Source organism: Pezoporus occidentalis, unplaced genomic scaffold, assembly GCF_034315485.1.
Source record: "Pezoporus occidentalis ecotype Australia unplaced genomic scaffold, CSIRO_AGI_Poc_V1 ctg145, whole genome shotgun sequence".
Taxonomy (NCBI): Eukaryota; Metazoa; Chordata; class Aves; order Psittaciformes; family Psittacidae; genus Pezoporus; species Pezoporus occidentalis.
The window spans coordinates 2,705,810-2,770,022 of NW_026913263.1; the positions used below are offsets into that span (position 1 = coordinate 2,705,810).

At 51.6% G+C, this 64,213-nt stretch overlaps 2 protein-coding genes and 1 long non-coding RNA gene across 7 annotated transcripts; 1 reads left to right on the forward strand and 2 right to left on the reverse strand.

The window, feature by feature from the left end:
- Positions 1–303: 303 nt before the first annotated feature.
- On the reverse strand, positions 304–23,622 carry LOC134159410 (uncharacterized). Of its 2 annotated transcripts, none has more exons than XR_009963140.1 (3): positions 22,097–23,622; positions 5,144–5,367; positions 304–844 (listed from the first exon to the last, which is right to left on the reverse strand). It is a non-coding gene; the product is annotated as an uncharacterized LOC134159410 (long non-coding RNA). The 2 variants fall into 2 exon arrangements; XR_009963139.1 differs by having other exon boundaries at positions 319–2,269.
- Positions 23,623–25,213: 1,591 nt separating this feature from the next.
- Positions 25,214–32,480, forward strand: ALAS1 (5'-aminolevulinate synthase 1). Of its 2 annotated transcripts, XM_062610304.1 has the most exons (11): positions 25,214–25,476; positions 25,866–25,985; positions 26,192–26,398; positions 27,395–27,550; positions 27,632–27,854; positions 28,314–28,498; positions 29,084–29,263; positions 29,465–29,629; positions 30,701–30,969; positions 31,447–31,609; positions 32,190–32,480. In XM_062610304.1, the coding sequence occupies exons 1-11, from the start codon at positions 25,287–25,289 to the stop codon at positions 32,348–32,350; spliced, it is 2,019 nt and encodes a 672-aa protein (XP_062466288.1). In that variant the 5' UTR covers positions 25,214–25,286; the 3' UTR covers positions 32,351–32,480. The 2 variants fall into 2 exon arrangements, with proteins under 2 accessions (XP_062466288.1, XP_062466289.1); XM_062610305.1 differs by lacking the exon at positions 25,866–25,985.
- A 7,614-nt stretch (positions 32,481–40,094) lies between these two features.
- TWF2 (twinfilin actin binding protein 2) lies at positions 40,095–63,245 on the reverse strand. 3 transcript variants are annotated; one of them, XM_062610310.1, is made up of 10 exons: positions 63,085–63,245; positions 52,797–52,874; positions 48,642–48,820; positions 47,036–47,131; positions 46,335–46,439; positions 42,679–42,711; positions 41,318–41,443; positions 41,079–41,229; positions 40,581–40,702; positions 40,095–40,408 (listed from the first exon to the last, which is right to left on the reverse strand). In XM_062610310.1, exons 1-10 carry the CDS (start codon positions 63,107–63,109, stop codon positions 40,241–40,243), a joined length of 1,083 nt encoding a protein of 360 aa, XP_062466294.1. In that variant the 5' UTR covers positions 63,110–63,245; the 3' UTR covers positions 40,095–40,240. The 3 variants fall into 3 exon arrangements, with proteins under 3 accessions (XP_062466294.1, XP_062466293.1, XP_062466291.1); XM_062610309.1 differs by lacking the exon at positions 42,679–42,711; XM_062610307.1 differs by lacking the exons at positions 40,095–40,408; positions 40,581–40,702; positions 41,079–41,229; positions 41,318–41,443 and adding an exon at positions 41,450–42,234 and having other exon boundaries at positions 42,330–42,711.
- Between the last annotated feature and the right edge of the window lie 968 nt (positions 63,246–64,213).

Sequence of the window (64,213 nt, forward strand, 5' to 3'; positions counted from 1 at the left end):
TGGCCCCTTATGTTGGTTCTAGTGTCTTAAGCCACTGTAAGTTCTTCAAATCTGTTACATGAATGTGGATCAAACCCACCTTTAAAATAGCTCAGTACCATTGGCTCCAGCTCTGCTGATCCTGCTGGGTGAGGACAGGTGGCTGCTTTCAGGGACTGAACTTTCTCTGCTGTTGCCTGCAGGGGTGAGTGGAGTTCAGACTTCACTGAACTCAGCATTGCGTCAACCCAGAACCCAAAGTGCACAAAGGCTGGTACTAGAAAGCACTAACTGGGTTCACTGGAGTGAAGCTGAGACCTTTGGGGCCATGTGCGTGGCAGGGGCATTGCCACACAGGCACTGGGGCAGGGGCAGGCCTGGCTGGGGCGGGTGATGCTGTACAGTCCAGCACCAGCCATCTAATGAACCACAACAGTGCCAAAGGAGTGAGCTTTGGGTTCTTCCTCTCTCTCCATTAGGCTGCTTCCCAAACAGTACTGATCATTTGGCTGGGCCACGTTTGGCCTTAACGTTTAAGTCTATAATCTTGTTAAAAATCTTTATCTCAAAATATGCAGTTTGGGCCCTCACTCTGTGCATTAGAGAAGGGTATCGGTCTGCCCCTACTGAAGGGTGTTGATTTTCCACACAGTGTTACATGGGAGGAGCCAAAAGGATCCACACTTAACAGAGTGGGCAGCAGGACACTGACCTTTCTAGTTGCACCAAAGCACACAAAAGCACCAAGTTTGGTCAGCACAGGGAAGCACGCAATCCTCTGGTCCTTCTAAAGCTTTGCACTCCCAGTGGCCTTGCACCTCCTGAAGATGCAGGGTGGCCGTCTGCTCTCCTTTCCACACAATTCCTGCAGAGAGGAAGAGCAGATCAACGTGACGAGGGCACACCACAGAACAAAACTTGTATCTGTTGCATTTGCTGCCTTTGCATGCTGAACGGAAAGATACATCTGTTTGCAGAAAGTCAGAGCGGCCCTGGTTTCAACCAGCACTAATTCTGTGGCATCCACTTAACCATCTCCCCTGGCAGCTTCCCTCTCCTCCCTGAACAGCTTGTAGAATTACTAAAGCTAGGCCTTTCTGCAGTGAATTTGACTGCCTGAGGGCACAGCAGTACTTTGTATTTCCCAGCCAGTTGGAGGCACACAGAACTGGAGAGTCAGTGCAGCCCACTGCCCACCACTGATCGGCTGCATGGATCGATTTCTCTTCCAACATCTCATCCTCAGAGAGAGAAAGCGGTGTCTGGCTGCTCTTCTGTGTAGTGCCAACAGGAGCTCAGCCTTTGCTGACCTCTTGGTGCTACCATGACACGTGCTGGAACGTCTATCTTACTTAAGAGCACTAAGTGACAAGTGGGAATGTTAAAGGTGCAGAGCTATGGAACAGTGTTTTTCACTGTCCAAAGAGGACGGGACAACTGGAGATGCTGGTGAAACTCTGCTCTCATTTGGGCTTGACTTCTGCAGCCGTTGCTCTGGCGAGCCAGGACTCGTCCTGTCACACACCAGCCGAGGGTTGACTGCACCAAGTGGTGCCAACTGCAGGTTCCCAGGGGACATTCTCAAACACCACTGTGGTGCCCTGGCTGCAAGGCAGTGACATCGCAGTGTGGCATTCATGACCTGGCAGAAGGGAGCGGCAAGGGGAGACGTGGCTGAAGAGCCCTTGCTGCTTTTCCCTGCAGAGCCACCGCTGGTGGGACTCCAGAGCCCAGCAGTCCATGAAGCTCTCTTGAAGGGCTGTAGGCAGGGAGAGGACTGTGCTGTGTCCGCTTGCAGCCAGCAGTGGGTCCGCAGGGAGGAGCATGGACAGCTGCAGCGTGGCACATCCCGGTGCCGATTTGGGAAGCTTTCCAGCTGGGCACCTCTGGCACCTGCAGAAATGCCCTTGTGGTCTTTGCTGTGCCGGTGGCTCTTGAGCTCTGGCTTCACAAGCTTTGGCAGAATGAGGACCAGCAAGGGTGGGGGTGCAGCCAGTGCCCTTAGTGCTGGCATGGAGGGATCCTTCCTCAGCCAGACATTGCTTCACCCTTCTCTGTGCGGTACCCTGATGAGGTCCCTTCTGGTCCCCTTGATTTCCCTCTGGGCTGTCCAGCAGTCTGGGGAAGTCTGTTTCCCAAGCTGAATGAATGCAAGAAAACAGAATTCTCTTCCCGTTTGCTGCCCATTTCGTCTCTAGATAGAGAAAGGCTCAGTGAGTTGAAGAGCACTGCTTCTGTGAGGGAACAGGCGATGCTCCTCTCCCAGATTTCCAGTCTCCCAGGGGCTGCTCTGTAGGATCAATTAGAAGTAAAACACTATGAGAATTGTGCAAAGGAAATGAAAGAAACAGGAGGTGCGCAATCCCCCTTCCTTGCTTTGGTTCCTCTGCTTTTCTTTGCTGTTCCAAATGCAGGAATGAAAGCAACAAGGTCAGTTTTGCTCTGTAAACATTTTGAATCAACCCCCTCCCTACAGGGTCAAGAGCTTCTTCTTTAAAGGTGCCTTGGTTTAACCTCAGCGGCAGCTCAGCCCCACACTCACTCACTCACTCCCCACTGGGGGGATGGTGGAGAGAATCAGAAGGGTAAAAGTGAGAAAACTCATGGGTTGAGATACAGACAGTTCAACAGCTAAAACAAAAGCCTCTGGCACAAGCAATGCAAAATATGGAATTCATTCCCCATTACCCATGGACAGCCTGTTCCCATGAACACAGACTGTGTTCAGCCATCTCCAGGAAAGCCAGGCTCCATCACACATAATGGTTGCTTGCAAAGACAAACGCCACCACTCCAAACATCCCCCCCCTTCCTTCTTCTTCCCCCAGCTTTAGATACTGAGCATAACATCATACAGTATGGGGTATCCCTTGGGCCAGTTGGGGTCAGCTGTCCCAGCCGTGTCCCCTCCTGGCTTCTTGTGCACACCCAGTCTACTCGCTGGTGGTGAGGAACAGGAAAGGCCTTGATGCTGTGTAAGCACTTGTCAGCAGCAGTGAAAACATCCTGTGTCATCAGCACTGTTTTCAGCACAAATCCACTTTTGGAGGAGCCCAGCATACAGCTCAGCCCAGCACACCAGGACAGTCAAGCTGTGCCTGATACGTGTTGTCATAACCTTTGTCACAGCGACCAGACACCCTTGTGCTGCAGCCATGTGGTACTGGGATGTGCTCCAGCCTTCTGGTGTGCTCCCTCCCCGGCACTGGCTGCATTGTGCCTTTCATCCTTTGGCTTCTCTAGCCCTGGAGGAGTTGCATGGGAGGAAGACATTTTCACTTCTGTTTCTTGCATTTGATGAGAAAGGGAAAGGGGTACAAGAAGAAATTTGCCCTGAAATACCCTCTCTGGATTCAGAGAAGTGGCAAGTTTTGCCTGAGCCAGCTTTACGTGTTTGACATAAACTGCACTGACCCAATGCTCCAGGCACTGCCACATACTGATAAAAGTCCTTCAGGCCAGCATTTAAAGATTTGGGATCAAAGACTCATATGCCCCAAGATCTGTCCTTGAACTGGAAAAGCTTCCCTGGAAGCAAGCTAACTTTTCCAAAGGGGTATGAATACTTCTGCCAAGCAAGGGGAAAGGGTTTCCCTTGTTGAAACATGTTGCAGCAAGCCTTTGTGTGGCATAAATCCTCTTCATGCCAGCAGGATCAATGCAGAGAATCCATCTATGGTACCCAGTATCTGAGCTCCTGCTTCTCTCTCTTACAGCCCAGTGTGAGGCAGCAGTTTGTGAGCTCTGTAACGGGAGGCTATTTCAAAGGTGACAAAGGCCCAGCAGATAGCTGATAGCCCAGAACAACCCCTGAGCTCACCTTGTTAGAGTCCCAGGTTACTGTTCCCTAACAAACTGTTCTAAGCCTTGGCTAAGTTTGGAAACAGCAGGCTTGCTGCTATGATGCCAGTTAATGAAGAGCCTGTCAACAGAGGGAAATTTTCTAGCAGCACAAACCTTACGGTACACTATTTCCTCTATAGAATGGTTTATATCTAAACATGCGTCCTTCAAAACGCTGTAACAGAGCTTTAATGCTGCATTAAGTGCTGGGAAATGGAAGGAGCAGAGGGGATTTCACTGTCTAGCTTCAGACCTTTGCAAATGGATGTGAATTCCCCACCCAAAACACAGATTGAGCTAACAAGTCAGTTCCTCACACATTCTGACCCTTGAGAATGCCCATATTCACCTTTTGGCTTACACTTATCTCTGGAAAATCCTCAGCGATTTAGGCTTGCTCCAAGGGTGAAACTCACCAGGCATCAACACAAGCCAAGGAGCAAGAAGCTTTGGGGTGGAGAGCCAGGGCCCAGTGATCACAGCCACCTCTCCCCTCTCTACCTCCAGGAAGTGACTCCTTCCAGTCTCTCTTGCAAAAGCAGAAAGGGAAAGAAAGGAGCTGGTCCAGGAAGATGGACAAGTCAAAAGAAGAGAGGTGCTGCAGCGAGTTCGAGATGTTCTGCTCTGCGTCATCCTGAGGCGTAGGGGAAGCCACTGCAGTACCTCAGGCATTCTCAGAAGAATCTATTTGCCACCACAGATCACCCAGCCCTGCATTTCTTGGTCAGGTTTACTCCCTCTTGGAGGACACATTCCTCTGCCTGTGCCTTTCAGCACAATGCCCGGTCTGCAATGCACCTGGTGGATAAACCAAGTCCTGTCAAGAACAAAAGCATTCTTGTCTATCACTGTACCTTGACCCGTTACAACTCTTGGAGACATGAGAAGCAGCTGGAATCCAGGATCTGTGGGAGGAAGGGACAGGATATCCAGTATCTCAAAAATAGAAAGATCAGAAAGGTCAGGCTTGAATCAAGTGAGGCAGACAGAGCCCATAACCCCTGCCAGGAAGATGAGCAATGCAAACAGCGGATGCCTGTATCTGAAGTAGAGACTTTTTCGCAGTCACAGCAGAGGAATGTGTTCTACATAGCTGGCTTTTGCTCTTCTCATTCGTTGACTCTTCCAAAGACAAAACCAAAAGTGATGCCATATCCCACTTTATTGAAGCACAGAAGGAAGCATCTGGGAAGGGGAGGCAGAATATGACAAAGTCCTGGCCAGCCTAAAGAGAGACATACACAAAACCCTCCTACTCAGCCTGCTGAATACATACGTGTTTAATCTACACAGCCTAATATCCCAGCTGAATGGAAAGTACCTGCTTTGCTTTGGGATGTTTCAGGCAGCCATGAGGAGAAAGGGGGAATATCACACTCTACTGCTCCTCGAGGGTTGCTTGGTTTCCTGAATACCCCCCACTGCACAGAAGGAGCAGCGATGCGAGCAGGCTCCACAGCCTCCACCATAGCTGCATTCATAGTTATACCAGTTCAAGGGCCACGTGGCTGCTGCTGAGTTTTCAAGCTCAGGGTAACTTTTAGCCTATGCAAGTAGAAGCAGAAGAGCAGAATGAGGAAGTGATCCACTGAAACTTCTCCTGTGTGAGCGGCTTCCCTGGAAGCGCCACACTGAACCAGGTGCTGGAGAATGGCCAAGCACTGATTCAAGCCAAGTGCTTCATTCACAGAAGACAGTACCTCTGCAAAGCACAGACTCTGCAGTGGCTGAATACTGTGCTAAGGAGAGCTGAGGTACCAGGACAGTTATTTCCAACTCCTGATATTTTTATTACACCGTTTTTAGTATTTTATATTCACCTGAAGAGAGACTGTGATTTCAGGGCGTAGGAGAAATGCATGCTAAGAGCACCCAGTGTTTTTGCCATGCAGGACAGTCCTTATCACAAACCTAGGTGGACCACAAGGGCTTATAACTGGGAACAGAGCTGATAGTGATGTTTAGGTTTGGCCAGGAGGACTTGCCAGGGAGGAGGGGAAGCCAGGAGGAAGCAGAGAGACAGGACACCTGACCCAAACTAAGGCAGAGGGGAAGCACCTCACTTGCTAAGTCAACCTTTTGGACAGTCAGGGTTGGCAGAGCCAGGGGACACCTGACCCAAAGACCAAAGAGGTATTCCTACCACAGCACGTTGCCCAGGAGGTAGTTCGGTCAGAGCTTGGTCGGGCTGTCATGATGTATTCTCTTCCCTTGTTATTTCCTTTATCATTATTATCATTGGTGGTAGCAGTAGTGATCTGTGTTATACCTTAGTTACTAAATTCAGATTCCCTCCAGAGGTGGTTTCTCTAATCAGAACTGGGAGGGATGGGCTGTTTTATCTGCAACTGCCCTGACCTTCAGCAAAAAAACCCTCCAGCATAATACAGTTACCATAAATACTTACACCAGGGCAAAAGATGTCAGAAATGCAGCCTGTTGATGTTACAGAATACTTAGCCAAAATGAAACCTTATGCTTTTCAAACTGTGAGCTGTAAAGACCAGCAAGTTTTATGACAGTGTGATATGCTATCCTAATGTTCAGAGGGCAGGAAAGTGCAGCTGACATTGAACACACAATGCTGATTTCTCTGAAGGAAGTTCATTTCCAAATGATACAGAACTGTCTAACTCATTGCCAAGCTCTGGATCTCAGCCAAGCAAGTTCATAAAGGCACAATGGGCTCACCAGCACTTTTATCTCCTGAGCTGTATCCTCTGGCTCAGGGGATTGCCAGGAACATAGCGCCCACCAGGATTTTCCCTTAGTGTCTGCTGCTAGCTGGGTGGATGTTTGGTCTGACTTCTGTCACATACAGTCAACCAAGACTTAGGTATTTGAGGCTCAATTTCATTTGCACAAAACAAAGCTTCCTCACCTGGTGGTGTGAGATTTTATAGGCTTGTTCCTCAAAGCATCTCCTGTGTTTAGTTCTTCCTTCTGTTTCTTATGAGCCTGAGCAGAAGACAGGCCACCATCTCCAAAGAGGGCAGACACCTCCACAGAGGGCTGCTCTGCTGCTTGTTTGTAATTACAAGTATTACAACACACTGTGTCAACAGTCTAACCTCGGACAAAACAGACGTCTCAGATAAATCCCATGCATGGCATTAGTCACACTGATGTTGCAATCATTGGTGTCATGGCAAAAAATGACCCAGTCTGAGAATCTTCCCTCGTGGCTTATTTACACTGATTATAAACAAGGACTCCCAGCTCTCTTGTTCTAGCCCAACAACCACTTCCACCTCCCTGTTGTCTGTTATCTTAGCTCAGGACTATGCTAGAGCAAATTTTCTGCAACACCTCTGGAGCGGGATACCCTGTTCTTCTAACTTCAATCAAACAGCAAAAGCATGATTTGACTGTTAACGGCTTTATACATGTTTCTTGCACAGGTACAGGAACAAGTCCTTGCTGCTGTGACAACGTACCTGTAACTCATCTCCAGATGACATAATTATAAGCTAAAGGTTCCCAGTGCCAACACACCACAAGCTCTTGCATAGGTGAATGCCCTTGTTCAGTGTGATACAGGACCGAACACTGCCCCTGCTCTGAGCTGTGGTTGGTCTGAGCTCTGCTGATGATATGAGCACTCACAGTGGTTGCTCTGGGCTTAGACCATAGGGAAAAGGCTTTAACATTAAAAAAAAACATCATTAGTAAACTCATTAAATTGGTTCAAGTTAAACATATCTTTTAGATTATCCCTTCCCAAGTGAAGTGCAGCTGTGCAGACGTGATGCTCTTACAGCTTTTGGCCTAATGCTTTTATGCAGTAGAGGAAGTGGAAAGATGATACTAAGGGCATGGATGCTAAATGACCTTTGCAGTAGGAAAATCAAATCCTCTACATAGTAAAAGCAAGTGAGGTCATTGGGCTAAAGCAATCGGTTAGGTGGACAGGCTGAGATATCTGGTTTTCTTAGGAGTGGGTGACTACATACACAGATTGTGCAACTACTCTGCTCTGCAAACAGCCTGATGTCCAAACATCTGCGAGTAAGTGTTACTCAGTATTGATACCATGCGTTTTGTGTGTGTTTGGTAAATAAGCAGTGACTCATACTGATGGGCTTGGAGAATCCTCGGGCAGGAGTTGTAACACTGCCTGAGCCCTCATCTTCTCATCTGTCTGAAGGTACCACCGTCCATAATGGATGGCATGGACTGCAGCAGGGTAACTCCACACAGGAATGAGCCGTGGCTGCCGAGGCCAAATCCTCCTGCCCATGCTTGCCACCTGCCCTGAGGTGGACTCTGCAGCAGTGCACGCTCAGTGGCATTTGGTCTAACTGGCAACAGCAGCCCTGGCCTGGCAGGATATCCCTCCACAAAGGTGGATGTTCACACTACATCCTCCCCCAAAAGCACCTTTCCCCCCCGTGCTCTGTGTGCTGTATCACCCTCCAGATAGTGTACTGAACTAGCACTGGGCCAGTGAAAAAAAGGGACAAGATACTAGATAGAAATTAATGTTTAACCTTTGTCCACCTGGCACTACTGGCAAATAGCTGTGGGCGATCCAGACACGTTCTTTCACTCCTTTGGTTTCTAATCTGTGAGCAATTTTGTTTCCTGTGCCATGCAGGGAACTCCCTCAACAACAGACCTAAGGAAACCTGCTCCAGCATGGATTTAGGATTTTGAAAATTAGTTTCTCCGTGTTTGGGGTTGTTTTTTTCCCTCATGGCTGCTATGGTTTGAGTCTGCTACAGCCTCCCTCTTGGTCAGTGTATTGTAAGGGCTCTGACCACTGGCTGTGTGGTTTCAGAGATTTCCAGGGACATTTAAAAGCTTTACTGTTCTTTGAGCTTTTCATTGAAGTGAAGCATGGCCACCACATTCAAAGCCTCTGGCAGGTAGTAGCACAACCAAAGCACAACTGTATGTCATCATGAAATTCAGCTTAAAAGAGACGGAACAGGAAGCCAGCAGTGAATCATATAATAGCCTAGCAAAAATCCTTTACAACGCAAGAGAATTGCAGTGCCAAATGTGAAAAGACACCAAATCAGGAAACTGTTGTTTGTAGCCCTGTCTTCTCAAGTCCCAGGGATACAGCCTGGCCCTCCAAACCAAGAAACAGCAGGGAAGCTCTTCAGTCCAACTCTGGAGCCTTGTTCTTTTCTCACAAACAGTAGCCAGCCACAACTGCCCAGCATAAACGCTCCTGTCACAAGAGGAAAGTCAGTCCTTTATCCCTGCACCCACCACCCTGCAGGACTGCCTGGTACCACTGGAGAAGCAGTGGCTCTATGTAAAGGGATGGCTGATTCATACTGGGACACTGGTCTATTTTCTTGTACCCCCAACATGACCTCACCCAGCACAAGAGAGCTGTAAACCCAGCTCTTGCACGGTCCCACTCCAAGCTGCAGTGGCCATAACTGTGCTCCTCACTCCTGCCCTGGCAGCCCAGGTCTGGGCTGGAGCTGCTGTACCATCCCATAGGTGGAAGCCAGACCTGAGCACTGGCTTGAGGGCACACGCAAGAAAGCAACCCCAAGTTGCGGTGATCTCACTGCGGCACAAACAGCCACAGTGTTTTACTCCTTCAAACACCCTCTACTTTGAAATTAATTCAAATGAAAGTTGCTTCATTCATAGGACAATTGGAGCTTTGAAGACAAGTAACTGGGGGGACAGCTATGGGTAGCAGCCCTAATTATTATTCTACACCCAGGCTGGTGCTTACGTTCCAGTACAGCTCTTCCACCACCCGCAAGTTTGGCAACAACTGAGGCTATAGTGTTGTCCTCTGGGTGCAAATCTGCATTAAACAATATCAAGACTCATCATGAGATGAGCTAAACCAAGTTGAATAGATGGGAGATGTGCTCTCACAACAGAAAGCTGGGCAGAGCCCCAGGCTAGGCTGAGTGTTCCGACGCCTCTATCTTGAGAAGTGAAGTCCAAGGGCCACCTAACCTCCTCTCTTACCCAGAGCAACACCAGATACTTTCCAAAGAGGTGCAGGAACCCCAGTCTGCCTGCACAGGACTCAACCTGCCCTCAAGTACCTCAGGACTGGTTTATGTGTGGACCATAATGCCCTTTACTCCCTCAGGGAAGCATCACCATTCTTACAACATCAGGTTGCCTTGTTTCCCATTTAAAAACCTGATTCAGACACTCCATCTTGCTAAATTTATGGCCTCACCAACTTCTGAAGACAATGAGACAAACACAAGTAAACTCAATTAATCAGTGGCTAAAATGGTATTTCCACAGCCTAATCATCCTTTAATTAAGTTCCACAATTTCAAGGCAGCAAGCCCCAGACAGGCTGGAGATATTGGGAACAGGAAGTTCTCCCCAGCTACCACACAATACATACCATTCCTGGGTAGCTATTTCTTGCCACCAGTCGTGCTGGGAACAGCGCTGTGCCCTGTGACACGTGGATTCAATTTATAATAAAACCAAAGAGATAAAAAATAGGGCAGCCTTGACAAGATGTGCCTGACTCACCCCTGCTGCTGCGTTTAAAATTGCTGGAGAATTGCTCCATGCAGGGAGAAATTAGAAAAAGCTTGATAAGGAAAAACCTGGATGACCAACTGCATGCATGCCCAGAACACATGCACTTGGCACGTACATGGAGATGGCTCATACGCACTGAAGGAACAACTCATTCAATAACCCCACATTTATGAGACAGCTTCTAATCAAAGCCTTCCTCCAGGCAAAGAGGACAGGCTATCCTAGACCTCCTCACCACAAGGACATGACAGCTCCAGCACTCTGCTGTCTGCAGCACGCAGCAGCCTCATTGTGCAAGGATCCATCAAGCCAACGTGACAATCCCAGCCTCAGGGCACTGTGCCCTGTCTAAAACAGAAAATCGTATCCTAGGAACTTACCCTAATCCTATACCTTGAATAAGACTTCGAAGCTGTCTGTGGTATACTGGCAGATCGCATGGCACTGCCTCCAGTTAAGATACCTGCCTGCTTTCCTAATACTCTGCTCCATGTGGGTGCACAAAGCATGGGAGACGTCTTTTTATTATAAGTGAAAAGTGTCATTCTGTTCAAAGTGTCATTGCTGTATTGCTTCCTGCATTGACTTCTCTGGACTGCTGTGGTGTGATGAGACAAGGCCTGCCTCCCCTGGGGTTAGACAGCAGGAGAACTGGGATCCACAGACAGATCTTCATATATGAAACAGAAACCACCAAGATCAAGATGCTGAGGAGGGCAGACAGTCCAGTCACAGACAGTTGTGCTTTATCTAGACAGCACAGCAGATGCTGGTATAGAGTGACGAGCAAAGGCTGCAGGAGATGAGCACAAAGTGAGCAGCTCTGCAAGAACCTGTATTCTGGGAAAAGGCCAGTCGCACCTTCAAGCACAAGGGTCTGTGCCAGAAGCCTCCTGGAACTGGAGCAGCTTCAGACACTCAGCCTTAGCATGGGTGAATGCCACAAGAGCACAAATGCCCAGCAAGAGGATGCTCACCAGCCCTGCTCCAGTGAGCCGTAAAGTAGCTGTGATGGGGACCTAGGGAGGGGATCCAGCAAACAGCAAGGCAGAGGGGGGGAGAGCCCTTTGCTCACTGCACAACACACCTTCCCCATACACCTTTTCATCACTAGAAAGGCAGCATATTGTAACCTCATTTTGGAAGGTAACAATTACAAGATCGTGTTGTATCAGCTCAAAACCAGCATTTCTGCATGTTTTGAAAGGAAAGAGAAGCCCCTCAGTGAGCAGGTAGAGAGGCAAACCACATGCAAAGGAGAAGCTGTAGCTCTCTTCCTGCCTGCTGGCTGGCCAGCAAACACACACAACCCCAAGTGGGAAGTAGCCAGGACACAGGGTGCCTGTGTTCCAGCTGATATTTAGGGGATTTGGGAGAGAAGCGAGTATAGTGAAGGATCATAAGAGTTATTGCATGAGAGACAATTATGAGTGAAGTTGGATTTCACCCAACCTCTTCTTCACAAGGCAATCTGTCCCTTGCTTAGGTTCCAGCCACGAGTTTATGCTAAAGGCTTTCTCTTTTCTCAGTGGGTATCACAAGGTATCAGCTCTGCAATGAGCAAAGTGGAACAGCCCAAGGGTAATGGCACTGGCATACCAGTGAGATGAGTTTCGGTTCAAGTCCCAGTTTTACTTTTGGCATCCAGAGGCATTTGCTTTTTTCTGTGTCCCCTTTCTACCTCTGGAGGGACAGGCTTGTCTCCCAGCAGGGACTGCTCCTCCAGCACACGTGGCACAGGTCTCCACTGTGCAGACACACAACCAACGTAAGACCAGCAGAAACAACCTCCTACTTACAAAAACCAAGCCCAAGAAAGTCATTAAAGAACAAACAACCCCTGACCACTCCAGTTCCTATTGTCGGCCTTAATGCACTGTTCCCCCATTAAGGGGCACACCGGTCTGCTTGCTTTCAGGATATCACACATCTCTCCAGCTGCAGTTTCCCCTCTCCAACCGCTCTGGCCAGGGTGGATGGAAGAGGAAAGGCCACAGTGCCTGCCACCTCCCCCAGGGCAGCTTCCCCTGCTTTTCCAGAAGGAGCTGCTCAGTGGAGGAGCCCTGCTAGATTTCTCCTACTTTTGAAATTGTTTTTCCTTTCCAGCTGACGATGACCTACATAATAAGCAGGTCACTGGAACACGAGAGATGTTTTCTGAGGCAGAGAAGAAAAGCCAAGCAGTTCCCCCACTGCGCGTGCTTCTGGGGACAGTGAAGTGCTGTTTCTCAGGAGTCCCACTCTACAGCCTCCTTTATGCTCTTCCTGTCTGAAATCAGCAGGAGCTGCTGGAATCCCACTGGGGACATGATCAGACCCTGAGCAGAACATCAGGCTAGTTTAGGACCACCTCCATGGAGGACAAAGGGGAGCTTAGGGAACACAAACCCTCCTCATGTGAGCAGTAAACATGCCATGTGCACAACGCTGCAAGCTGGTGCAGTGGCCCAGCTGTGTGAGGTTCAATCCACCAGGCAAGGCGAGCTGCCATCAAACAAGCAGCAAAGGGAAAGAAGGAGAGAGCAGGAAGATGGGAAGGGGACAAGTCCCCATCATGATCCCTGTCATGCAGCCCCTCCCCAGCCAAAGGAAGGATCTGGTTGTAGCAGGTCTGCAGGCCACAGGAACAGACACTGAGTTGTTCCCAGCTGGAACAGTGCTCTACCTGAAAATGTGTCAGGAAAGGAGCAGGGTTAGAAGCGCTTGAACTCAGTTTTACTTCTCAAGTTCTAGTCATTTCTGCTCCTTTATGCGGAGAATTCCTAAAGGCTTGCTACAACAAAGCAGAAATTGGAAATAAGAAGGATTTGATTAGCCAAGAGAAGTATCCTGGGATAGCTCCTCAGCATCAGTATGGTTTAAGGCATGGAGGCACAGAACTGGACTATCTCAAGATGCCTTCAGCACCATCCTTTCTAATCTTGCAGTTGATCTCTCCTGACCTCCAGCCCCCTCTCCCAAGCAGGAGAGAACGCTGAAAGATGTATGCCAGCATATCTAATCCCTACAGCTAGTGGTGGGCTGCAAGCAGGAAGCAGCGAGCTACCAACCCAGGGGTAAAGCAAGAATCTATTAGAGAAATTACTGTAACGTGATCCTGCCTGGGGCTCACAGTCAGTCCCAGAGGGATATAAGGAGCGAGTAACCAGAGGAGACACGGGTAAGAAGCTCTCTCAAACAGCCTGGTGGCTCAGAGAGCTCCAGGAACAATAGTGCAAGTCTGGTAACTAGGTCACAGTTATGATCCTTAATTAATCCTGAAGAAACCCCATCTGTCATGGCAAACATGACAGATAAAGTAGCTCCGTAAGCCCAGAAGCAGGCCAGAGGTAATGCCAGATGCTAGCCTAACCCAGCCTGCTCTCTGTCAAGCTTTTAGCCAGCAGACACACCAGTTTGCCCCCACCTCCTCCTCCAAGGTGTCCAGAGTTGACTAGCCACTGCCCAGACTCACATAAACCATGAAATAGAAGAGAGCAACAGCCCAAGGGTAGACAGACATGAGGCTCCAACAGAGGAGCAGCACCAAATCCTGCTGGCAGCTGAGCCCCAGCTCCCTGCACTGTGCTTCACCTGCAACCCTGCTTTTCTGCCCCACAGCCCTCTGTGCTGGGGTGTGCTACCCAACTCACTTCATTCCCTGATGCCTCTGGGAGAAGCTAACAGCTACCAGCTCCTCCTCATGCACTGCCTCAGCTTGCACAGAGAGGTACATTAACATCCTGGTCTGACAGTCACACAGCCCTGAGACAGTGCTGCAGAGGGCATCAAGGCCAGTGGAGAAAAGGGCCTGATGTTGCAGTGTGCCAGTAGGGCCAGGTTGTTCACTTGGCAAAGACCTGTCCCTCACTATGGCATCAGAGAACCCCTCTGTCAACAGGGTGGCAGAGACTGGCTGGGGCTAGGGCATGGATGGTTGGTGCCTGGGAGAAGAGACAGTTTAGGTGTGTATGATCTGCCCTGGTCTTTACAGCTAGCTGTGGTTTGCACCTACACATGATCCCTATGAATGCTTTGATCTGCTTAAATCCACTGGTGACAGGGAGATAATCTGAGATAATGCTGACTGAGTTTTCTAGCCCCACTTCTGCCACCTGAGCAACTAAAAAGCAGACACCATCAGCAAAAATGGCAAAACCTAACAGGGCTTCGCACAACAGGAGCATTAAAAATAGCTGTTTCAAAGGAGGGATGTGTGACTAATAAGCCCTAAACTGACAATTCTTGGGAGACGGGGGCAGCATTGTGCTAAAGCCATGTCTTCAGGAGCCCTTATTAAAGCGTCACTTGTACCCACTACCACCCCCAAAGGCATTGTGTTCAGCAACATGCACAACTGACAGCACACCGGCGAACAGACAAGACTCCATACAATTTAACCAGAATAAGCAGAAAGGAGAAAAGCTGCCAAGTAAACATAAACCTGTATTTCTACCCAAGGAAGCTTTGAGTAGCAGAGCAATCAAACTCCAGGCACCATCAGCATACCCATCCAAGTGCAGCTGGGTGAGGAACTGCACTGCTACGAGATCTTTCCATGAAAACTAGGTCACTGGCTATCAAGCCCAAGAGACAGGGCAAGGACTTTGGAAAGGATATACTGAAATCACTTCTTCCAATTAAAACACAAGCTTAGGAAGCAGCTCTAGTTTATTTGCTCTTGTAACTGGAGCTTTAAATCTGAATTACTTGCTCAAAATCTCATTGTCCTTCATGGTAAATAATCTTGACAGGTTCTTTGCTGTGGAAGAGACATGAGGGTTTGGGAACCAAACTTAAGCAAACACAGGAGAAGTTACCACCTTTCTGAGACAGCAGTACAGAGAGCACAGGTAGTACACAGCAAGCCAAGGTCCCAAAAGCTCACAAGGGAAGCCAGAGCTCCACTTGCCCTCAGAAAAGCAGCACAGTTGTTTGCTGTGCCAAGCACCAGCCTCCCCTCTCCCTCCTTCCTACCAAAGTGCAAGACCAGGCACCATGCAAGCCATGAGGATCCTTCTGGATTTCAGCACAAGCAAGCACAAGGATCCAGGTTTGCACACCTTCACATATTAGAGTTTTTGGCTCCTGTTTTGTGGCTGACAAGGTGGTTCCTCCCCCTCAGGTGTCCCACACTCTACCACAGGCTCTTATTTGTGCTGCAGGTTGGACAGAATGAATATCTGCTTCCTATCTTAGAGCCTGGCCTGTAAGTGTGTGTTGCTCAACATGACATCTCTTGCCAAAACTGCTGCTTCCAAGAGATTGCTCAGCATACTGCATGAGAAGCAGAAGAATTAACCTTTAAACAGTGAACGGGCTGGGGAAAAGGTTGCAGGGCAACCCAACCACCTCTCTACTTGTTAAACACTGGAATAATCCATGCCAGCTGTAGGTGCGGACTTCAAAGTGCCAAACAACTGAAATACAAAACTGCCATCAAGGCTTTTGGGGAAACAGTTCAGTCATTGCTTAAACCTGAGCATCCCAGCAATGGCTTTGTGCAGTGGAGTTCATCTGAAAGCTGGCTGCTACTACTGACTGCTGGAGAGAAACAGTTCCACTTCACCCCAAAATACCTCTTTACCTCCCCATGTAGAGCCACTACCCCTCCACACCATATTCTCACATGGCTTGGTACTTTCTCCCTGTGTGATCAATCATCTCTTAGCAGTGCTAAGAGGGGCTGGCTCAGGAGAGCTCTCCTGTCCTAATGTTGATTTTTTATAGTGTTTTTTTAATGAGCACATTATGACATTTCACACTGGAAACAAGGTGCAACCTTTTAAGAACAAGAACTCTGAATTGCTTTCTCACATCAGAACTTTGAAGAAGAGACTTGTCATTAGAGGTCTTTAAAAATAAGATTGGAAGTATTTAAAAAAACCCCAACAATCACAACTGCACTCTAGTTCTATGAGTCTGTGGGATGACTGTTGAAGTTTTGGGCACGTCTGAAGAGACTAAATTTTCTAATGTATGTAAATGCTCCATAAGAGGAGCAGAGCTCTACATAAAACTGCAACACACAGGTCAATCACGAGCCATCTCTAATACTAAGCCAGCAATAACCCTCTGCTCCTCCTTGGTTTGCTCTTACAATCAGTGCAACGTGAGAAACCAGGCAAAAGAGTGAATGACTTAACCTCAAATTTGTATTTTTGTCATTTCAGTCTTAATTCCTCAGCTGATTCCTTTCAACTTTTTTTGTCACACAGTGTTTGACTTCCATCTCTTTCTAGGACATTCCCTAGAATCAGCTTTTATCATCTTTGCCCTGGGCTGGGTCAAAGTGCATTTCCAGAAGCAAGCACATGCATCTTGCCCGATTAAGTGGAGGGATTCCTGAAAAGAAGACTCCAGGTTCTTTACGTTTCCTAGTGGTACGAGAGCAACACATTTTCTAACCATTGTCATCACCCCAAGACAGCACCTGACAAGACTAGGTTTGCTCAGCACACCAAGTCAGAGACGACTTCCTCCTTTGAGCCCCCTCTAACCCCGCCAATCTCAGCTGGAATGTTGTTCAAAGCAGCTGCAGAGCCATCAGATCAAATAAACTACATGCAGAAAAGGCTGCCAGCAAGGTCACAGCACTCCAAGAAACCTCCCATCCCAGCTGCCTTGCCTGATCCTCACTAGTTCTCCTCCTGGTACCGCCTGTGCTGCTTGGCAGGCAGAGTGGCCCAGGAGCCTTGAAAGTAGAGCCCAGAGCTTTGCGTGACTTGGGCTGTTTGTAAGACTGAGCAAACAGAGCAAACCCTTGCCAGGCTTTTGAAGAGTTCAGTGCAAAGGCAAACAGGGAATGGAAGGCTTGTACACTCCAATAACCTTAATATGTCACAAAGCTTCTCTGGGCTGCAGCTCCCAAGTTCAGATTTGGAGATACGATGTGCTAATTTCCTCCCTCAATGTTTCAGCACCGGCCTCTTCTTCCTTATTACTGACACTCTTACTTTAATACCTTATCACCACCCTCTAACTTTATCTATAATCTTTAAAGCATGGGCAGGAATAATACATCTTGCACCTCAAAGGTTAAGCAACAACAACTATTGCAAAATAGCACAGCAACCCCATGGGCAGAACACACCAAAAGGAAAGATGGGCAGAGGAAGTTACTCCTTGGACACCAAAGAGCTGTAGCTCATCCTTCCAGCCTTCTGCTGTGCCACACAGGCTGTGGTGTTACACAGACTCTCCTCCCACTCACAGGAGTGGGTTTGGCTCTGTGATGTTTCATACCCCCTGTTACCACACACCTTCTTGCTATTTTCATGCCTGGAACATCTCCGTTTGCAGTGTGAGGCATCCTTCCTCTCTCTACTGCTTGGCCACTTCCCTCTCAACCCTTTGGATTATTTCTGTCAAGGAGGTAATTCTGACTGTACAACTATAGCAGCATAATATTAACTATAACAACTAATTCTTCATCTGACCATTGATGGAAACAATAAAAGATGAAAACTGCTTTACACTTCCTTCTATTGCTTGTTTTCTCCAAGACAGTCCTTAAGACTGTCTCAAGAGCAGCAATATCTAATGCTATGGAATAGCTGGATACGAAGAAAAGCCACCCAGGTAAAAGAAGCGTTCTGTTGCCTCATTGGGTACTCGCTCATGGGATAACACCCACACAGGAACTCCCAGCTTAGGTCTAGTCAGGAAGGGGATTTCCCCCCACCTTCTTATGTCATCAGCAGGTTATTTCATTCTGAAATGCTTCTGCTTCTCCTTACTTCACTGAAATATCAATCCTTGCAGAGGAAATTGAAATACCGGCTGCATAAGAGAATAAGCCTTTGCTGAAACAAACCAGAACAACCAGCTTTGCTTGTAGCGGTACTGTACCTATGACAGACATTTTAAGGTGACAGCCTTTTGAAATCCCATCATCTTCACCTGCCCAAAATAAATCAGAAACTATTAGGACTTCACAGGATGCCTTTATCCCTATTTCCTGTCTGAAAAGGAAATCTTACTTGCATTGCTACACTTGGAAAAAGAAAGGTAGCATATACATCTGCAGGCAATACTGATTCACCTGTCTAGTGAGGGAATGTCCATTTGACAAACAAAACTACATCAATTTATACAAAGGATTTAACTTACTGTGTCAAATTGAGTCTGCGGTGACTGGAGAGGAGTGAGAGCACTTGAATATGCTACTGCCTTGTACAGTGGCTGTGATGGGCCCATGGACAGGTACACAAGTCAGAGAGATGATTTTTTTGTCATGGTTTAACCCAGTAGGCAGCTAATCCCCACAGAGCCACTCTGTCCCTCCACCCCAGTAGCACAGAAGAAGGAATCAGAAGGGTAAAGGTGAAAAAACTTGTGGCTTGAGATAAAGATGGTTTAGTCATTAAAAAAATAAAAACAAAAAAGGACACACCACACACAACAAAGAGAGGAAAAACAAGTGATGTAAAAGAAAACAACTGCTCACCACCACCTGACCAATGCCCAGCCAGTCCCTGAGCATCAGCAGCCCCAGCCAACCTCCACCCCCCAGGCTCATTGCTGAGTTTAATGTCACCTGGTGGGGAACATACCTTTCATCACTCGGGGTTGTCCCCTCCCAACTTCTCCAGCACCCCCTACTTGCTGGCAGGGCAGTGTGAGAAACAGCAAAGCCCCTGACGCTATGCAAAGCACTGGTCAGCAATGACTAAAGCATCCCTGTGTTATCAACACTATTTTCATCCCAAATCCACAATAGCCCCATACAAGCGCCTCTGAAGAAAATTAACTCTACCTCAACAAAAAACAGAACATTTGTACAGCGTAAGAGGAAGAGAACAAGGTGTGCCCTTAATTTCTGCTTGACATAAAAGGCCTAACATTGACATAGCTCTAAAAGCCCATAGGCTCCAGCACAGCATTTTTCACTCCTGTGGAATTTCTTGTTTTCAAGGACTTTTACAATTCTGCCTCTGCTCTGACTTCTACATTCCTGCCAATGCCGTCATTAATGCAGCAGTAAGTGCTCACTACAGCTACCTTGTGTAGCAAAGACGCTTTACTATACGCATGAGTATATATAGTATTGAGCGTCACTGTCTGGGCCTGGAACATTTACATTCAGATGAAGAAGAGACACCCACTTCTTTCTCTCCTCTGTCAGCTGTCTTCCCTATATAGAGAGGAGCAGGCTATCTATTTCATTCCTTTCTGGCAACTCCAGTTTACAGAGAGCTACAGAGAGCTTTGACCAGAGCTATGCCCTTTCCCCACCCTCTCTCACCTGCATATAGGAAGTGCTCAGATTTACTTTTTCTAAGGTACTTCTGCTCTCTGCTGACTATGTAGAGAGTTTAAGCTCCAAAATTGGACATAGAAGATGGTGTCTTTATTTGAGTAGCTAATGAGGAGAAATGAAGGCTGACATATGCAAGCAAAATGCCAATCTGAAGCCCAGCAATAATCCTAACTAAAAATACACTGATTCTTTGTAAGAGGAGGAGAACCGCGTGAGAGAGGAGCAAACAAGGGTGTGAATGCAAATCACTGCAAGTGCAGCAAAGCTCACAGTAGCTAGAAGGATATGTGCATCATTTCCTGCCGTGTGCTAAACAAAGCAAAACAAACTCGAGGATGCAAAATGAAAAAAAGACTGCCCTGCGACTTTCCACATCTGAAGCAACTGGAAGAATGTCAGGGAGATATTCTGGAATTAAGATAAACCACTGCTGGATGCGTTCATCAGATGGGCTGTAAGACCACAGCAGCCCCAGTGTGGGAGTGGTGCCTTTCAGCAGAAGGGCAGGGTACCTTGTATGAGGGTGGCAACAGCTTCTGCTGTCCCGACTAAGCGTGAGTCATTCCCCTGTAATGAGACTTTGCCAAGAGACCAAATTCCTCTGCATCAATGGGCAGCACCTGAGGCCTTGCAGATAGGCAAAAGTGTTCTGACCCAACACCCTTGTGGGGAGCTACCAGCAGGTCTTGGATTTCAAAAGATATCCATTACACTGGGGAGAGGAACAGCTCAGTGGCTGTTTGTATGAGATGGGTAAGAAGCTTGCCTGGCCTGAGTCTGTGGCAGAGGGGAGCTGCTCGGCCACTCTGCAACAGGTCACATATGCCTCAGCATTCAGCAGCTCTTCCAGCTTGGTCAACTGCATCGATTAGAGGGTCCTACAAAGAACGAGATCATGTAAAGACAACACTGGGTCCAAATGAGGAAAATCTGCTGAAGAAATTCAGCATGGGAAGAATTCTCACTATGCAGCTATCACAACCCTTGAATTTTGCCTTAAAAGGTAAACTAAGTTCTCTCTAAGAAGACCGGAGGTGGAAGTTCTCAGATCTAAGCCTGGAATTTGAGTCTGGATTAAATCCAGATGTCAGGATCACATCCACTCCCTTGGAAAATTCAGATCTCAATATAGACGATGGCTTGTGCCTGGGGAGGGGGAACTCTTTTTCTGGCTCGCCCTCAACATTGACTGTGTGGGGGAAAATACGTGCAGTTCTGAATTCAGAAGTGGGGAAAAGGGACTAAATATTGCTAATGGTAGAGATATATACAGTAATTTTTGACTCTTGCTTTTCTCCTGAAGAAAATACTGTCTTAAAAGCATACAATTCATTAAAACTCCATGAAAGGAGCTAACTGCTGATGGCATGAGGCTAGATAAAGGCTACAAACCTGTGAATCAAGTTCTGTTTCAAGGAATACTGGGCAAAACATGCTTGAGAGAAGGGGGATAAGAGGAAAAGGAAGCACTGAAGGTAACTTACACCTGAGCCCATATGGTGAACTGGTAAAATGGAAAGAGAACATCTTCACCAGCAACCCTTCACAGGCATCTGCAGAAATCAATGTGACCCTGTCACAGGGCCATTTTTTTCCCTCCGTTTCAATTTCTATATGGCACTTTCTATGGCTTCTCATCCACCTCCCACATGGCTGGAAGGTAACCTTTTTTTTCCCCTCTTGCAACTTACTTAGCAAAGACTTGGACAAATCATCAGAACGGAATGGGCTTTAGAAAACTAGTATCATCAGAGGCTCCCAGGGTAGTTGACTCTTGCCTTCCCGTACCACTGCAACACACAGGCCTTTCAGCCAGCTAAAGCTTCCTCTGCTGAATCTAACTGGCACACAGATCTAAGGTACCAGTCTCCAAAGACTCTTCCAAAACACAGTGACATCCAAGCTAAATTTGGGTGAGCCAGCTGAGTTTTCACACCAGTGCTATCCCCTCAGCTTGTATCTTCTTTACTACATGCTACTCTGCCTTTAACATATTCCTAGGCAGTCATTGCTTCTCCCTTGCCCACTGTAGCTGCCATCTCTCTCCAGACAAGGCAAGCCTGCTCGCTCTCAGGACAGGCTCTCTCTTCCCCCTTGGACTGCTAATGTGCTGTCCCTTGGCGTAGTCTGAAATCCTCCTTCTGCAGTGTGGCAAACGACATTTGCATGGCACTTCATGCTACTTTCTCCTGAGCCCTGCTGGATGATGGTAATATATTGCCACAATTAACATCCTTAAATACCATTTAATTAACCCACTGAAGCCCTCATAAATTTTAATTAATGGCAGCTTTATTAGTATTTACTTCATCTTCAGCATGTAAACTCTGGCAGTATCTCCAAAGGGAGGAAAATGGCAGGGCAGACAAGACACCCTTTTTCCCAACTTTTCCTCCACTCTTTTGGTCCCAGAGCTATCTCAGTGCACTCACAAGGACATGTTCCTCCAGCAGAATTCCAAGATGAGGGTCAAGTTAATGTCACTCCCTTGCTCTTTAGCTCTGCGCAATTCCTGTCATGTACAAGGTTAAATAAATTCACCCAAATCAAACTCTGAAGAAGCATTACTGCAGTGTCCAATTGATAGCACAGATTGTAGAGAAGTCTGACAGGAAAAGTTGAGAGTTGTGCTCCACTTGGAGATCTCCTTATTGTAGCCAAGGTTGCTGTGTCTCAGCTGCCAACCTTGAATGACGTTTGTGTAGAAAGCACATGCTCCTCAGGCTTCAGACTCCACATGCACTTCTAAATACAAAACCAGAAGTTTCTGAATTCCAGCACCAGAGCAGACTAATGTACCTCATCCCTCAGCCTTGCAATGTGGTGAAAAGCTAATGTTATCAGGATAAAGAAGGATTATCAGATTTTTGTGGGATGGAACCTGCTGTGGCAGATGTTGATGCAGATAAGCTCTGCAGCCTCTTGCAGTGCAAATAATGCTGGCAGAGTACAACAGCTTTGGTGCCTCTTGCCACAAAACACGTATTCCCTCTGTCCCTCTCCAGTTAAGTACCATGGTCAATTAATAGCAGAAGGAGAAGGAAAAAATACTATCAACATACTATAAATCAAACATATGGGACTTACGTTGTTAAAACTGAGATTGAATCAGCACTGGAGTGATCCCTTAGGTTCAAACACATTAACTCTGCTCTAAGGACACTTGTCAGGTATCTACATGGTAGAATGTCACTGTGTTTCCTCATTTTTTAAAGTAACTGATGTGATACAAAGCTTCAGGGTAGGGAGTCAAATGCTGATGTCAGGGGGAGAGGGACAGCAGTAACCTGAAACATCACGTATTTTTTAACTTCAAGTGCTAATTATTATGTAAGTATGTAAATACTTAAGGCATGTAACACTAACTGAAAGCCAGTGGTAAAACCAGCACTTTTCAGGAGCAAACTGAACCAGTAATTTGAAGCACTGCCCTGGTGTTATCAAAAGACCAAGACTCTTCCTATCCTAACTGTTCGACAGGCTCAGGGTAAATACCACAGCCTTAGTTTAATCATTTATCTACAGAAAAACTGAAACTTAGTGGAAGGTGTCCCTGCCCGTGACAGGGGGTTGGAACTAGATGACCCTTATGATACCTTCCAACCCAAACCAGTCTGTGAATCTACATGTAGTTTAATGACACCCACAGATGAAAGGCTGTTTCTTAATGGTGACTTCAGCATTATACCGCTGGAATGAGCTGAATTGTTTAAGATCTAAGCATCAAGACTTCTTAAGCAGTGCTGTCTTAAATTCCTAGTAAGCAGGAAGCAAACAGTGTTTAAAAAACCATCTAGCCCTACTAAACCCCAGATCCCACAGCCTGCCTTGTAAAGCTCTGTCTACTTTTTCAGGGCCCCATGAGGAGTACATGGGGGCAGAACTCCATCCCATTTCCTACCTCAGAGCTTAGTAACACTCTGGAGTTGACCGCGAGTCTGCCATTAGGCTCTGGTTTAAGACTGCCTTCCTCTTGAAGCTACTCAGATCACGATGTTTACGTAAGGCAAACAGCATCCTCAAAGTGAGTGATAAAGGAGGGTCAGGCAAACTTCTTGCTAGTGTCCCCACTCACTCTCCTAGTAAGCACCTTCTAGTAACTACATATTGTGACTACGTGCAAGACACGAGTCAAGTAAGAGTGAGCTTTAAAATTGCTCTCTTCAAAACTCTGTACCTGTTACAAAAACCACTCTTGCCTCAAAGTGCCCAAGCTGGCTCTCGGCTGGCTGAGGGATGTGAGGCTGAGAGGCAGTACTCTGCCAAATCCTGTCTGATGCGAAATTGTTTCGCAAGCTGAGGAAGAAAACACAGTCATTTTTCTTCTCCTTTCTTGCAGTTAGTATAGACTTACAGGAATTAGTACTCCTGCATCTCAGACAGCCAGGTTCATAAAGAGCTCCTTTTATCATAACCCACCTACAAATATTCCTTTACACAAATTAACTTCAATGTCCGCTGTAAGCCAGAGGATGCAGGATACAATTTTACTTGCTGCTGGTATTCACACAGGAGTCTTGTTTATCTTCAAAACTCAGGCAATGGCACCACGCTTCAGAAGTGCAGTGGTGAAAGTCTGAGCATCACCAACAGAGAAACTGCTAAGCTCATACCAGCTGGAGGCGAAGTTCAGGACGCCACCACCCCCAGTGAGACTAGCTGCTGCTTTCTGAGCCCCTGTGCAGGCTTTCCAAGGAGTCAGAGGTGCATGTTTAGGAGGAAAATACACGAGATGTGTTTGAGCAGCACCGGGTTTCCCAACGCAGCTGACTCAGAGCTTTGTTCTTTTCCTATGGACACACCAGGGTCCCCAAAAACTACTGGGGGTAAGGGACTCCAGTACTTCTGGGAAACAAGCGCTGCATTGCCTGAGGCAAAGGGGAAACCCAGAGCAGGAAAACTACCGCCTCTTCTTCGCATGTGGGCTATGCCCCCCCGTGGGATATCGCCTCGCACCCTGGGCCGGCTGCCCCTCTATGCACAGCAGCTACTCCGAGCCCTCCGTGCCTTCACAACACCTCTATCTCCTCAAATCTGCCTGGAAGCCACCCACAGCCCCTCCAGCTCCTCCCGGCACCCCAAGAGACGCCCAGAGCCCCTCCGTCCCCTCGCGGCACCCCAAGGGACGCCCAGAGCCCCTCCGTCCCCTCGCGGCACCCCAAGGGACGCCCAGGGCCCCTCTCTCTGCTCACGGCACCCCAAGAGACGCCCAGAGCCCCTCTCTCTGCTCACGGCACCCCAAGGGACGCCCAGAGCCCCTCCGTCCCCTCGCGGCACCCCAAGGGACGCCCAGAGCCCCTCCGGCCCCTCGCGGCACCCCAAGGGACGCCCAGAGCCCCTCCGTCCCCTCGCGGCACCCCAAGAGACGCCCAGAGCCCCTCCGTCTCCTCGCGGCACCCCAAGGGACGCCCAGAGCCCCTCTCTCTGCTCACGGCACCCCAAGGGACGCCCAGCGCCCCTCCGTCCCCTCACAACACCGCCGTCCCCCCTGCAAGCCCCCCGAGGCGCCTCCCGCACCACCCCCAACCCGCCGTCCCTCACGGTGCGTCACGCGCCTGCGCTGTGCGGCGCCGGGACTGCGGCAGTGCGCATGCGCCGCGCCGGCCGGGGCTATATAAGCGGCGGCGGAGCGGGCCGTGCCGCGGAGCGCTGCCCGGGCTCGGCGTGTCCTTACCGGTAGCGGCCAGCGGCGGCGCTGACGTCACGTCCGGTGTCCCCTCCAGCCGCGGCGATGGAGGCGGTGGTGCGGCGCTGCCCGTTCCTGGCCCGCGTCTCTCAGGCCTTCTTGCAGAAGGCCGGGCCCTCCCTGCTCCTGTACGCACAGCACTGCCCCCGCATGATGGAGGCGGCCCCCCGCGCCCTGGCCACGTCCGCCGCCCGCGGGCAGCAGGCGGAGGAGGAGACCCCCGCAGCCCGCCGGGGTGAGTATGGCCCCAGGAGGGAGGAGAACAGCGCCGGGAGCCGGGCCGCTCCTCAGGGAGGGCAGCGGGTCACTGGGCAGGTCACGGCAGCTGTAGCAGGGAGCTCCCCAGGGGACGCAGTAGTCACCTTTAAGGCAAAATAAATATAGACACTGTCGTAGAAGGAAGCTTCTGGAATGAGCAGCTTCGGGATAAGAGTTAGTTAATCCTTTAAATGACTGTGATAATTAAGCATGGACATAGTATAAACCAAAGAGTGGCCTGTCAGTATGCCCTGTGATGAGTTGTGGTTAGGGATCTGTGATCCTGGATCACCGAGCTGAGGTTTCTCATGCTCAAGCAGCTATTTATCCCACCCAATAACATTCCTTGTGGGATTCTTACTCTAGCGCTCGGAAGAAACAGAGGCTTGCAGCAGAGGAAGGACTGGTGGCTGAAAATGGCTGAATTCCTCAAAAGAAGGTCTTCCTTTGGGGAAGGAAGGAGAGAGGATTTTTCCCCCTCAAAGGGTACAGTGCTACATCTAGCATCTTAACTCAGGTGCCCACAGGTGTTGCTGGGATTTTGTGCTTGTATAAATAAAATTACTTGCTTGGTTAAGTAGTTCTGAATGGCTTGTGCCAAGTTAATTACAAAGGTAATTGGTAAAAAAAGCTGAAGTCAGTGTAATAAAATGATGATGCTAAAGTGCCTTCTCTTTTCCACCCCACCTCAGAGGCCAAAAATGCCAAAGAGGTGGCCCAGCAGAACACAGATGGAGCCCAGCCACCCACTGGCCACCCCGCTACTGGTGCTAGCCAAGGCTCTGCTACAAAATGCCCATTCCTGGCAGCTCAGATGAATCATAAGAACAGTAATGTTTTCTGCAAAGCCAGCCTAGAGCTCCAAGAGGATGTGCAGGACATGCAGATGGACAGGAAAGGTATGTATTCTGTGCACTGAAGCATTGGTTCCTTGAGAGCTTTTGGTGCCTGACTTTACTCTGGAGTGTGCCAGGTCTGACAGTCACCACTTAAATTATGCAGGTAGGATTATGGGAGACTGCAGTGAAAAGCTGTTGGAAAATGTAGGTGTTAATGTCATACCTGCAACATTGTGCAGTGTTTCCCTGGGTGGTTTTGATGTGGAAGTACCATATGCTGCATTTTGACATACTGGCTCTAAATGCGTGAATCTGTTACTCTTGCACCCAAAGTTTGTAGCTTTGAAATTTACAATCTTGGGTTACAGCCTAATAGAAACAGAAGCAGTCACCCAAAGCAGATACTTAAAACTGAAGAGAACTTTACCAGGGTGCTGGTACAGACAAAGGTAGTGTATGCAGAGATAGAAGAAACTGGGTCAAGGTACTAGGCAAGCACCAGCACAAATCCAAGCTGGAAAGCAAGTAAATGGGTTGGGGTGTTTTGTTTATGGAACTAAAGGGTGTTGGCTGGCTTGCTGTCCTTCGAAGGAAGGAACTTCTCACCTGTATCTGTAAAACCTTGCCATCTGTCTCAGGAAGCTTATTTTACTTTTCTATTTGTTTTCTGTTACATAGTTTAAAAAAATCTGTGCTAACTGAATACTAGGAACAAAAAGGAAGCAGCTGATTAGAACTGTGCCTTTGGTTAGTTGTATACCAACTCTTGCAGATAAATGCTGTAGCTGTATAAAGTGGTTTTCTGAGTCATGATGAACCAAGCATGTTGGTTCAGTGCAAGGAAATCGCATCTTATGTTGTCATCATTGATCAGCAAAGCTTTCCTTTTACCTTGTACAATGCAAAATTGTAAGCAAATAAAATAGTTGATCCAAACAGGGGCATGTGGATTCAGGCACATGCTTCCTAAAGAAATTAAGAGTTAGTTAAAATGTTTGCTGAACTCCCTTCACTTTGCTTCAGGCTCATTAAGCTCACCAGAACTTATGTCTGTAGGTACAGAATTTGCCAAAATACCAACTGCTTCCACAGTGAGGAACACTGAGACTGAAGGAGAAGAGCAGAGTGGCTTGCTCAAGAAGTTTAAGGATATTGTCCTGAAGCAAAGACCAGAAAGTGTGTCTCATCTGCTTCAGGATAACTTGCCAAAATGTAAGATTGTCTAGCAAAACCCCCACAGACCTGGTCTCCTGTGATTATTTCCTGTGTGCTTAAGTCTCTGTCTTATTTCAGCCATATCCACCTTCCAGTATGATCAGTTCTTTGAGAAAAAGATAGATGAAAAGAAGAAGGATCACACCTACCGAGTGTTCAAAACAGTGAACCGAAAGGCACAGATCTTTCCCATGGCAGATGACTACACCGATTCTCTCATCACCAAGAAAGAGGTGTCTGTCTGGTGCAGCAATGATTACCTGGGGATGAGTCGTCACCCTCGTGTGTGTGGAGCAGTTATGTGAGTAGTGCCACGCTCTAAGAGGCAGTTTCAAGCTCTGTTGGCCTGCAGAATTGATTTCTGTACTGTGCTACATAAACTACTTCTGATATTTTTCTTGGTATAAAATTCATCTTGCCCTCTTCTCTTGAGCTGGGGTATGTAACAGTAACTAGCTCCAAGGCTGCAGTGTACCTGTCAGTCACTAACCCTGCTCCTTGGATTTTCCTTAGAAGCTCCTAAATGTTACCAGATAAATTGGGTGGTATATTGCAGCTGTGTATCAATCAGTGGTAACTGACTGCTTAGCTTATTGGATTATTGAGTTGTGCAGGTTGCTCAAAGAAGCCCAGCAGCAGCTTTCTGCAATCAGTTCCTTTTTAGAGCAATAACTTGTTACTAGAATGTTTTCAGCAACCGTCCTCGATTCATTTTCATGTCGCACAGTAACACTAATGCCTTTCTTTGGACCCTCTGCAGGGATACACTGAAACAACATGGTGCTGGAGCAGGAGGCACAAGAAATATTTCAGGAACAAGTAAATTTCATGTTGATTTGGAAAAAGAACTAGCTGATCTTCATGGAAAAGATGCAGCGCTGTTGTTCTCATCATGCTTTGTAGCCAATGACTCCACTCTCTTCACTCTAGCTAAAATGCTGCCAGGTGAGATCTCAAACTGCACCCATTATTTACCACAAAACACAACCTTAGCCTAAGCACTTGGGAGTTTATTTTGGAAAAGGCTGCTCAAAGTGAGGAGTTGTCCTACTTGATGAGCCAAGTATAGGCGTTTTAATGCTATATTCAAGTTGTTCAACTTTGGCAAAGTGTAGCAGCAGCCTATTGAGAGTGAGAGCTAGGAACTGCAGGAGGAATTAGACAAAAAGCACAGTCTTCTGCTCTTACATTTAAATTTCACCTGAAAGTGAGGCACCAGGAATTTGGTGTCCTCACACCTGTGGGTGTGAGCCTCTCTCTAACTTCAGAAGTTAGAGTTAGGTAAAAATATTAAGAACTTGGAAAAACCCTTCTGTAGTTAGTTAAGATCAAGTTTGTGTTAGTTGAAATACCTAAAATAAGCCTTAAATAATATTGCTGCTTCATCACCTTTAACTTGCTCTCTTTACCAGGAGCATTACTTTCTAGAACATGCTACTGTTGCTGCCTGAACACTCCCCATACATAAAGCAATGCTGGTAATCAGATAATGCTTTCTGTAGTTAAAGTGTAACTGGGCTGTTTCCTCAGGCTGTGAGATCTATTCTGATGCTGGAAACCATGCCTCCATGATCCAGGGGATCCGAAACAGCAGAGTGCCAAAACACATATTTCGGCATAATGATGTCAACCATCTTCGAGAGCTACTGAAGAAATCTGATCCATCTACCCCCAAAATTGTTGCATTTGAAACTGTTCACTCAATGGATGGTAAGTTGACGTGAAACCTTTCTTTCCCCTTCACTGCAGTTAGTACTCAAATCATCTGTATTCTGTGTCTAAAAGTATATGGTGCTTTAAGGGTTTTCATAAAGCAGTTCTCTGAAATGCCTTGTGTTTGGGAGGACTTCTGGTATTTATCCAAGCTGAGTACAGGGAATGCTAAACTGCATTCACTGCTTTGGCTCCTAGGTGCAGTCTGTCCTCTGGAAGAGCTGTGTGATGTGGCCCATGAGCATGGGGCAATCACTTTTGTGGATGAAGTGCATGCTGTGGGGCTGTATGGATCTCGAGGTGGTGGTATAGGAGACAGGGATGGAATCATGCACAAGATGGACATCATCTCTGGAACGCTCGGTATGGCACTTTTACAGAAGCTAAGGCAGCAAAGCTTCTGGGCAGCTGAATTAAGTGGATTAACTCAAAATCAGCCTGTTCAAATGAACTTGCTAAGGGCTGTTGGGGGCTAGAATCTTTCAAGCCCAAAGGATTTAAATGTGCCCCACAGTTTGAAAAGCTTGTGTTAAGCTACTTACACTGCCTTACAGATCAGTTGAGGTAGCATTGTCTCTTTTTACTTAAATTAAGCTAGCAAAAAATCCTCTGGTGACGTATTATACAACTCGATAATAAATTCAGGTGAGAATGCTAGTAGGGTATTATATATTTAGTAGTTCTTTTATGTGAAATGGAGTGCTCCTAATCTAGAAACCTGAGATGGGGAGTTAGTAAAGAGATTTGGCAGGAACTGAAGTGACAGCCATTATGTGAGTAGGATGCAGGCTTAGGGGTAAGCTTACTCCTGCAAATAGGGAAGTTGTTGAAACAACTTTCAAAACACAAAATTTCCTAGGAAACTTCAGGGCTTTAAAACCTACAGTCTTAGGTTACAGCCCAAAAGAAGTGGAAGCACTGACCAGATAGCCTGGTTGTATCTGTGGCTCAGTTTTGGTATCTAACCATTTGGAAGAGGGGGCTGGTGTTGACTGCACAATCACAATAACAACCTTGAGTGCTCCTTAGGAGCATAGGCTATTTCTAGTGTTCTTGGAGCAGATTATTTTAAATCTGAGAGACTTAGTGTTGATCACTTAGGATGACTATTGAAGTCTCTGCTTGATGATTTGGCTTATAAGGTCTTCCCCAAAATCAAAACTTGGATATGAGAGAGCCTTGAACTCTCCTTGGTGTGTAATAACTACATTACTGTGTAGTAACTAATCCCTGTGATCAGGATTGGCTTAAAACCAAAGCTGTAACATGTGCTAAGTAAATACAAGATTAGGAGAGGGGGCTAGAATTGTGGCCTATCATGACTACATTAAGTACATAGTCAACATAACTCTTTAAGTGAAAGGCTATAATACTTGAAGCTATTCTAATGGGTGGAAGGAATAATCTTGGTTACCCTCTTTTTTATCCCCTCAGGCAAAGCATTTGGCTGTGTAGGAGGCTACATCTCCAGTACAAGTTCTCTGATAGACACTGTGCGTTCATATGCTGCTGGCTTTATCTTCACGACGTCCCTGCCACCCATGCTCTTATCTGGTGCCCTAGAATCTGTCCGAACTCTAAAGAGTGCAGAAGGACAAGTTCTGAGGCGCCAGCACCAACGCAATGTGAAGCTTATGAGACAGATGCTGATGGATGCAGGGCTTCCAGTGGTGCACTGCCCTAGCCACATCATTCCAGTGAGGGTGAGTACTGTGGATACTGTTGGCACAGGACTCTGCTGCTTGTTTTCCTGCCCATGATCAAATTTTCAGATACTATCCTCACAAAGTTCAAACCTGTCCTAGTATTCAGCAGTGATGTGCTAGGAGTCTCTCTTAAGTTGACCCTCTGCCTGCTATAAATGTTGTGAAACAGAGTGATAAAGCGTATGAAACCCACCATCTGACAGTATACAGAAAGCAAAGAAACAGGTAACAAGCTAGTAAAAAGAAGACTTGGGTATAAACAGCAGCCTACCTAGGCTGCAGTGATGTGCTTATGCCCAGAGGGCTCCACACACGGCACAAGCTTTTAGCCCTTCTTTCTGACATACATGCTGTTTATAGTGGCACAGGGGAGATTGGTCCTGTTTGATTCTTGTGGCTAGCTAACTTGAGCTGATAGTTGTGCCACCTTGCACATTTTTGGTTGATCTTCTAATCAAAAATCTCAAACTTCAGGTTGCAGATGCTGCTAAAAATACAGAGATCTGTGACAAGCTGATGAGCCAGCACAGCATCTATGTCCAAGCAATCAACTACCCGACAGTTCCCCGTGGAGAAGAGCTACTGCGTATTGCCCCTACGCCTCACCACACCCCTCAGATGATGAGTTATTTTCTTGGTGAGTGGATTCATGCATTACTGCAATGAAAATACTGGGCTGTCTATGCAGTCTTAAAGATGAGACTAGGAAGCACTTAAGCTTGAGGTGTCACTAGCTGCACAATGTCTTCCTACTGCTGTGGCATACACGTGCGTACTTCTGCACTTAGCCTTCTTTGAGCATGATGAGTGAAGGGCAGCACATTGAAACCTGGAATGTGTAAGGCCTATACCCAGTTGGTTCTGTCACAGCTGCTTCTGCCAGGGCTCTGCACATGCATTGTCCAAACCAACCTTTATTTGTTATGTGGGGTCCAAAGAAAACTGCTGTTCTTTGCCCAACTGTTAACCTGTCTTAAACATGGATCTGTCCAGGGAGAGTAGCTACTTGATCCGGTCAGAAGTGGTATGAGAACAGCTTGAGACTTAGTTGCAGACCAGTCACCTCATTCAAGCAGTAAATTATGTCACACTGAGTTCCTGTTATTCCTTCTCACTTGCTGGGAAAATAAGTACACTGACACCTCACTTTTGCTGCTTTGCTATAACAGTGAACTGTCTTAAGCCTTGATCTTAATGAACATTTCTGTTCTTAACAGAAAAGTTGCTGGCTACATGGAAGGATGTTGGGCTGGAGCTGAAGCCACATTCGTCAGCTGAATGCAACTTCTGTAGAAGACCCCTACATTTTGAAGTGATGAGTGAACGGGAAAGATCCTACTTCAGTGGCATGAGCAAACTATTATCTGTCAGTGCATGAAAGTAGTGGTGTTAGTTGTACTTTTGTCTAGTTCTAGTACCCAGTCAGTAGCATATTTTTTATTTGCTTAAGAAGTATTTTAATCATAGTTGAAGCACTAAGCTCTGAAAATAAATTTCTAGAGCCATTATGCCCAGTTGTGGTTTTGTTTCCTTCTTCTGTAAGGGGGTTAAGTGGGTGGAAGGGCATCTGATGAAATAAAGTGGTCTTCAGCTTAATGCCCTTCAGCTGAACTACTGCCTTTTCAATTGACAGTATGCCAGAAGAACAGCAGTAATGTTCCTGGTATACTACAAGGCATGGGTTTACTTATTAAGAAAGAAAAAATAGGTATTTATGGCTCCTCATGAGCTTTTACCCAAAAGCTTTTGAAAACATGCACGTGTAGTATTACATGCACATTAAAACTTCAGCAAGGGTATGCTGCTTAAGAAATGCTGTATAAGTTCACATACATATTTAAGAGATGGGAACTGGTTCCACTAGATGCATTCCCCCTTTGGTGTTCAGTATGGTGCTCACTATTAGGAGGAAAAAAGGGCTAACGTAATTTAATAAGTGGTATTTTGTGGCTCCTTGACAGTTTGAAAACTGAAGGGTGGTACAGTGGCTGGGACAGGAAGGCAGGGCTACCACTACAGGTGGTAGATGGACAATTCCTCTGACTCCCTGTCTCTTAATTCTGCATGTTCTGCTCTCCAGTGCCCTCAGAGCTAAACTTCAGTGCAAAAACTGAATATCAGTAAGCAATCTAGTAATTCAGGTCTCTGACAGAAGTCATTGTAAGAGAATATCAGTACTGCTGATAGTCTGAAACCTTAGGTCTCTTGCCTCATTACTGTGCTACTTAATGCTTTCAAGAATAGCAAGGGCTTGCTTTGAGCAAGGGGAGGCAATTTTGTGGGCGTACCTGTAGACTCATAGATCAGCATTGGCATGAAGTCTAGAGCAAAGCACTAAACTGCTTCCTTCATGTACAAGGATGTCCAGTAACTTCTGGAAGTCCCTTAGCAGCTACTTTTGCTTTCTGGATGTAACAAGCCAGCCTCCTGGTACTGCCGGTTGCTGTCACACCCATGGGCATGCTGTGAAGCTCCCGTTAGGGATCCATTATAGTATCACAAATAGCCACATATTACAGAGATAGAAACCCAAGTTAAAGCAAAATCAACTGGAAGTCACCAGTCATTTAAGCACAGACTGAAGCACGCTGCTACTCCAAGAATACTTCTTAGAAAGGTATTTGACTTTGCAAGCAGTCAAACTACTCTTTAAAAGCCCTGTGCCAGCCAGGCATGTGGTTGCTGCCCAGCACATGCAGGGGCTCTGTAGGAGGGAGGAAGCAACCCACCATCACTCTTAATGTCTAATAACAGTCAGTAGGATTAATATGTTAATTTAGCTCTACTGCTAACATGGCAGTTTATGAACTGGTGTACCCAAACCCACCACCAGGTTATCATCATGTGAGTAGCTGCATTGCTGAGGAGGTGGATTAGTTTTTGCATGCTGGAACATTATTCTGGTCTTACTGAGAGGCAAGTTCAGTGCTACTCAAGGAAAAGCACAATGCCACACCTTGACTTCCTTGCCTTGCCACAGGCAGTTTGTGGCCTAAGATTAAATTAAGATGCATCTCCATTACAGAGCTTTTCTCATTACACATTATATTATTATTTCTCATTATTTAGATAACATTACTACATGAATTTGTGATACCAAGTAAAAAGCCATGGATCCTACAACAATCTCTCGTAGAACAGTGCCCCTAACTCCGTAATGCACCTTCAATGCCACTTCAAACTGCGGGCATAAGCAGTCAAGGGTGGGGGGACAGCACAGGATATGTTGCCTCCAACATATAGCCATAATCTGACAGCACAAGGTTACTTGCATTTCTAGTTTCTTCCCCGAAAGCAGAATTGGCCCAGTGCATTTTACATACCAGTTAATAAGCCAAAGTTTTCCTATTAGTCTTTACAGCAGCTACTCTAAATTCCATACTGCAGAGAAGAAACAAGACACAAAAGGGGTACCAGCTACCAGAAGCAAACATGATTCCAGATTAGCCTCAGGAGAGGGCCAAATCCCAAGATTCAAAGCTAGCAGCCTTTGAAATGACAGGAGCACAGCTAACCTCAGCACAAGACAATCAGTACCTCTGCACCCATTAATGGCAAATGCGTCAAGTTACCTTAAGCTCCAGCGCTGGCAAGCAAGGGTGTGAAAGCAGAGCCAGTGGGCAGCAAGAGACCAGGAGTCCATCGCTTAACTGCAAAAGAAAGACAAATCCAATGAAAGGATAATTTTTCCCCCATGAAAAGGACAAAGGATGAAAACCAAACACGTATTGTCTCCCAGCGAACAAAACCTGAACGGCGGGTTGCATAACCACCATAGTTATGTAAGCTTTAGCTTGGTTCCTGGAAAAATCATACAGGATGTAATCAGTAAAAGATGTTTAAAGTCTGAGACAAACGGCCCGTGGCAGTGGCAGAGTAAGCAAGAACGCAGCTGTAAAGCCACTGCTAATATTTGTCTGGGGAAAAATCATTCATCTAGTTGAACCCTGCCTAGCCCTAAACACATACTCCTCTGTCTTTCTCAACCTGTTGATGCCAGGGAGACACCCTGGGCATAGAGGAGCAGAGAAGAGATCTCAAGTGCAGACAGGTCATGGGAGGAAGCCTCAGGAGAGTGCTCTTCCATCACGGCCAGGACTGGGTGCCAGGCAAGGCAGGCTGTGGTGCCTTCTGTCTCTTGCTCCCTCCTCCACCCGTCTGTGGCACAGCCTCACCAGGCAGAGATTCCTGTCTTGCAGAGCTACTAATGTTCATGAAGCTTTTGCAGGCCTTGGTTTTCTGCCCAGGCAACAGCTTCTACCGCCAGCAGGACTTTGCTGCAGACAGATGAGGATGCTGTTGCACACTCCCTCTGCCCCATGCTGCATGAGGTGTTCAGCCGCCTCATCCAGCCCCAGCTATCCCCTGCCTACACACACTGCTGCAGGGAAACAAATCCTCTGGAAACCATTCTGAGCACCTCCTCTTGCTGCTGTTGCTTTCAGCCATTAAGTCCTTACTGTTTCCTAGCCAGGAATAGCAGCAATAGCAATAATCACAGTAATAGGAGCATTATTGACACCACCAGATTAATGGTTCTAGCATCCCTGGTGCCTTGTACCCGTTTACATCTCACGCTGCCCTGCTTGGTCTCTGGGCACAGAGAGGACCATACACCACATCCCTGCCCACCACACCACAGCTCCCTGATACCTGCAGATCAGGGGAGATGCTCCAGCCCGGTAATGGGCATTTTACAGCACGTGCTGGTGGCTCACAGCATTAATAAGCACAGGGTGTGTTCAGCCCCCAAAAGACTTTTTCTCTCCTGCTCCCATGCTTTACTGAAAACCCCACACTGAAGCTTTGCTCCCTGTGGGACTCACTGCCCCACATAGGCACCAGATACACACACACAGCAGGTCTCACTCTGAACACAAGCAGCACAACCAAATAACCACATCATAGGTCTAAATCTGCTTTTCTTTTATTCAAATGGGCCACTTAGCTACACACCAGTCTAGGATTATACCTTGAACTGACACTTTTAGATGATGTTTAGTATTAGCTAAGCTTTAAATCATTGGGAACAGCTGCCCATATCGCTGCCTGTAGGGATAGGCAGAAACAAGGTGTTAATGCAGGGAAACATCCAAGGGAGCAGAGATTTTAAGCCGTGCCCTCTTCCATGGCTTTCACAGGGAGCAGAAGGTGGGAAGCAAGCCCCATGGTTTGGGGTTTTTCCCTGACCCCCATCAGAGCCTGGATGAGCTGATACTCCCCAGGGAGGTGCCAGGCTTTAAGGGATGAGGAAAATCCACCATTCCTGAGAGCATCCCTTCTTCCTTCTCCAGGAGGAGGAGGACTCTGGCCTGAATCTCCATCCCAGCAAGGGGTTGCAAAGGGATGCTGCAGCCACAGCACAGGAGCCATCCCCTTGCCTGCCTGGTTTGGCCACCTCAGCACACAAAAGAGCCAGCTCCTTGGCAGCCATGGGGTAAGGCGTGCAGGGGGGAGAGACAGGGAGCAATGCCCACAACTGCTGCTCCCTGGGGAACAGCAGCAGGGAGCTCCTTGCAAAGAGGGTTGTAAGCAGGTCCTCCTGCCCTGCTGCCAGTGACTGGGATGGGGAAATGCCTGTGGGGACTCACTGCAAACCTGCTGTAGCTCGGGCAGAGAGCACCTGGGCTGCTGCTCATGGTGGCAGAAGGCACTGAAGCCTACTGCAAGGGTAGCCCCTGGCCCAGAGCTGCTAGCCCCACATAGCCAGGCTTCATTATTTAGGACAATCTGTGCCGCAGGCTGACCCCAAACCCTCATCAGGTCACGCTCCCACCCACAGCCCAAGCTTGTACAGTCCCGGGGGAAGCTGGTCCTGGATAAACTTACCCCTTGAGAAAACAACCTCTCCTTCCTTACTGCTGCACCCTCCTCCCTGGAGCCACCATCCCTCAGGGGGGGCTTCGGGCAGGATACGGAGCTTTTGAGAGTGCGAGGGCTCATCTCCCTTTCCCGCAGGCACCTGTGGCTCCATAGCCCAGATGCCAGGTGGCTCTTCCAATTCACACGGTCGGCTTACAACCAGGTGTAACTCGTTTGCAGCTCCTCTGCTTCAGCTCCAAGGGGAGCAGAAGCCAAAGGATTTATCTCTGAGATTCTGCACTTTTCAAACCGGGGATCCCATGGGGAAAAATCCTGGCTCCATCCTTTTCCCTGTGGCTTGTTTGCCATAAAGCCCATGAACCCTCCTTTGCAAGTCCTAAAGACCTGAGTGCTTGGGCTGGCTCTGGGGGTGCTCAGCTCCATCCCCCGGCAGCTGCCTCCTCATTCTGAAGCTGGCTGTGCCCTGCTGCTCCCTCCGGCTGGGCAAACACTGCTATGGGGTGGCCTTGTCCCATGGCACACGTGCTCCATGGGGTCGCCAGTGGCTGCAACCAAACGCAGGCTTCCTAGGCATCACCTCAAACCCCAGGGCTTTTGGTCCATAGCAGGGGAGGCTTTTTAAACTCACACCTTAAAGACAGGGGGCAATGCTCGTGTGACCCCTCGTGTGCCTGCTGGGTGGTGGGACACAGGGGCAGGAGGCAGCAGCCAGGTTTGTGAGCGCCTTAACTGCGCCTGGGAATTGCTCAGTGTTGGCTTTGTAACCCCCCTTCCAAGGGGACCCCAGCACGCACACTGCTCCGTGCTCTGCCTGCGCGTTCAGCGCCCTCCTGCCCCACTCTGTTCTGATCCACTGGTGTTCAGCCTAAATTAACAGAGGGTGAGCTGTGAATCCAAATCTGACCAGGCTCACGAAAGGAACAGCTGGACAGCGTGTCCCTGCTAGGCTGTGCCGCAGCGGGGGCAGCAGTCTGGGACAGCACGGGATAGGACGGTACGGGAGGGGACGGGATGGGATGGGATGGAACCAGATGGGAGTGGGTGGGACGGGCACCCAGCCGGAGGTCCCTCGGGCTGCTCTGCCCAGCTCCCCCGCAGCCGTGTGCAGTAGTCCTGGGGCACGAGGGGGGTTCAGCTGGGAACAGCAGCACGGGCAGGGGATGGGGGCGGTGGGGTGGGGACATGGGGACACCCCTCACTTCCTGCCGGTCTTTGGGCACGTTTAAACGCTACGGAGCACAGGAGGGGAGCAGGCTCGGAAGGGGCCGGTGAATGAGCTTGGTCGGACGGCTCCGGCCGCGTCAGCCCAGGGGGAGCTCGTCCGCGCTGAGGCATCTGCCCTCCTCATCCTCCTCTGCGCCCAAAGGAGACTCATTTGCGGGTGGTTCTTTATCTGCATTAAACCTTTGTTGGTGGTGGTTTACTTTGGGGTTTTGCTGGCTCTGGGTTTTGTTTTTAACGTATTACAGCTGGCTTCCCAAGCTCTCCAGCTCCTCATCCTGGGCACGGAGAGTAAAGACAAGACGTGGTGCAGCCCCGAGCCGGGGCAAACCCCACTGGTCTCATGGCAAGAGCCCATTCAAGGCCTGGGCTGTGCCAGGGCAGGACACAGGGAGAATTTCTGCTGGGAAATCTGCCCATAATAAATAACAAGAATAAAGGTTATATCCTAATTGCAGCGGAGCTCCTCTGAGCAGAGCCGGGAAGCAGCAGTTTTGGTGGCTCCATCACAGGCTGGGACATGCTACCCTGCTTCTCCATCAGGACCTGCTGCTGGGAAATTCAGACCCCGCAGCCCAGCTGGAGTTATAGGATAGTGCCCACTGCCTTCCCAGCTCTTCTCTTGGCTCAGCATCCTCCTCCTTTCCCTCCTACCTCCACCAGGCAGGAATTCGCCCCACCCAAGAGACCAACAAGCACTGCAGCCTAGCAAAATCATTACCATCCATTAAACAAAGGGAAGCTGGGCTGAGCAGGGGGGCTGAGCAGGGATGCCATCTCCCACAGCTGGCTCTAGCTCTGGCCATCGCTGGACGGGTCCAGCATTAAACCTCTGCCAGACATTAAAGGGTTGTGTCCCGGCTCCCTGGATTAAAGTGTAAATGTCCCTGGGGTGCCGGCGAGGGCTGGATGCGGCCACAGCAGGAAGGCCACGATGGCTGCTGGCTCCCAGCTAGCTGCGTCCGAGCGGTTTGCTCTGCAGCTCCAGCGGCTGCCCCGTGCCGGGCCTGGGGGCCGCAGGGGCCTCCAAAGAACATCCGACTGCTTTAAAAATACTTTATTCGTTAGAAAATAGAGCGGTCAGTACAGAGTGCTCTGCGCCCAGCTCCACCCCACCGCCGAGCCCAAGGCAACGGCAGCGCCGCAGCAGGAGAGCGGGGGGCAGGTCCCACCGCCCCCGGCTCCGTGTGCCCGGGGAGGCGGGCGGCTCCCGAGCCCTCGCCGGTACCCAGCAGCAAGGGGCTCCCCTCCTCCAGCCCCTCAGCAAAGCCCAGCTCGCAGCCCCAGGCTTGGGGCTGTCCTCAGGGGGGCACGCAGGGGTGGTCACGCTTCCCCACACGAGGATTTGGGGTAACCCACGTGATTTTTAACATGGGGCTGCCTCAGAGCAGAGCCAGCAGCAAACCCAGTGACAGCGGGAGCTGGGGCACATGGAGGGGGGGACCAGGGCTTGGGGTACCCCTGGCTCCCATCCTGAGCAGGGATGGGGCTGAGTCAGGGCTGTAACGGCTCCCACTGAGGGGAAAAGCCTTACTGGGGGGAGTCAAAAAGGGGATGCAAACATCACCCAAAGGCAGGGACCTTTCTCCTGTGTCAGGCAGAGCTCCAGCCTTGGGGAAGACCCTCCACCTCTTGCTGGCTGGGTCCCCCCAGGACGAACTCCTGCCAGCAAAGCCCACCCCATGGGGAGGGGTCCTGCCCGCACCCTGAGGGGGTGCAGGATCACTCCAGACCCGGACAGGGGGGCTGTGCACACTGAGAGCAGGACAGGGCAGCAAAACCTTGGGGCTGGGGGAGCAGGGAAAGAAGCATTTTCTCTTTTCAAACAGGAATCCCCAGCGCCAGCCCCTTCCCTTTGCATAGAGCAGCCTGCAGGCAAGCATGTCCTTCAATCACCCAGGGAACACCGAGAGCAGCAGCTGTGACCCCGGGGGGGACAGGAGCAAGGCTGGGGGACACGGCCCTGCTGCTCCCATCCTCCACTGGCAGCCCTGGGGCTTGATAAGGACATGGGGAAAAGAAACACCAACACCCCTGAACCCTCCCCATCACTCTGCCCCAGGTGCAAGAAGCCATCCTGATGTTGAGAAAAGGAATGAAACAGGAAGAAAGAAAGGGAAGAAAAACCTAGGCTGAGACGGAGGGAAAGACCCCCCGGTCAGCGGAGGGGAAGCTGGGCAGCGCTGCGGGGATGCTGTCCGTTCACCACCCGCTCCTGCGGGATCTAACTGTCCTCGCCGTTCTCGCCCGGCCCCTTGATCAGCCGCTTCTGTCCCCGCTTCCCCACGGGCCCCTTGGGCTTGGCGAAGGCCTGCTTGAAGGCGTGCTGCTTGGGGTGCACCTCCTCGTAGAGGAACTCCGCCGTCAGCTCGGCTCCATCGTCGATCTCAATCTGTGCCCAGGAGTGGGGGTTAGCAGCTCCCTGGGGCCTTGACACCCACTTGTGGGGCACTCGAAGCCCCCCTGAGCCTGGCAGTGGGGCTGGACCAAGGCTGCAGCAGGGTCCCTTGCAGATGCCCAGCACAGGGCTCTGCTCCATCACCTCTGGGTGGGCTCACACTTACCTTCTTGGCTATCTCCAGGCAAAACTCTTGCTCCACAGTGTCCAGCAACCGGCTCTTGCAGCTGGAGTAGAGCATGCGCTCCTTGATGCTGCATTTGTACCCAGGCATGGAGTAGATAAAGACTGCAAAAGAGAGCAGGGCTCGTACCCCTGTCTGAGATTGTGGCTAGGGAGCACCAGGCAGCTGCATCCCACCCCGATCATGGCTTTCCCGGCCCTGAGGGTCCCAGTTTACTCAGTGACAGAAGGTGAGCCATCCCACCCATCAACCCTCCCCAGTGCCATGACCACAGCACCCAGAGCGCCCTGCAGCATGCATGGCAGCACCAGAGGGTTTGCCAGCACCCACCACAGGAGGATGGCAACTGGTAACCAACTCAAGGCCCCCTGCCACACCACCCCTATCCCCATCCCTGCTTGCTCCCCGTGAGCGATGGTCCAGGGAGAGCGGGGCCCAGCGCAGGTTCTAACCAGCCATTGCCAGTGCCGAGGCACTCACCGACAGACTCCAGGTAGTCTCCCTCGTGCGAGTGCTTGTACAGGAAGAAATGGTAGCGAGCTGAGTCCTGGGGGATCCTCTTGGGCAGGTCAGCGATCTCCGTGGGGCTTGTGTGCACCAGGTCAATGGTCTCCCGCTCCAGATCCAGCTTCTGGTGGACAGAGGGGATGGGGGAGCGGACGGGAGTGAGTGGTGGCAGCATGAGGCAGGGCAGTGGAGAAGCTGTGTGAGGGACCTACCAGCTGGATGTAGTTGATCTTCTTCTGCTTGAGCGCCTGGATGGCTTGCTGAGCATCCGACTGCAAGGGGAAGGCCAGGCCCTGCAGGGTCTGGTGCTTGCTCTCCACACTGATCTCAGTCTTCACCTGGGGATGGAGACCACCCGAGCGTCAGGGAGAGAGCAGCAAGGGGTGCACAAGGGACAGAGAGGAAAACCGGCCAGTCCTGCAGCAAAAGGCTTCTCATCCGAGGAGCTGCCTGACACCCAGCGCGAGGGCATTAAACAACCAGAAGTCAGCCAAGCTCAGGGTGCTGATGTTTGTCACCGCACCGCTGCTCTGGGAGATCACCCATCCCCAGCCATGCACCCCGCACCCCATCACTTCACTGCAGCAAAAACCAGCTCAAAACCAACATTTCCCAGTGAGCCCCTGGTAGGGATGCTGTGTCCAACACTGGTATGTGTCCACCTCTGACCACAACCTGCAGATGATAGGGAAAGCCCTGAAATCACAGTGCTCGGCTGCATGGGTCCCTGGCAGTGAGGAGGGCAAGCCCCTCCCCGGCAGGTTTAACTGCAGCAGACAGTCATTGCCTCCTATGCTGGAGCTGGGGATTGTAGATCCACACCTTGGAAAGATCCCAGCCACCGTCCTCCCCGCAACCCCTGCCAGGCAGAGGCTGCTGCTCCTACCCCAAGCAAACACCCTAGTCCAGGAGGCCAAACCCCACTTCAAAGAGGGAAGGGAATGAGACTGTGGAGACATCGCATCGCTCCGGGTGCCTCCACCCAGCTCCAGCGGGGTCCCTGCCCGGGACTGCAGTGTGCCGTGGGCCGGCAGTGGGGAAGGGGGGCAGGACGCGGCAGGCGCGGCATTACCTCCTCGGGGCCGGGGTACTCTACCAGCGATGGGCAGCAGCAGCAGCCCCCCACCATCTGCCACAGAATACAGGGAGACGGCGTCACCCCGACAGCGGAGGACCCCAGCCCACCTCAAGACCCCCCCAGGTAAAGAGTCCAGCAGCGCTAACCCAGGTGCTCTGCAGTGAGCACGGGTCCCTTTCCATTGGGATCACTTTGGGGGATTTTGGATAAAGACAGTCCAGCCTCTTCTATTACACTTTTTCTTCTTTTCCCTCCCCCTGATAAAGGAAGAAAAATCAAGGCATGCCAAGAGAAACACAGAAATTTCAGCTCACAACTCAGAACCAGCTGGGCAGTGCCAAAGCGGATTTTGACACAAGGCTGCCCTTCGTTACAGCAGCCCTTTGGGTACCCACACCCCAGGGAGATGACGGACCAGGTGCCCGGAGCAGAACATGCAGAAGAACACCTCCAGGAGAAGGACAAAAAGGGCATCAAGCGGGCAGAGCAGCCTACCATCTCGGTGCTGGAGTCCTGGGAACAGGAATCCTGCGAGCGTGGGGAGAGCAGACACACTGTCAACAGCACCCCGCGCAGGGATGGAGCGGGTCTCGTGTGGAACGAGAAGGGGTGGGGGACACACGGGCATGCCAGGGGGATGGAGGTGTACCCTGGCTCTGCTGGAGGCCAGGGAAGGATTTGTCCTGGCAGAGCAGGCAGTGACAGCAGCAAAAAATGACAGGGCAGCCATCAGCACTGGGCAGGAGCAGGACAGAGCCCTGGGCCCCGGCAGCCCCACATGCAGCACCTCCACTGACATTCCCATGCCTGTGCCCCATCTCCTCCCAACCAGGGTGGCCCTAAGCCAGGGTCTGGAGGAGGTCCCGCAGTCGCAGCAATAGATTTTGGGCCATTTTCTGCAGAACAACATACACTAAAGCTCTGGAGGGCGGAAAATGCCCAAGCCTCCATCCGTTCCAAGCGTCGCGGAGGATGAACAGGGTGTGATTGCGCAGCCCTTGGGAAACAATTGCTCAATGGTTATGCAGTGCCAGGAGGTCCGGCTGACCCCCAGGCTCTGCTCTCCTACCATGACCCCCAGCTGCCGTGGCAGCAGCAAGGGCCCGAGGGGAAGCACGTAGGGGTTCAGAGGATACAGACAAGTTCTCCTGGTCCCACCCTGTGGAGAGGTGCAGTGCAAGGACATCACTACTGCCAACACCTCCAGATCCTCATGTTTCTCCTCTAAAACAGAAAAGGGGCTGGGAGGGTTGTAGCGGATCTGGAAAGACCTCAAGCTGTAACACGAATCACGCAGAAGTCCGAGAATCCCAAGATGTGGAAACTTGTCCTAGCAACACCAGCTCCCCCCCATACTGCTGCAGTACCTACTCCTTCCCTTTCCAAAACCATGAAGAACTGGCTCACGGAAACACAGGGCACAGCCCAGGAAGCACGCATGGGATGGCTGAGCCCATGCCTCATCCCAGCCCTGGCCTTGTTGGCAGCAGGAGGGATATTTATCTCCTTTTCTTTAGGTTAACTTTTGTCCTGCTCTCTCCTCATTGCTGGCATGGTGCTGACCTTGGCTCTAATGACCATTTCTATCTCATAATGAAACCTTCATGGGGGGGTTCTAGCAAAGCCTCTGCTCTACCCACCCACCGAGTCGTATGAATTACACCCCCTTACATGCTGCAGTGGCACGGCCACCTCTTAATTCTCCTGCCTCATCCCCCAGCTCCAAAGCCACCTTCCTCTCCTCTGCTGGCTCCCCTGCATGATTCTGAGCCTGTGATGCTTCTAGAAAGACTTCCCACTCATGGTGTTAAGGGAGATCAATGCCAAATTCAAAGCCACTTCTTAGCCCACAGTCAGCCAACTTCCAGCTCAGTAAAGCTGGCAATGCATTTTCCAGCTATTTAAAATACATGCATGCATACATACATACACACACACATACTTACAGCAAATGGCAGGGTTTTGTGAGCTCCCACCCAGCGAGCAAGCAGGAGGGTAGCTCACAACATTGCCTCTGCCCATGCAGTCCTCAAACCAAAGGAGAAGCTTGGCTCATGCAGCCTAAAACCTGCTTTACCAAAGGCTGAGCACCCTCCCAGGTGAGGTGCAAACCCGAGTCCTTCCTATATCAGTGTAAAAAGTAGCTCTGCCAGCGCTGAAGCTGCTGCCATGCAGCCGTCGCCTCCCTGCTCCTGCTCTATTACTGCTCTTCCCCTCACACCTCTTCTCCCCGCTCAGCTGGTGGTTGAGGAGGATCCCGAGGGAGCTTCTGCCAGCCTAGAAACTCAGCCACCTTCATGGGGAAGGATGCAGACCTGGTCAGCATCTCAGAGGGTTGAGCATCAACAGCATTAGAGGAGAGCAGGTCCGCACCACCACCAGCACCTCCAGGTGAGGGGCACAGCAAAGCTCGTGTGAGCTGGTAGCTTTTAAAGACACAATGTCCCTTATGTCACTTTCCAAATCCTAACAGACTGGTTGAACCCAGGGGGACGTGAGGGGTCCTGAACTGCCAGCGGGGGCATGGGCAGATATGTGGAAGTGCTGTGGTCAGGGCTTGCATGGGGGCTGCCAGCCCTCGCTGCTGGCTCCCACGCCCTGGGTCTGCTCCTCCAAATGAAACTGCAACGTGCTCATGAGTGCAAGGGCCTCACAGCCTATGCACAATGTAGAAGCACCCTGTAAGCCTGCAGGCAGTGAGCAGGCTGGGGGCACTGCTGCAGTGAGCAGGGTGCTACGGGCTGAGAGCTCCTCCCATACAGCTGCCTTGCATGGCTCCAGGAACTCACTTGAAGCTGCACTCACCCAAAGCCATGAGTTTCCCCTGGGGAGGTGAGCATGGCACTGATCTCCCATCACCTCCTGCTCTGTGCTGCCCCTGCACCAACACAAAGACCCTTTAGTGCAGCCACTGCTCAGCTGCTTCCCACCTTTGGATCCACTGGCAGAAAAACATCCATTTTTCTCTCTGGTGTTGACTGATCTCTGTGGCCCAAGGAAACCAAATGGTAGCAGCACCTTTACCCGGCTGCTACATCTCATCTCACAAAGGCAAGAGTGGGAGGCAGAGCATGGCAGATCAACCAAGAAACAAGCACCATGACCACTTACCTGGGCCGTATGACCCTGCAAGACACAGCCAACTACTTAACCCTGCAGCAGTGCCCAGCCAAGGCAATGGCACAGATGCCCAAAGATGCCAAACAAGCTGCAGAGCCACCATCAGCACCTGTCTCTTCTCCAGGCACAGGCACCAGACTGGATCCTCCAGCACAAATCAATCCCCTCCTGGCTGGCAGCTGGGATATCTATGCTAAGACCCACTCAGTGAAGACCACTCCTTGGTAGTATCTCCCAAACACCCCTCAAGTGACCACCGATGAGCCCCACAGCCCCAGCACAGGCGGAAGAGTGAGGGATGCTCCTGTAGAGAGGAAGCCTTTCCACAGCACCTAAGTGAAATCCTCCCACCCCAACAAATACTGCTTCTGGGTGGTTTTCCCAACCAGTGAGCAGGATGCCTTTCCCTGCCTCATGTTTCACAGCACCACAGATGTTGGCACAAGTGCCATGAGATGCCACTGGGGAGACAATGCTGTTACAGCCTTATTTGCCGCCAACCCTACCCCATGCCACTTCCACATCATTTTCCAGTGCATAAGCCCCCATATTTAGCTAAGAGCTGTATTGCTTGTGACAGCATCCCTCATTTTTATAGCCACAGAGGAAGAGTATGGGAAAGGATGCCGTGCAGCCCAAAGATAAGTCTGAATTCTTCCTGCCTCCTCCATGACTTCAAACTCAGCTCTGGCTTTTGCCCCAGTACCTAGAGGTTAGAAACCGCTGCCTGCTTTCAGCCTCAAACCATCTTCTGAGTGCCACTTACGGTGAGCAAGACAGAGCCCTGAGCTCAAGTCCTAGCAAGTGTAAAAAAAAAGCCAGTCTCTAAATTCCTCTTTACGCCACCAATTTGGCTGTGAGGATGCTCGGTCCACTCAGCGAGGGCAGGAATGGGTTAAACGGCAGAGGTGCAAGAGAGCGCAGTACAAATGAGCCACTCTGGGGTGCTCAGATGCTTGCTCCCTGCATCCCACATCCCTGTGTGCTCTGAGGGTCTCAGGCTCCTTCTCCCTGGGCCGGCAGACACCCACCTCATTGATGCGGATCTGCTGGAGCTCCTGCTCGGCTGCGGTCAGCGGGGCTGGGGCAGAGCAGGACGACACATGCTTCTGGTAACCGCTCAGGGACACGTCCTCCTGCAGGCAGAGGGACAGGGACGGGGGAGTGTCAGGGGTGGTCATTGCTGCCGGGCTGGATGCGTGCCCAGCCTTGAGGCTGCATCTGAGCAGCCCAGTGCCTCCTGGGCTCTCTCCTTACCAGGACGATCAACCCGAGGATGCCTTCATGCAAACCCCACGCTTTACATTTAATTTAAACAGTGCCCACGACCACCCATGCCCATGCAGACCACCCTGCCCCTTCCCAGACACCCATGGCTGTGTCAGAAGAGAAGGAGAAGGCTCCCGCCAAGGCAGCCGAATAAAGCTCTCACTGCTGAAGTGACACCGCCACCCCCTGGTGCTTCTCTTCCCACTCAGCATAAAGCTCAGGATCTCCTAGAAGCCTTCCTCCCACCTCTTCCATGGTCTCCATCACGGACCACAGCCGTGCAGGCAGGACAAAGCAGTAACAGCCACCCAGGAGACTAAAACAGGGTGGGGGACAAACCTTGGAGCTGTTCCCCTGCCAAAATAACGGCATCCACGTTCCACCCGGCTTTGGCACCAAGCCTGGAGTAGGCTGCCAAAGCTCAGCGCTGAGCCCAAAAGGCTGCCAGGAACCACCACCATACCTTCACCGTTCCAAACATCTCATCCTTTATGTGCCCCCCGCCAAACTCCTTCTTCACCGTCGCTCTGGTGGCAGCGTACAGCATCTTCAGCCGGACCTGCGCAGGGAGGGAGGTGCGCAGCGTGGTCAGAGGAGCATGACGGGACCACAGAGCAACACCTCCCCACAAGGCAGAGCCGTCCCACCACCGGCTCTGTAAAGCTCAGCCCCTCCTGGAACAACCACCCGGTTTCTAGCTCAGGCTGACTTCTACTGCAGCACCTCCAGGCCAGGAGCAGCCAGGAAAACCCACCAGCGCCGTTTGCAGCACTGCTGGTGCACAGCGCAGCGCCGCCAAGCACTGCCCAGAATCCACCCGTTCATTCTGTGCTTTGCTTCCCATCCCGGAGCTCCAGCACATCATTTCTTGCCTGCGCTCGGGCAAATACCACCAGAGTCACCTGAAAGTGACTTTTGCCTTTTGGCACTTCTTTTACATTGTTCTGTAAAACTCAGGGAAGAATTCTGGCTCCTTGGTGCACCGTCCTTCTGCAAATAAGACTCTCCACAGTTTGTTGAGAGATGCATATTAAAATATGTATTATTATATACACATGTATATGTACATGTACACGCAGGTGTGTATCACACATGAAACTATATTATCATAATTGTATATGTGTGCATATAATAATATCTGTATGTTAGATATATCTCAACAAATTGCAGAGTCTTTTCTATATATGTGCGTTATAATATAGAAAATAATACATAACAACATATAGTTGTTATGTCTATATCAAATATATTTTTATATATATGACAAATGTATATATTAACTTGACAATATAGATCATATAAAATACATACAATATATAGGTATGTGTGAATGTGTATATATAAATACATACACATACATATATGACAAGCACACATTAATACAGCAATAAATATTGATCCCACTGAAAGCCCATTATGGAGATGTGCTCAAGAGGACTGTGTTTTCTAAGCCAGTGCTGGCATCCTCTAAACCAGCCCCCATCCAACCAGCCCTTTGGTGCCTGCTCTCCAACACCATCTCCAGCCCCACAAGGCACCCAGCAGGGGTCAATGCTGGCCCAGCCACGCACAGCTCCAAGGGAACCAGCCTGCCTGGCCCTTTTTAAGGCTGATTTTGGAGCCGAGCCCAGAGCCAAGCCAGCAGCCACTGTGTGTCAGCCCTCACGTGGAGCAGGGCCAGGCTGGACACGAGGCCAGGCAACTCACTGCCAGCACCAGCTCTTCCCTCTGCTGCTTCTGGCCAGAGCCATGGTGGGACGTCTCCATCCCAGCCCTGTGGTCCACTCTGCTTCCCCCTCCACATCCCAGTCCCTCCACCTCCTCACACAGCTCTGCAAAGGGAACAGAGACACGGTCCCAGTGTATCTTACTGTGTCTTAAAGACTTCGCCCATCCCAAAGCAGTTTCCACTTCTTAACCTGGCGCGGTGATGGAGAGTGTGAACAACCTTCCTAAGCCCCAGTGCGAAGTCAGCCTGGCCAGCATCTCCTCCACCCTCCACCTCCCAGGGCACACCGTGTCCCCAAGCTGCGGTGTCACGGTGCGGTGCGGTGCGGTGCAGTGCTCACCGGGGAGCTGTCGGGGGACCAGGAGATGAAAAGCCACTCGTAGCCCTGGGCATTCTGGCTGTCCAGGCGGTACAGCACGTAGCACGGCTGCTGCTCGTCCAGCAAGGGCAGCACGAAGGCGTCGTAGTCAGCATCCCAGCGCCGGGACAGCTCTCTGTGGGCCCCCAGCACAAGCTGTTCTGGAGAGATGGAAAAGGTGGCGTTAGGTGGAAGCAAGGCTCACCTTGCAGGACCATGCGGTGCCTCGTCTAAGAGCTCACTGCAGCTCCAGCACAGACGCCAGCGCTGTCCTGCCGAAAACCAAATGATGATCTCGAGCCATGTGCAGGACTGTACATCCCCAGGGATGACCCCAGGAGATGCCACTGGGGCTGGGGCTGCTGTGGAGGGGCTGGTTTTCTGCCAGTATCCCACTGCCTCCTGCCAACCATCTCCTCCCCTCCCATGCTCCTCATCACTGAGGTCTCCTCTCTGGAGACCATCCATAGCCTCCTTCTGCCCTGCTCCCTCCAGCCATGTAGTCCCCAGCCATCCCTCCTTGCTCATGGGAGAAGGCAAGATCTCCTCCATCTCACCTGGACAAGCTCTGGGGGCACTAGAATACCTCATCAGGGACATGAGGAAACACCTAGATTTGGGGTGTTAAGGAAAATAAAGGTCCCATAGCAAAGGCCAGGACAATGAGCCAAAGCTGCTCTCACTGAATTCCCCGTAACAGAGGGGTGAAAATCAGAGCTGACACCCAAAGCCCTTGTTTGTGAGGACCAGGACTGTCCCAGAGACCCCAGTCTGTGGAGGGACCATGCTGCCAGGAGAGCCCCAGCTTCTGCAAGTGACCTACATACTTCACACACGTGGTAGCAGCTCAGGTATCTGGAGGGGCATTTTTCCAGCTGCTGCGCAAGCACTGGTGGGGATCGGAGCCCCATGAGCCAGGCAATGCTCAGCTGGGATTTAAACCCTGGTGCAGGCACCCTACGAACACGAACCCCCCCTTGCGAGGGTCAAACCAAGCTTTGGGGTGGCTGGATGGAAAATGATGGCGCTGGAGATGATCAGTGCTGGCTGCTGGGAAACAACCTGTATTTTTATTCCATTTTTAGATGTAGGAATGTCTCTGGGGGGAGATGTTTGGACTCAGAACAAGATGGAGAAAAGCCTGGAGGTGCCAAAGCAAAACGAATCGGTTGGGGCCTTGGACAGTTGGCACTTGAGGGGATGCTCAGCCTGGCATGCACCCTGCCTGGACCTCTGCCCCGCTGCCCATTGGGAGCCAGAGAACCCCTGGCCAGGGACTCCCTCCCCTAACCCATCCAGCTCAGCAGCTCCGAATCCCACGGCAGGAAAGCTTTGAAGGAAAATAGCTGAAGAATAAAGAGTTTGGGATGAATTGCTCTTTCCATCCAAGCAGGGCATTCCCCTGCCCACAGCAGCGCAGCCCTTCCCTGCCCAATGCCATGGAAACTGCCATCACACACTGAACCCATAATTATTTGCACACAAAAGCACAGGCTACCAGTAGAGTAAGGACAAGGACAGCAGAAAAAAGGTGCTGAAAACACTTTACCTTCAGCAAAATTACCTGTTTTGAGAAAGAGAAGTATAAATCCCTCAATGTACCCCTAAACTAAAGCCTTGTAATCAGATCTGTGCATCGCAAAGACCTGGAATCCTAAAAAGACCACAAGGAATTTCATCTGGCCAAATTCATGGGCAGTTGACGGGTGTCTCCATCTGCCAAACATCCCAACACCTCACCCAAAAGGCAATCGTGCCAAGTCACTCCGGGCTATTCCCAGGCTGCTTCCCCCTGGGCTGGAGGAGCCACTTACTCCCCTTGCCTGCCACTGGGCTCTCTGCAGTTCTGCTCATCCCATTTAGGGCCAGATTTTCCTCCTTGGGAAGCACTGGGAAAGGGAAACACAGAGCAGCCGCCCTTGGGCAAAGCATCACTGTCAGCACGGGCTGTTTCAGGCTCCACTTTTGCAGGGCACTGCAACTGGACAAAGTGCAGCTGGGAGCACGTTTCTGGCCCTCGAGGTACCCCCAGCACTCACTGCAGGCAGGCTGCCTGGCTCTGAAGCGCCCCTACACCTAAAACCATGCTGGACCACAAGCTGCTTTCACACCAGAAAACCATTGCTGACCCTTGGTGCACATCCTCATCCCCACCACTCCTCCTTCCAACCTCAGCTTCTTCCAGCAGGTCCCTAAAGACAATATCAAAGAGTTCCCAAAGGGCTGCTCAGCCACAGCTGCTGTCCTGGGGCCCCAGACACAGAGCATCTGCCACAAGGCTCCTTGCACCATCTTCCTGTCCTTCCATCCACTGACACCTGCTCCACAATGCCCCAAGACAAACAGGGCACAAGGTCCCCTGAAAGCCATCGAGCAGAGCTAGAGGTCCCTCTTCCACATCCCCTGCACAGGCAGGGCAGCTGGCTCATCCTCCCCACACACCCGGGGACACATCCCACCCAGGGTCTGCTTGCTCATGTCTGCCCATCCGGCCCCGACATCTGCCTGGCCACTTACTACTGCTCAAAGGTCCTTCTCTGGTGGGTAGCAGCAGGCTGATGGCCCCAGTGCTACAGAAAGGTGGTGGCCAGAGGCCAAGCACCTCGTTCCAAGTGATGCGGGCAGGCAGACGGGAGCTCTGTGTGCCAGGCTGGTGGGACCACCGCCGCAGTGTCCCCAGCAGGCCAAGCCCTTCAGCACAGAGGTGCTCCCTCCTCTCCTCCTTCCACCTGCTGCCCACAGGGGCCTCGGGCTCCGCTGCATTTCAGAAGCTTCTGCAGACACCCAAGCTCCTCCAGCAGCGCCCACGGCTGGTGCAGGCCAGAGGAAAGGAGCCGGCAGGGTGGGAGAGGCACACTGTGAAGCACAAAGCACTGCCAAGTGACGTTGGTCCATGCAGCACGACGATGCCACATTGGACAGATAAAGACATCCCATTCAGCCTGAGTGGAGATGGCGGGACGTGGTTTCAACTGAAAGTAAAAGGTCTCCCTTGCTGGCATCACTGGCCACAACCCAAAGTCAGTGGCACAAGCTCTAGGATCCTAAGGCCAGGCTCAGGGGCATCTGTGACTTCTCTTAACACAAACCCAATTCCTACTTCTTAAAAGAAAGGGAGCCAAGAAAGCAAAAACGTTGTTGAAGATGCTCAGAGAAACAACGTAGACATCACATCCTAACACATGGAGACCTCGCCGGGGCAAACCCAACACCACTGAACTCTGCACTGGCCCTGCTGATGCGCCCCATACATTTCAAGCCATGCTACTCTTTGAAATGGGCCTTTGTAGCCCCTCCAAGGCCAGCACGGGTTCCTAATGACTATGTCCACCTCGACGTCCTGATGGCTGACCCGAGGGAGGTGATGACAGCAGCTTGGCAGGACATTAACGTCCCTGCTGCCTTGAGAAACAAGTCATTCATATGCAATTGTATGAGGCTGAGGTGATGGAAAACCTACACCACGGAGGCTCCCCGCTGGGATGTTCAATCAGTGCTTTGCTCCACTTGTTTGTTTGATAGATGTAGAGGCCACCCAAAGGCATGGGACAAACATGGGCAGACTGATGCCCACAAACTCGGCTAGGGGCAGTCCCATGCATGAGAGCAGAGGCTAGGACAGGATGGGTTTCCGAGTGTAGCATCCCCTGTGGGATGCAATCCGGGTCCCATGCTGAGCCCCACACCAAGAAGCACCCCCTCACTCATCCCTGCCCTGAGCATCCCCTTGCCTGGCAAGGGACACCATGTCCAAGGAGGAAGATGCCGCCTATCACCCCTGAGCAAGGTCCCATGCCACCCACCACTCTTGCACAGCTCCCGCAACACAAGCAGCAATACATGCAGCAGCAAAAGTCCCCCAGAGCCCACCCAGCACCGATCCCAGATGCCAGCAAAGCTGCTGCTCCCCAGCCTGGAGCCGCCCCAGGGCTCCAATAGCTGCTGCTCACCAGCACACCCACATTTTGGGCTTGTATTTCAGGTCTGGGCTGCCACGTGCCAGGGAGCCCCAGCAGCGTTTTCCTTGGGGTTTCCAAAGAACCAAGCTGGCAGCACAGCGCCAAAGAGGAAAGGAGGAGAGACAGAGGTGAAACAGAACTGACACGGTGTAAATCAGAGCGCTTAAACCGCACTTACCGTCCTCAATGATGACCTTGATGAGCCGCACTGAACCGTTTCGGGCTTTGGCAAAAAAGTCCCTTAATTCCGTGGTGGCTGAAAGAACCAGAAACATGGTGATGAGATGTGGCAGTGGAAGCAGGCACTGGCTGCTTGGCACTGGCCGGGGGGGGAGCACCTTGGAGGAGAGAGACTTAAAAATAGCTAAAAAAATCTGTCTTGCCCCCAAAAAAGAGGTAATAAAAATAATAACAGAAAACCCAAACAGCTGGGGGCAAAGTGCTGCCTCTCCCCGAGGCGTCAGAGTTAAACAGCAGCTGGGAGCACATGTGACCCAGAGAACTTGATACTTGGCCTGCGTGAACATAATCACCCAAATTTAGACGATGGCTTGGCCGGCGCAGGCACGGAGAGCTCAAGTGACAAGTTTGCTCTCTTCACGAAGCGGTAAGGCTTGGACACGGAGGGTGGCTGGAAGATGTCCTGACAGGTTGCGACATCCTGGGCTTGTGACACGTGTCAGGGATGCTGCTCCTGAGGTGGCTGGGACGAGCGTGACTCCAGGCTGGAGGCACTGGTTTGAAACTGAGCCTCTACAGAAGGGAAAGGCAATGGTCCCAGGGTTCTGCTCCAGAGCTGGAAGCGCTTTGGTTGCAGAAGGTTTTTGGGGAGCCACCTTCCTCCTCACCCCCCCTCCCCGTGCACCAGGCACCAGCAACCAGCCTTTGCCATCCGACCAGGGATAACGGCGAGCAGTGGATGTTGAAGGGGCAGCCCATACCAGTGCTGGAGCCTTAATCTGCCCATCCTGAACACATCACTGGTGCAGAGCTCCCGTCCCACCTGGACATGCTACCTGGGAAGGAAATGTCCAAGAGATGCAACTTGGAGGGGCACAGACCCCCCAGCGAGGAGCATCTCCCAGGCTGGCTCCCCCCGAAAGCCCCTTTACATGCTTAAGTTCTTTCCTGATGTGGCTGCACAGTCAAGGGGTCCTGTGAGTTCGAAGCCACAGGCAGCTCTCTGCTTGTTAGAAACACTAAAGAAACCAGCGCTGCAAAGATTAGAGACCTGGGCAGAAGCCCCTTAGTCCACACTGGGATCTGCACTTGGAGTTGCCACCAGCAGCTCCCCGCTCCCAGCACTTTGCTGTGCTGCCTGTCCATTACTGACCACCGAGCTAGAGCTGCCCACAGCAGGAGGGAGCCCTGCACTGGTCCCTCGGAGCCTGACAGCACCCATGGTCAAGGCACTTTGCAAAGAAAGCCACCCCTACATCAGCTGAAAGGCGTTGGACAAGCCATCTCCTGCCACCAAGGGCTGTACCCGTTCTGCTTCAGCCCCACCGGCACGGGTACCACTCTTTGGCGAAGCCCCCCAGCATCACCTTCGGGGGAGCCTCGATGTTACCCATGCCCTGCCCAAGGGACACAGGGGCGGCTCTCCTCCCCTGCAGACGGCCCCCCAGCCCCCAGGGAGAAGGAGTGGGCACAGATTTGTCCCCACGCACAAACACTGATGATGATGCAGGCAGAGAGATGGGACAGAGGGATGCCCTGGGGAGCCCCCCAGGGAACTTCTGCCTGTCCCCCCAGTGACACATCTAAGACACATCTGCCCCACCACCAGCTCAAAGCCTGCCCTGAGCAGAGAGATGTCCAATGGCTTCCCCTCCCATAGAGAGAAGAGGCACAATGAGAAAGAGCTGCAGCCGATACCCTGCCAACAGCAGTGCTCCCATACAAGCCCAGAGATGCCACCCCAGGGGGAACGGGCACAAAGACACTCCAGTGAAGGCACATCAGTTGCTAATGGCATTTTAGGGGACACACAGAAGTTATTGCTGGCATAACCCCACCATGAGCAAACCATCCTTCTCCCTCCATCAGCATCGAGGCACATAGCTCTCCCTGTTCCCAGAGCAGACCTTCATCCTCTCCCAGTGCCGGCTGGGAGCTCACCCTGCTCCTGCTGTTGCCACCCAAAGATGCTCTGATATTTTTAGCCCCTTTCCCCATTGAGAGTGTCTGTTTCCTCCTGGCAGCATCTGTGGTTACTGCAAACAACACGAGGCGGAAGAGGAGGGAAAAAAAAGAGACATTTATACACCCAGAAAGCCTCATGCAGGAGACAAAAGCTCCTAATAAGCACCAAGCTTCACTGACTGCTATTACACTACCAAAATAGGAGAGAATAACATCAGTCATGGATGTTTCTACAGCACAAGCTTCGGAGGAGAAAGATGAATGTCCTGCAGTGCTAGCTGGCTGCAGATCCCTCCGGCCTGAGCCCATCCTTCCCAGAACACAAGGGGTCAGGAAAATCAGGAGTCTGTGCAAATACAACCCCCCCATGCCACCTGGAAATGCTAGGAATGCCAAGAGGTGCTGGGCTGACAGCCGGGATGACTGACAGCTGAGTGACTGACAAGTGACAGCCGAGCACTGGGACATGTGTAGGTACAAAGGGGCTTAAGGGGATGGGGAAAAGCACAGATGCTGCTGGAGAAGCTGAGTGCAGGATGGGAAATACTGCAAGGATACTGCCAAGGAGGGAGATGCTTTCCAGAGGACGCAGCAGCAAAGGTTTCAACAAAACCTCAGAGCAGGCTTCCAAGCTTTAATTCTGCTGAAATAAAGAAAAAATAATAACAAAAGAAAGCGTTCTGCTGAAATTAAAAACCAAAGTAATAAAAAACGGCAATTTTCATTTAAATATAAAGATCACTGGGGTGTTTTTGATGTCCCCTTCTGTCTCCTGTGATACAGAGCCAAGAGCCAGTGAGCCAGCAAGGAGGGAGAGGAATAAGCCAGAGAGGGCTTTCAGCACGAGCTCAGCAACTGCTTCATTGGGCATGATTACGACTTAACTGGCACAGCAGACGTGATGAGCTGGCTCGCATGCCATATTAACACAGAATTAGATGGCCAGCTCTGGAAGACATGCAGGGAGAAGACCTTACCCTGAGATGGAGGCAGAGATACCAGTGGTATCTTGCTGCCAGGAAGTCTCCAGGACCCAACTCCAGGGCTGAAAAAGCCATGTGTGGGGAAACCATACAAAGCAGGGAAAGGGAGGAGTGATGGGGCAAAGGACTGGGCGGGAACCCACACGTCCAACTCACCCTCTAGACATGGGGTCCTGGAAAATCCTGGAACAAGGCCAGAAACAAACCCAACTTGGGCTATAGCCAGCAGGGATCTACTATGGGCAAGTTGCATGAGATCAACCCAACTTCCTCCAGAAGACCCACAGACCTGTGGGCTTCAGGAGCCCCAGCTCAGCTTTTAAACACGTCTCCATGTGTCAGAAGCCAGTTTGGGAAACACGCTGCTGGTGAAGCTCTATGGCAGGGGCACAGAACCGCACGGATCATGGAGAGAAGGCTGAGGTTCTGAATGACTTCTTTGCCTCAGTCCTCACTGGCAAATGCTCTGACCACACCACCCAACACCTGGAAGGCAGATGCAGGGACTGTGAGAATGAAGACCTTGGGCCCACTGTACAAGAGGATCTGGTTCGAGACCATCTTAAGAACCTGAACACACACAAGCCCATGGGACCTGATGAAATCCATCTGCGGGTCCTGAAGGAGCTGGCAAATGAAGTTGTGAAGCCACTGGCCACTGTATTTGAGAAATCATGGCAGTCAGGAGAAGTTCCCATGACTGGAAAAAGGGAAATATAACCCCCATTTTCAAGAAGGGGAAAATGGATGACCCAGGGAATTACAGAGCAGTCAGTCTCACCTCTGTGCCTGGCAACATCTTGGAGCAGATTCTCCTGGAAGGCATGCTAAGGCACATGAAAGTCAACAAGGTGCTTGGTGACAGCCAGCAGGGCTTCACTGAGGGGAAATCCTGCCTGACCTATTTGGTGGCCGCCTGTGATGGGGCTATGGAACTGATGGACAGGGGTAGAGCAGTTGATATCATCTACCTGGACTTGTGCAAAGCGTTCGACACCGTCCCACATGACATCCTTGTCTCTGAATTGGAGAGACATCAACCTGATGGATGGACCACGCGGTGGATAAAGAACTGGCTGGATGGCCGCACACAAAGAGTTGTGGTCAATGGTTCAATGTCTGGCTGGAGACCAGTAACGAGTGGTGTCCCTCAGGGATCGGTGTTGGGACCGGTCTCGTTCAACATCTTCATCGCTGACATGGACAGTGGGATTGAGCGCGCCCTCAGCAAGTTTGCCAATGACACCGAGCTGTGTGGTTCGGTTGATACGCTGGAGGGAAGGAATGCCATCCAGAGGGACCTCGACATGCTTGTGAGCTGGGCTGATGCCAACCTCATGAAGTTTAACCATGCCAAGTGCAAGGTCCTGCACCTGGGTGGGAGCAATCCCAGGCACAGCTACAGGTTGGGCAGAGAAGAGATTCAGAGCAGCCCAAGGAGAAGGACTTGGGGGTGTTGGCTGATGAGAAAATGAACATGAGCCAGCTCCAGTGTGCACTCGCAGCCCAGAAAGCAACCGTGTCCTGGGCCGCATCAAAAGGAGCGTGACCAGCAGGTCGAAGGAGGTGATCCTGCCCCTCTGCTCTGCTCTCGTGAGACCTCACCTGGAGCATTGTGTGCAGTTCTGGTGTCCTCAACATAAAAAGGACATGGAACTGTTGGAACAAGTCCAGAGGAGGCCACGAGGATGATCGGGGACTGGAGCACCTCCTGTATGAAGACAGGCTGAGGAAGTTGGAGCTGTTCAGCTTGGAGAAGAGAAGGCTGCGTGGAGACCTCAGAGCAGCCTTCCAGTATCTGAAGGGGGCCTATAGGGATTCTGGGGAGGGACTCTTCATTAGGGACTGTAGTGACAGGACAAGGGGTAACGGGTTCAAACTGAAACAGAGGAAGTTTAGATTGGATCTAAGGAGGAAATTCTTTCCTGTGAGGGTGGTGAGGCACTGGAATTGGTTGCCCAGGGAGGTTGTGAATGCTCCATCCCTGGCAGTGTTCAAGGCCAGGTTGGACAGAGCCTTGGGTGAGATGGTTTAGTGTGAGGTGTCCCTGCCCATGGCAGGGGGGTTGGAACTGGATGATCTTAAGGTCCTTTCCAAGCCTGACTGTTCTATGATTCTGTGATCTCTCAGTGTAGGAGGTGCCAGAGGTTGGATCAAGCAAAGTCTCCTGGGCAGACCCAGGTGGTGGCTCCAGGTTTAGTCCACATTTCACTGAATACTTCTGGCACTGCAATAGCGGTTCCTGCAGCTCTGAGGAGGGAAGCTAGAGGAGACGGAAACGCGCCCTGGAGAATTCACCGTTCTCTTGGCAGGCTGGAGAAATGGGCTGGGAAAAAAAGAGATAGGGTGAAACTCAACAGGAAGCCAAGCACTGTGACCAGGAGAAGGACCAGCTGCAGCGACGCAGGGCAGGGTCCAGCAGCTACAGGCAGGAGAGGTGGGTCGCAAGCCGAGGTCAGGTTAATCGCTTCATGTTATTGCAGGCAAAGCCATTTGTGAAGGTGCAAACAAGAGCATAACCATGTTATTTGGTGCTGACGAGGCTGTGGGCACAGCACAAACAGCATGTCAAAGCTCAGCATCTGCAAGGAGCAAGGCACAGGCTGGACAGCACGTATGCCACAAGGTGCAGTGCGCAGGAGCAACTGAAGGAACCAGGGCTGGTCAGCCCAGAGGAGAGCAGAACCAGCTTGTGCTTTTCTAGCCAGAAACATCAGGTCCCAAACTGGCACTTGGGGAATCTCCTGATGGGAGTGACCAAACCCCAGGAAGGACAACGTGCCCCCATCCCTGCCCTGGCAAACCTCCAGGGATGCTGCTGCTTGGAGGCAGGGTGAGCTCAGTGGCATCATGAGGAATCTTCTGGCCTTTCTACAAGGCACCCCAGCCACCAACCCTCCTGGTGGGCACCCGTGCCTCCTCATCCACCCTCCCATGACAGCCCCAAGATCGCCTCCAGCAGTCGTGCAGCACCTCTCTGTCTCCAACCTTTTGTAGGCTGCAGATGAGTTGTCCCCTATTCATGAGCCACCTGCCTTTAGCAGCCCACTAACAGCAGCCCACTAAGAGCAGCCCACTAACCTCCCAGCCCAGCAGCTCTTGCCACCCGTTTGGGACGGAGGACTGAGCAGAGCTGGCACCAGGGCATCCAGGGAGATCGTGGTTTGTCCAGTGGTGGCCTTTAGGTGGCTCTGACCACACAGGCAAGCTGCCAGAGAAGAGGAGCTCACGGTGAGAAGGCACACGCTTGCCTTAAAACGCTGCGAGACGGAGCAGCTTGTGGGTACCACCCTGCCACAAAGCCGCTCCCAAACCCGAGCCTTTTTGCTGGTGTTTACAGCCCTGACAAGCTTATCTGAGCAGAGCCGGGCTGGAAGGAGGCTGGAGGGAGACAGAGGCACCACGCACTGAGAGCCGTAGCCACAGCAACGGGCTGGTCTCTCCGTAGGGATGTCAGGGTGCCTGCGGAGCCGCCTGCACAACCCAGGGAAGCACAGGAGATGGAAGTGAAAGCCCCACCGCCCCCCTGCCCCTCTTCCTCCTCCATCCTCTCACTGACTTGTTGGGGGAACAACAGGTTTTCAGCTTATCTGACCCTCCCAATCCCCCCGCATCCCAACGACAGTACCCAGCTCCCAGATCAATAATGCATGCTCCCTGAAACAGATGCCTCTCTCAATACATTGAGTCACCTTGCACTCCCGACGGGAAACCCGAGCCTCTGGCCATCAATCTTTCATTCCCTGGACATAATCTTCAAGTTGATGCGACTCCAAGTAGCTGCTTCCCTTTCACTGTGCAGGGCACAGTGTGCCTGGGATGCAACAGGGAGACAGCCAAAAATCCAGCCGCAAACCTGGGCAAAACTTGTCCAAGCTCCAGGGATGCTTGGCCAGACAGTAGTCAGGATGTTGATGGGTAAAACACAGTTACATCTGCACCTACAACTCTTTCCCTGTGCAAGCAGCTCTGCCCAGCTCATTCCAGGGCATCCAAGAAAGGGCACAACTACATCAGGCACAAAATAGCTGTTGCTGCTGCTAAAATTCCTCCTTTTCAGTCTATCCCAGTGTAAGTCCGTCACGCAGCGCCTGCTCAACACGCCTGCTGCACAGAGCTTTTCTGCTGACGGCTCTGCCTGCCTGGTTTAAGCACTAAGAGGATTTTATTCCTCACCATGGAAAAAAAGAAAAAAATATGTCCTTGCAGGAAACCTTTTCTCTGGGAAAAAGCTGCAGATGTCGGAACAAAACAGAAAGAGGAGGGAAGGAAAATGGCAAGAGAGGACACTGCAAAGCTTTTCTCCCAGTTTTCCATGGGGCTGAGCGGTATCCTGCAGGATTTCATGCAGAAGACTCCCGGTGCATACAGAAAATCCTGCCCAGAGACTTTCAGCCACCTGCCTGACACCAGCCTCATGCCTCTCAGTACTGGGGTTTCCACACACGTACCAGGGACCTGCCTCATCTCCGCTTCGCCACCTCGGACTGGAACTACTCAGCCCTTCCATCACTCCAGGTTGCGCAGCATCCACCCTGTGAGCAGCATCAGTTGGACCCAGCTGGCAGCATGGCACCTTGGAGCAAAGCAGAGTGCCAGCACACACGGTCCTGCCTTGCCTGCAGGTTGCTGTTCCTTTCCTCTGCCAAGTAAAGGCACCACTGGCAGCACTGATTTGAGTGTCGGGAAGGACAGGGACACAGGGACAGACCCTGGCAGCGACCTCACTGCATTTACAGCCTCTTCGTGCACACTTTCTGAGGGAAGCCCTGGCCTAGTATCACCTTCCTAAGGTTTTAAACTCAAACAGTGAAAGCTGTCCCCATCTAATGCAAAAATTCTCACTGAATCCTCCCAGCCGTAGTCAAGAAGCAGATTTCCAGCCCCAAAAAGCCCACAGCAACCCTCGATAGCTTCCAGCTACCTCCCCAGCCCAGCAGTCTCCATGGCAGCCCTGTTTCCTCACCAGAACCTGAAAGGAAGCTGCCAGATACCTAAAAAGATAATAATTAACCTCTTGCCTCTCTGTGAAAGGCTCAGCCCTGATTAAACACCCCGAATCTGCGGCTGTTCACTGCCATTGCTCCCCGTCTCCGGGGACAACCCGCTTCTCCCCAGCAGCCGGCATGACTCGGTAGCATCGCAGCAGGGGCCTGCTCTGGGGGCTCCCCATAACCCCATCACCCTGCTCTCACTGATCTAGCACAGGGTCAACCTAAATCTCTCAGCAGCTTGGCCACAACCTCCCCTAAGCCAGCCGGCAGCAGGTCCGATCGTAATTCACCAGGAGCAAATGCCTTCCTGCAAATGTGGAGAAATGGGAATGCAAAACCACAAAGTGATGTGCACACAAAAATAACAAGGCCTCAGAAACCAGAAAGATGCAGAAAATCCCTCCTCCTCCTCGGCAAACAACAGATGTCAGCAGAGGGGATGAAAGCAGCAGCGGGATTTCTGTTCCTCACCCGGTATCGAATCTGCTCTCTGTCGAGAAGAGGAGTTTAATTTGATCACCGTGCCAGGGTGGGGAGGACTGAAATACTTCAACCCCCCCACCAGCATGGTTGCCTTAAAACCCAGAGCACCCCCAGGAGGGGCAGATTTGCATTCAGAGAGGAAACAGCCGCTTCCTGGAAGAGGGACCACGCAGCAGGACATGGAGGAGAGAACCCCAGAGCTCAGACAGCCAGAGATGCCCAAGACGCTGCGAGAACCAACACCCAGCACAAGGTCTTCTTCGTGACCACGGGAGGGTTTCATGCCACCCCTGGGGGATCTGCTGCCGGGCAGAGCTGTTGGGTCTATCCCCACCCTGCACTGGGCGCAGCTCCCCAGGGGAAGTCAAAGCCTCTTCCCCTTTCCAGCAGAGCTGCTGATAGGGCACGTAATGTCCTCGGGCAATGACAACTCACTGCGACTCCCAGAGCGGGGTTTGCCTCGGTCGGTGGGCAACCAAGGTCGATGAAGGTCCTGCTCTCAGAGAGCAGCTCCTTGGCTTCGCTAAGCCAGAGCATCCCCAGCAGCCGTGGGGGTGCCAGAGAGGGCGGCATCAACCAGGCGCAGAGGGGAGCAACAGGCAGCAGTCCCCTGGGGTTCGGGTGGCGAGACAGGCCTTGCCTGCACCAAACCCCACCAGAGAGCTCTGCAGAGCTGGCGCACGGAGGTCAGGGGGGTGCATCCTGCTGGGCTCTTTTAACTGTAGCTTTTTTTACAGTGGGGAGCACATTCAGCTTCAGGGCCTCGGCTTAAACCAGCAGCAGCAAACCTGAGCCCAAAAGCTGTCAGCTACCACCGGCGCTCCCAGGCAAAGCAGGAGAAACATCTAAGTGCCATCACTAACCACTTGTCAACTACGGCTCCTCCACAAGCACCTGGAAAGGAAGGATGCTTTCAACCATGCACTCAAGGAACAAGGATGCTCTTGCCACGTAGGAAGAGCAGCCACAAACCCCACACCCTTGTGTGAAGGTGCTGGCTGTGAGGAAGGGAGCCGCAAGGCCGATGTCCCAGCTCCCCTCCTGGGGCACACAGCAGTGCGAGACTGGCACGGAGCAGGGCTTCAGGGCCAGCTGCTCTCACATCCCTGCTCGCATATTGATTCGGTTACATAAATTATGCAGCACCTCTACTCCTGATTAATATCGTTAATTGAGTTGGCAGCGCGGCGCAGGAGGGAAATACCGTGCGGGCACACTCACACACCGAACGCACCCATAAATGCAAAAGCTGCTGTCTGGGGGTGCTGGCCGGCCCTGCAGGGAGCGAGCAGAGAGAGCGGGGAGCTTCCCCCCGACACCACGGCAGCAGCCGGGCAGGAATTTCCCGAGGCTCTCTCTGCACCCCCGCCGGGAGCAGGCTCAGGGCCGGGGCCGAGCATCACCCCGTGGCGGGCAGATGCGGCCGGGGGCTGCGGCGGAGCAGCTCTGCGGGGGTTAAGGTGCTGCCGCAGCAGCAGGCGCCCGCACCAGCGGTGTCACAGCGGCGTCCTGAGCATCAGCCCAGACAAAGGGTGAGGAGAGCCCCTCAAAGGCAGCAGCTCCGGGAGCCAGACCCCTCCTTCACCTTCCACCAGCACCCAAACGCTCTCAGCCTGGCTCTACGCCTCCCCCACCCCCTCGCTACTTGCAGGGAAACCTGCCGGCTCCTTCGGGAAGGTTCATCTTACCGCCCCCACCACCGCTACCGCGACACCGCCGCGCCGCGCCGGGGGATGCTCAAGGTGCCTCCCGATGGGCGTGCGGAGGAGCAGCCCGGCTCACGGAGAGCGGTCCGAGCCCTGCCGAGCCCACCCCGAGGGAAGGGGCGCGGGGACCCAGGAGCTCGGCGGGCGCCGCCTACCGTGGATGCCGGTCTGGTGAGTCATGGCTCGGCTCGGCTCGGCCCCGCTCCGCTCCGTTCCGTTCCGCTCGGCTCCGGCTCCGCCGCGTCCCGGGCAGGAAACGGCTCCGCGGGCACCACGGCCGCTTCCGGAGCCTGGAGCCGCCGCCCGCACCGCGCTGCGCTGCCCTGCACCGCCTGCACCGCCCCGGGGAGGAGCCGGGTCCGCGCTGCGGCGCCCCCTGGCGGCGTTCAGCGGCAGCACTGGAGGCCGGGCCGGGCCCCGCCATGGCAGCCGAGTGGCTGCGGCGGCTGCGGCGGGGCGGCCCCGCGGAGCAGCCCGGAGGGACACCGGGCACGGGGCCGGACCCTCCGCCCGCCGCCCTCAGCTACCGCCGGCCCAAGTTCCTGCGTGGTGGCGCCGAGGAGAGCCCGCGGGACAGGCGGGTCGTGCGGGGCACCGGGCCCGAGCGGCCCCTGCCCTGGGGGACGGGCTACGCGGAGTGAGTGCGGGCCGGCAGCGAGGCCGCCCCGGGGAGGGGGCGCGTGGAGGTCTCCGGGTCGTGGGGCGAGGGGTTATGGGGCCTCTGAGGGTCCTCACAGAGCTTCGGGAGGATGCCCAGGGTCTGCGTGGGGTGAGGGGGCCCGTGCGGGTGTACGGATGAGTCTTGGGGAGTCCTGGGAGGTGCCGTTGGGGGGTGGTCGCACCCCACATCTGCCCCACGCCGCTCCCCTCGCTGCAGCCCCAGCCCGAGCACGGGGACTTGTCCTTCCCCTGCCCGCAGGAGTGGGGCCGCTTCCTCCTGCGGGCACAGCGGCCGTGCGGGTGCGGGTGCGATGCTCCGCGCGTTTCCCCTGCCCTTCCTCCTTCCGTGCCGGGGGCTGGCAGCAGCTGGGGCGGACCTGCCCACCCCCTGCCTGCGGGGAGCTGCCTGCGCCCGGCCCGCCGCAGGGCGGCCACCACTGCCGGTGACTGGCGGCGGGGGCAGCCCCGAGAGCAGAAGCAGCTCAGTTCAGGTACCTCACCCCCTAACGCAGTGGTGTTGGCACCTTAACTTTAGCGCTGTTCTGTCACCCGTCCCCCGCCCTGCCTGGCTGCAGGGAGCTGGCTCTTCCATGAGGCTGCTGTGTTGGGCAGGCAGGCAGGAAG

Excerpts from the sequence above, each read along its gene's own strand:
- ALAS1 (XM_062610304.1), top strand. The coding sequence starts at position 25,287 with ATGGAGGCGGTGGTGCGGCGCTGCCCGTTCCTGGCCCGCGTCTCTCAG. Across the intron at positions 25,477-25,865 it reads GACCCCCGCAGCCCGCCGGG|CGCTCGGAAGAAACAGAGGC; the intron begins GTGAGTATGGCC and ends TTCTTACTCTAG. Across the intron at positions 27,855-28,313 it reads CGTGTGTGTGGAGCAGTTAT|GGATACACTGAAACAACATG; the intron begins GTGAGTAGTGCC and ends GACCCTCTGCAG.
- TWF2 (XM_062610307.1), bottom strand. The coding sequence starts at position 63,109 with ATGACTCACCAGACCGGCATCCACG. Across the intron at positions 47,132-48,641 it reads GGTCCCCCGACAGCTCCCCG|GTCCGGCTGAAGATGCTGTA; the intron begins GTGAGCACTGCA and ends CTCCCTGCGCAG. Across the intron at positions 42,235-42,329 it reads GCTCACTGCAGAGCACCTGG|ATGGTGGGGGGCTGCTGCTG; the intron begins GTTAGCGCTGCT and ends ATTCTGTGGCAG.